Source organism: Podarcis liolepis (assembly GCF_965112155.1).
Source record: "Podarcis liolepis genome assembly, chromosome: 12".
NCBI classification, from domain to species: domain Eukaryota; kingdom Metazoa; phylum Chordata; class Lepidosauria; order Squamata; family Lacertidae; genus Podarcis; species Podarcis liolepis.
This window is the reverse complement of record NC_139563.1, coordinates 32199063-32271151: the sequence shown is the minus strand read 5'-3', so window position 1 is coordinate 32271151 and position 72089 is coordinate 32199063. Positions and strand designations below refer to the sequence as shown.

General features: G+C 42.3%; 1 long non-coding RNA gene across 3 annotated transcripts; it reads right to left on the bottom strand.

Annotated features, from left to right (window-relative positions):
- Positions 1-14476: 14476 nt before the first annotated feature.
- LOC310690014 lies at positions 14477-37913 on the bottom strand. Of its 3 annotated transcripts, none has more exons than XR_014517784.1 (5): positions 37729-37912; positions 36377-36472; positions 34200-34270; positions 31750-31881; positions 14477-15389 (listed from the first exon to the last, which is right to left on the bottom strand). It is a non-coding gene; the product is annotated as an uncharacterized lncRNA (long non-coding RNA). The 3 variants fall into 3 exon arrangements; XR_014517783.1 differs by lacking the exon at positions 14477-15389 and adding an exon at positions 30170-30558 and having other exon boundaries at positions 34200-34303; positions 37729-37913; XR_014517785.1 differs by lacking the exon at positions 14477-15389 and adding an exon at positions 30174-30558 and having other exon boundaries at positions 37729-37907.
- Positions 37914-72089: the final 34176 nt, after the last annotated feature.

The window sequence follows — 72089 nt, the reverse complement described above, 5'->3', positions numbered from 1 at the left end:
AGGAGCTTGCTAGAATCACAGACACTATCAATCATAGTGTGCTGTTGCCCCACTGTAGACTTCTGCTTCTCAGTCTTACTGAACAATATTCCCTCTATGACAATGCTTTAATAGGATTCCTATAAAAAAACTCGGCTCTTCTCTTATATTGTGCCTGGAACAACAAGGGAGGACTGAAAAAAGAGCTGTACACCAGCCCAAGATTGGGGGATGGGGATGGCCATAACTTTATTTCAAATGACAAACTGTTTAGTAACCCCATTGCAGAGGGAGGATATACTTTTGAAGAAGAAGACGACGACGACGACGACACTGCTACAGAGACTGTTCTAGTCAGAGTAGACCCACGAAAATTACTGAACCTTAGTCATTCCTGTAAACTTTAATAGTGCCACTGTATTCTGCTCTGGTCAGACCTCACCTGGAGTACTGTGTCCAGTTCTGGGCACCACAGTTCAAGAAGGACACTGACAAACTGGAACGTGTCCAGAGGAGGGCAACCAAAATGGTCAAAGGCCTGGAAACGATGCCTTATGAGGAACGGCTAAGGGAGCTGGGCATGTTTAGCCTGGAGAAGAGGAGGTTAAGGGGTGATATGATAGCCATGTTCAAATATATAAAAGGATGTCATATAGAGGAGGGAGAAAGGTTGTTTTCTGCTGCTCCAGAGAAGCGGACACGGAGCAATGGATCCAAACTACAAGAAAGAAGATTCCACCTAAACATTAGGAAGAACTTCCTGACAGTAAGAGCTGTTCGACAGTGGAATTTGCTGCCAAGGAGTGTGGTGGAGTCTCCTCCTTTGGAGGTCTTTAAGCAGAGGCTTGACAACCATATATCAGGAGTGCTCTGATGGTGTTTCCTGCTTGGCAGGGGGTTGGACTCGATGGCCCTTGTGGTCTATTCCAACTCTATGATTCTATGATTCTATGGGCAAGGCTCCCCTTTGCCAGTTCCCATAGGGAAGCATCTGGTCTGAGCCAATGTCAAGAGTTGACATATCTTGACACTTGCCAAGGGCCACTGCCATCATGGCTGGGGGGCCACAGCCAATCTGCGGAGCTGGCTCCTCCTCCTTGCCATTGCTTCCGATTCACCAGTCTGCTCCCCAATGAAATGAGCAAGGAGAAGCAGGAATAACCTCTGAACACCTTGCCTTCACTTTCAGATGTGGCACCAACGGGCCTAAAGAGAAGCAGTTCTCACCTCTTAGGGGAAGAGGGGCCACATAAGAAAGGGAATCCAGTGAGAACATCTTCCCCAGTGACCCCCCAAATCTTGAACTAGTGCTGCTTCTGACTCCATCTCCAAACACTCAACACATCTGGTTACTTGTAGCACTGGGTATCTTTGACATCAGTTGTGCTCCTCTAACTTATTCTTAAATGCCCTGTGCCCTGCAATGACACAATGTGTCACCAAACTGAGCAGCTCCTGGAATGAACAGCCGAATTAGAAGAATATCCAATGTTCCTATCAAGCCTGCCCAATGTTGCCCAGCCAGATATGTCCCAAGACCAGCAAGCAAATGCATACCATCGCTCTGATGCAGCTCCAGCTGGCCACACCAATGCCAGGTGCCACATAAACTCTCCCACCATAGTCACAAACAAAAATTTTCTTGTAGGGTGCATTGATCTTTAATGAATATTTGGCACATCTCAAAACTCCTAGATTAGCAGGTTAGGCTGTAGGACTCCAACCCACCCTCAGTTTCTGGGTACAGTGGTGCCTCGCAAGACGAAATTAATCCATTCCGCGAGTCTCTTCGTCTTGCGGTTTTTTCGTCTTGCGAAGCATGGCTATTAGCGGCTTAGCAGCTATTAGCGGCTTAGCGGCTATTAACGGCTTAGTGTCTTAGCGGCTATTAACAGATTAGCGGCTTAGCGGCTTTAAGAAAAAGGAAACAAACTCAAGAACTCGCAAGACGTTTCGTCTTGCGAAGCAAGCCCATAGGGAAATTCGTCTTGCGGAATGACTCAAAAAACGGAAAACTCTTTCGTCTAGCGAGTTTTTCGTCTAGCGAGTTTTTCGTCTTGCGAGGCATTCGTCTTGTGGGGCACTACTGTATACCAGTTGGCTGTCCTTGGCAACCCTGATGAGGTTTGTACCAGTTTTACCATCCCAGCTGCAAGATGGTTCCATCTGGATGGCTGCTGTGCAAAAGGGACATTCCATGGAGCACCACAATCCCTTCATCCATGGTTATCAATCCAAGCACAAACAAAGCCAACTGCAGCCAACCACAGACAATCAGCCACACCCTAGGCCACCCCAACCTCTCTCACCACCAAGGAGACAGCAAGCGAATAGAAAGAGAACCTCCCCAAGTGATGCAGACACAAAAACCCCACACATACACTAAGTAAAAGAACATAAGCTTTCTCACCCCATCCCCTCTCTTCCTCTCTCTTCCCAACCCTATACTGCATATAACACCAATGTCTCACGGCAAATGTAACTGATCTGTAGAAAACACAGCCTAAAAAAGAGACAATGCATGCGCTTTTGTGAGCAAGGAAAATCTTTAATTATTTTTTTTTAAGTCATTGGTTATCAATGGCTCCCAGCCATGATTCCTGTGCTCTGCCTCCACTAACAGAGGTAGTAATGCTTCTGAATACCAGTTCCTGGAAACCAGGAGCTCTTGTGCTCGTGTCCTACAGGCTTTCCACAGGCATCTGGGTGGCCACCGTGAGATGCTGGACTAGATGAACCATTGGTTCATCCAGCAGACTCTTCTGCTGTGTTTATGATACCATCCAATGACCACATCAGCAATTTAACCACACAGCTCCACCAGTTTAATTGTGACTTACTAAACGGGCAGAGCTGTGTATTTAAGGAAAAACTTACTTAGATGGTTGAGCTGGATTTAAGTTAAGCACCTGGCAGAGGGAGGTGTCAGAAGTTGTGAGCCTACGTTAGCTAGACAGTAGTAACACAGTAGTGCTGTTCTCTGATCTCCTGTCTGGCCAGAAAAAACCAATTAGGAGATCAGTGTCAAATGCTACCCGGAGAAAATTGGGAAGGGGGGGGGGTATTATCAGTGAGAAGTTTTCATACTGTGAAGAAAGTAGAGCCACCTATTACTATCCAGAAAATGATCCAATATTAAATTTTCAATTATGCCTCCCTGCTGGGATTCCTTGATTCCTATAACAACATGATGGGCTGAGTGAGGTCTGGGCAGCTTCTGTGTTTTTAACTGTTCCTCACCTGTCCACATAGCAGTTCCCATGATCAAAGTTGTACAAGTAGCTTTAAAAGAGAAGAAGGGAGAGTAATTTGAGAAGAAACGCTTTTTTGCTACTGCATATTGGCTCTAGATTTTCAGAATTAGACATTTCCTGCAACTTACTCAGGTTAAAAGAACATGCAGCTGGTATGCGTTGAATTTTGCTTTTATCAGCTATTGTTGCAAACCATAATTTTAAATACAATTCCAAATAAATGGAAAGTATGATCCCAACTTAGGAGAAGGAGGAGGAGGAGGAGAGTGGCTTTGGAAAAGAGGAGAGGATTTCTGTGCAGTGTGGGAGAAACAGCTGCATCATGTACAGCAGAGACCACCAGTAGTGCCCTTGGAGAGTGCCTCGTATGAAAAAGGCATGTGGGAGGATGACAGCTGCAAGAGTAGGACTGGGTGTAGATTGCGGGTTTGGGAAGCCAAATACATAAAATGAACTGTTCAGGATGGGAACCCACCTCTAGCTTCTCCACTGGAATCTATCTTGGTGTCATCACGAGACAGCTTTGAGCTGTAAATTATCAGGCAAAAGGAACACTGTGCTCCTGGTTTACCTTGCCAAATCCATCTTTGTGTAGACATGGAAAATATCCCCCAAATATTTGCTGTAATACTTTGTGCAGCGTCGGCAGCGGGAAATAATTGTGTAAGCTGACAATTCAGGTTTCAGCAGAAAGGTGACCCTTTAGGATTTCCCCCATGTGTGGCAGAAGGATCTTGGAAGGGGAAATCACCCCCATTCTACACTTGGCTGTGTCCCTCCTCCATTGCCAGACATGACCTTCATGTTCCAAGCTCATTGAGCAAAGGGCCTGAATGGAGAAATGCCCTCTAATCCTCCTCCTGACCAACAGGAAAGTAATAGCTATTTAATTGTGGTGGAAGAGGAGGGAAGATATATAAAGCAGCAAACACATAACAAATTACTGAACTTAAAAGATATCTGGATCTTGTGTTTGCATCTCATCCACTGTCTGTTTATTTTAATGAACTATTAATCTATCTATCTTGTTCTGCCATGAATATAGATCCTGGCCCATTTTGACACATACACAGAGCAACATTGCCCCCTCCCCCCAAAGTTAAAAGTAACTAGGGTCTTCTGAAAAGCAGCAATCAAATATAAAAACAAGAGTACAGAAAACTGGTATGGTGTATAATGCCCATTTGCATTTTTGAAAATTGTTTTAGTCCCCCCCCCTTTTTTTTACTTACATCTGTAATGGACTGTCACCAAATCATTATCAAGCCTTTATTTGGGTCTGAATTACCTAATGCAGACAAGGCTCTCTGATTGTCTTCCTTCTTGACATTATTCTTCTGGATTCTTTTTTATTTCCATACTGACATCTATTGGAGCTTTTAAGAACATTCTTTTGCAATGTAACCAGTTATTCAGTGCAGGAGATGTAGTATACAGTTTAATAAAAGTCTCAGGCAGAACGATTATGTTTAAAAACAAATGGAAAGATTACTTTTCAGGCAACTGTCGCTCTCCAAATATGAATATAAAGTAACACGAAGGCCATACTGCTTGTTGAGCTTCTAAATATACAACTAATATTGACACCTAGAAGCATTTTTACTACACACATTTTTTATATTTAAAAAGTCCTATGGTGTTGATGGCATGGTGTGTCTGAATTAAATCATATCACTATGGCTCCCAAATTTTTGAGTGCTGAGGCACCATCCTTCTACAAATTTAAACTGGACAGATAACACACTTCACTACCTAGTGACCTAGTGCTTCTGATGAATCATTGATATGAGCATGACTCCTCTGACACAACAGGTAACATGAGGACAGGAGATCTTGTGCTGTCAAACAGGGATTCCCATCATGATGTCTGTGGGCAAAGGTGCTCCCACAGAGGTCTTCCCAGGAGACCATGGGATCTTCTCTCACCCCTCATCCCACTGATAATAGTCTTGAAAATAGGCTGCAATGTGTGCTTGCTTGTGGTGTGTAGCGCCCACAACAATTCACAAACATTCACAGTGCCTACTCTTACGTCATTTCAACACCAGACACAACTATTATTATTATTATTATTATTATTATTATTATTATTATTATCCCGCAGTGATCCCAGCAACTCTTCCCAGTAGGTGTTGCCCCAGTGAGGCAGTTGCAAAAACAAGCTCCCTGCTTTCCCACCACTCTCTAAGGCTCCTCCTCTGATTCCTTCCCCAGCAGCATAAGGCTCCTTCGCCTTGTCTCTCTTTACTCTGCCCTCTTCATTCCTCTTTGCTGTTGCAGGAGGAGAGGGAGATTCCTTGGCTTCTTCAGCAGCCTGTTTCTTGATCCCCACTCTGCTTCTGCCTCTCATTCTGAACTGCTCTCTGCCACAGCCTCTTCCTGCTCACTAAACCCTGTTAACTCTTCAGCTTCCGATACCTCTACCTCCCAGTCTGCTCCTTCTTCCTCTGACCACTCATCGTCATCCCACCACCAATCCCCAGGTTCTGAACCTTGTTCCCCTTGGGGTTCCCCAGCTGCTGCCTCCCACCCCCACTTGGCAATCCATCCAGTCTATGACAGCCTCCTTGGTGGGCTCACGTGAACCTTTAATTTTATTTTTTTTACAACATACAAGCATACCCCAGCATGCGGCTGGCAAAATCTTGTCTCAGTAATATCAAGTAATGGTCAAGTTCCTGCTTTTCTCCTGCCAGCCGCCCTCCTGGCTCTAAACAGATATTAAACGATAATAAGATCTTTTATCATTGCCTAATTCAATATCGTTCCCAACTACTTGATTTTGATATTGTTCAGAACTACATTCATCTTGGGGCATTATTTCTATTCAAATCCTTTGCTTTTCATTATACTGAATTAATACTCATTACATAGCCTATTCCTCTGTCGATCCCACTTGCCAAATCTGTCAAGATTAGTGCATAAAATAGCGAAAGTCCTCAGAGCCTTAAGAACTCCCCCTATTTTTGTACCATTTGCAAATTTAATGAACCTGCATGTAGGAGCTTTGTCTAAATCCTTGTATAAAATATTCAAGAGTGTCAGAGCTAATCACGAGCCCAGTGGGACATCACTCCTCACTGACTCACTGTGCTTCACCGCAAACTCCCGTTTTTTCCCCTACAGTGTATGCTAAGTGGCACCTCATTTCTCCTACTGACATTTCACAAGCAAACAACTGAAGTCACAGGATTACAGAAAGCGAAAATATCCTAGTGTGAGAAATATTAGTAACAGGAACCAAAGCGGCTCCTAATAAAAAACATTTTTAAAGCACCAAATTCTCAGCCTCAGGCGTATTTCACATGTACAATTTAACTGTCTTCAGAATTTATATCCTGTCACATGTTACTCCTTGGGGCGCATTCCATTGTCTCTCAAGACAGACAGATGCCAACAACAACAACAACATGTTACTCACTTAGGGCAGGGGTAGCCAAGCTGGTGCCTTACTGATGTTCCTTGAGTACAGCTCCCATCAGCCCCAGTCAGGGATAATGGGAGTTGTAGTACAGGAACTTCTGCAGTAGGGGATTGTTGCAACTAGTGCTGGGCCAAAGCCACAAGAGGGCTGAAGCTTTTCTTGTCCTTTCTTCTCATTTTACTTTTTTAAAAAAAGCATTGCCATCACTTAACTAGGTGCCTCATCCACAGTTGTTCAAAATAAATAAATAAAAGGAGGGGAGAAACCTAGTCTTGTCTCATTTTTTAAAATAAAAAAAATTAGAATCCCCTCCCCAAAGGTCTTAGAACTTCACACTCTGAAACACAACAGATACCTCACTCTGAAGCTTCCTTTGTGAAAGGTTCCCTTTTACCTCCAAGGCATTATAGCTTTCATTGTGGAAGATCCTGTTGCAATCCCACCACTACCACCAAATTGTGCAGATGTGGATTTCCTTCCACTGCCTTATCTTTTGCTTACAGATAGGTAGCCGTGTTGGTCTGCCATAGTCAAAATAAAAAAATTCCTTCCAGTAGCACCTTAAAGACCAACTAAGTTAGTTCTTTGTATGAGCTTTCGTGTGCATGCACACTTGTGTGTATCTGAAGAAGTGTGCATGCACACGAAAGCTCATACCAAGAACTAACTTAGTTGGTCTTTAAGGTGCTACTGGAAGGAATTTTTTTTTTTTTTAATCTTTTGCTGCCACCAGCCATTCCTGCTTGGTCTCCTTCTGAGCCAGGAAGTCTCTCCTCCCTCCTCTGTAGGGAAACAACTAGAGGGGTCATAGAAGGAAATGAGAACGATTTGTAAAGATAATGTTTTTTTAAAGCAACAATAATAAACTAGGAATATGGAGAAGGAGAGGTTAAGGCAGGAAAGATGTTAAAGGAGGAAGTGAATATAAAAAATAGGACAGTGAGATGAACAAAACTCAGTTTGGGAGTTGGCAAAGGTACAAGTTAAGTGTAAAAAAAGAGAGGGAGAAGAAATGGTAGGAGAGGAGTGAAATATTTTTAGAAGCATGTGGAGAGAGGAAAAACATAAAGTTTTTTCTCTTAAAGTGTTTGGTGCCACAAATTCTGCCTAAAATCGGGAACCTGGATTATAATTCTTCCAGAACCAGTGTCTGTACTTAGTTTGAGGAAAGCTGAAATATGGAACCCTCTGCTACAAGCAAATCACTGTTACAATGAATTTAGCCATTTCCAAAGAAGGATTGGGCATCAATAGGAAATGAGGTCAGCAATTGCCTGCTAATTATGTCAGTCTCCATTTCCACCTCCCTTGGCTGTGCCGCTAGCTCCACCCATGCACTATTTTGTGAATGATGGACCTCGGATATTTTTCGGCCTCTCAAGTGGGTCCCAAGGGTGGGAAGTTTCAGAATCCCATGTCTGTTCAACCGCCTGTTACTTTCTGACATACTGTATACCAGTCATCTTTAAATAATAGACAATGAGTAAAGACAGAATGCTCCCACTTGGAAATAAGTGCCTGACCACTGTCCCCTTTTTATTTCACTGTCCAGTATAAAAACAGTTAATGTTACAATGGCACAACTGCAAACCTGCTAGGCAATACTTCCTTTTCTACAACTGTATCAGCTCCCCTCTTTCTTGGCTGATAACAAACTGTAGGCTGGTGTTCCTGTGGTGCCAGAAGGACAGCAACACAGCAGCCAACTCCTAGGGACTGAGGGGTCTTTGCCCCCCCCATTAAAATATTTGAGGAGGCCACCCCCCAAAGTTGATGGGCATTGCCATTCAAAGTGTCATTCAAATGGTGTGTGTGCACTATGTCTTGTGATCGATTATGCGGGGGGGGGAGGAGCTTACCTGCCCCCCATATTTTATTCGTTGACACCCCTGGATAGTAACATTTGTGTCAGTTGCTTTAGAGAGTTTAAGGTTATTCCTTCAAAAGGACATTCGGTTCTGAAACACACTGAGCTACACTACATGGCTATAGTTGGCACGCCGAAGGGCGTGCATTGGCTTTCTATGTGTACCCCAAATAATCAGGGTGATTTGGCTCAAGATCTCACATTTCTGACTCAGATTGTGCCATTAACAAGGTGTGCCAAGACAGGTCAGGGAATCCCTATACTTCTGAGTAGCTCTGTTTCTTTGGCTTTTCCAAAACTTTAAAAACACAACATTTTCTTTTCTGAGTAATGAAACCAAGTGAACTGGGGAAACACCCAGCGCTTGAGAAAGGAGGAGGTGGAAAGGTAGTGGGATCTTTAACTTTGACAAAAAATGGTCTAGCTATTAATCACGGTGAATTATTTCCCCAGCGCACTCCAGTCACAGTGATTTCAGGGAGGGGATGTTGAAGTAAAGAGAGTTGTCCTTCAGATGGATCATCATTACCCTCAGAGTTTTGGCTGTATATGTTGCATTTTAAATATGAATCACATTTGAATGCCCATATGCATGAGCAGTCACAACGATTAAACTATGCACACATGCCTGTCCTTTCAAAACCTTCTCCTTGGTTTCAGTGACTTTTCTGTGAGATTCTCCAGAACACTTCTACCAGGGAGCAATAGTTAAATCTGCTCAGGGTTGATCAGCTAATATCAGAAACCATTCACCATTGCTTTACTCTTTATTTGTATTAATGGAACTAATTAATTAATTAATTGGATTTATATACAACCCTTCATCAAGAGATCCCAGGGCAATTCACAGAATAAAATACAAGATAAAACACAAATAAATATTTAACCCCAAACAACAAACAATAACCTACCTTCCCTTCCAACAGACACATTTAAAAGGCTGTAGGATATTAAGCAGTAAAAGGTCTGGTTTAAAGGCCTGCATTAGACTTCTAGCCATTCCTCCACAAATAACTTCTTCATTTCCTTATCAACAGCATTCAAATATTATTAAATAAGAAAGCCGAGCAAGCTGTGCCAGTTATATGCTCTGAAACAAAACGGATGAGCTGTAGTTTCAAGGGTTTTGCCCTTGCCAACATGATACAAGGTTTTGTATTAAAGGGTAGTTAAAAACCCATTCAGTCATCATGACCAAAATGACCTCTAAAATATACAGAGGCCAGCACAAGAAAAAATGTGTGTTACCCAAACTTTTGTCTTGTGAATGGAAGCACGGGAGCTTGTATGATTCTTGTATTGCAGTTGTACAAAGGTAATTGGGGTCATCCAGCAGTGATGTATCTTCTCCACAAATCTGGGTGATTGTAATTGAAGATTAAATAATGCACTGTGGAGAGATTATTCATGCCTGTGGCAGATAATTATACTTGCTGAAGTAAATAGCCTGATACATCAAACTGAGGCATTGATTAGTAATAAGGAATTAGCCTGGGTCTATCCCGCTTTGAAGCAGTAGCATCCATACCTAGCATGAATAAGTATTTCCAATCTTTCTTCCGTAACCTTTAGGTGTGAAGTTCCTAGAAATAGATCTGTACTTTATTAATGATTCTGAGCAACAAACACACACTTAATTATGCAACGTACTCGGACATGTCAGGATAGTTTATTGGTCTAGTCTAACAATTAATATGTCTTGGCACGGCTTGTATTTTCCCCCATTCAACTGCAAATGCCATTTTTGGCATAAAAAATAATTAATACAGTGTATTTCAAAGGTCAGGTTGATCAAATCAATAAATTATACAGCTAGGATGATAAACAGAAAATATTCCTAGCAGCAAACGGATTTATTGAGTTTTTTCAATAGCAAAATTTGTCAGTCACAAGTTACTATTATGTCCAGATAACAGGACTCATTCTCACATGCAGGTATATCATATGAAATCTCATTCCTCAGTATAACATGTAGTATAGCTGAATGTGTCATCTCCTTCCCTTGACTAATACTGTATGGAAGAATATTTGAAGGCTGTGCAAACAGATTTTAATTATATTAGCTCATGTGCCTTGTATTTTCCCCCTGTAAGGACATATTGTTGCATGCCACCCCAATCTCTGAGTGCTGCGAGATTTCAGGGGTTCCAGGCACTTACCCAGGGTTTGTGTTTCCTTTTGGAAATGAGGCACGGGGGAGACTGTGGTGTCTTTAGTATGTATGGTTTATGTACACATATATACAACTTGAGTCTGTTATGTCTGTTCACAGCATCAACACCCCCAAAAGGTCTTGCTTTTCCCATAGCCGCAGCCTTGGATTCCAGCAGAGACTCAGCATGGTTCTTTCTCTCTCAGTTTGCATATTTGCTTCTAGGTCACTTCACCCTTAACTCTCCACTCTTGTTCTTGTTGCTTAGCCGTTTAGTCGTGTCTGACTCTTCATGACCCCATGGACCAGAGCACGCCAGGCACTCCTGTCTTCCACTGCCTCCCGCAGTTTGGTCAGACTCATGCTGGTAGCTTTGAGAACACTGTCCAACCATCTTGTCCTCTGTTGTCCCCTTCTCCTTGTGCCCTCCATCTTTCCCAGCATCAGGGTCTTTTCCAGGGAGTCTTCTCTTCTCATGAGGTGGCCAAAGTATTGGAGCCTCAGCTTCACGATCTGTCCTTCCAGTGAACACTCAGGGCTGATTTCCTTAAGAATGGAGAGGTTTAATCTTCTTGCAGTCCATGGGACTCTCAAGAGTCTCCTCCAGCACCATAATTCAAAAGCATCAATTCTTCGGTGCTCAGCCTTCTTTATGGTCCAGCTCTCACTTCCATACATCACTACTGGGAAAACCATGGCTTTAACTATACAGACCTTGGTCGGCAAGATGATGTCTCTGCTTTTTAAGATGCTGTCTAGGTTTGTCATTGCTTTTCTCCCAAGAAGCAGGCATAGGGGGATAGAATGCAGTATCCTGGGAAAGGACATAGATACTGTAGCTGGCTGGAAACCTGAATGAGAGCCCTCTATGCTGTAACATTTTGCTTCAGGCCCCACTTTGGGGGGTCTTTTTTTTTTTACCCCCTGCTTCACAAAGTTGAGTGCTGGGATCTGTGGTCCCCCTTCAGCCCATTCCACCCACTCTCTGTATGCTAGAAATGACAATTCCGTTGTTGCAAGTTATCCCAGGGTGAAATGTGAATCGAGAGTCCCTAATTTTGTTCCCTCTCACTTCTGATTCACTACTTGAGCATGTAAACAAGTCACTTCCATACATCACTACTGGGAAAACCATAGCTTTAACTATACGGACCTTGGTCGGCAAGGTGATGTCTCTGCTTTTTACTCTGGATTTTGTCCTACTCATTACTGGTGAGTTGAGGGAGGGACCCCATCCATTCGTATCTCCCACAGAGCCCCTTCCTTTGTTCTCCTTACACTTCACCAGGAGGCTAGCCTGGTTTGATTAGCCTTTAACACTTGCTGGATGCAAGGATTAAAAGTCTGGCACCCATCTTAACACCCTACACCTTGATTAAATTAAAACACTTGTTGGGCACTATAGTAAGAAAATAAAATGAATAAAACAATTCCAAAAATGCATGAATGAACCAAGTTGGGCAGGGGTTATAGGAAGGTTTCTCCTTCAAGTTTCACATTTACACATAATCTGTTAATGCTAATTTCTTATCATGGTCTAGCACACACAACGAGCTTAGTAAAAATTGGCATTCATGTCTTCTTCCTATAAATCTCTTGAGGATTGTCTAACATTGTTCCCTTCAAAGGTGAAGACTATGTCTCAGGAGCTTCTAGTGTGAAGTGCAAAGAAGCAGGGAGCCACAATTTGGGGTAGAACTAATTGTTATCCATTTACTCTGGAGCATGGGGAGGCAAACTAAGGCCCGGGGGGCCGGATCCGGCCCAATTGCCTTCTAAATCTGGCCCGTGGACGTTCTGGGAATCAGCATGTTTTCACATGAGTAGAATGTGTGCTTTGATTTAAAATGCATCTCTGGGTTATTTGTGGGGCATAGGAATTAGTTTATCCCCCCCAAAAAAATATAGTCCAGCCCCCCACAAGGTCTGAAGGACAGTGGACTGGCCCCCTGCTGAAAAGGTTTGCTGACCCCTGCTCTGGAGAGTTATTTTGAAAGCAATGTCAAACTCTCATTGTTTTTTTTAAACTATCCCATATTTATCGATGTCATCTACAAATGTCTAGCTACTGATTTTATAGGGGTTTGCAAGATCGGTACCTTTATCTACCATAATTGTACCTTGGATTTGATGGAATATTTCCTACCAATAATGGCATGGTTAAATTTCTGTTTTCTGTCTCAACAAAATCAAGAAGACATCTTTTTAAAAACCAAAATGTCACAAACTATCCTCCTGAAAAAGATATTAACAGGCCAAATGGAAAAAGAAGTGCAATTTTAGATGTTCTGTTTCTTTCTAGCCAACCAATTAAAACATGGCCTGAGGCTGAAAGTCTGTATGAATATAAGGCACTTGGAAAACAGCTTCTACCTTTGATGTCAGTCAGATTCAACAACATGCTGGACTTCTGCCAAAAGAGTAAAGAACAACAAGATGTACAGCAAAACACCATGTCTAGCAAAATAGCACCAACAAAGAAATGGCATATGCAGCTGGCCTTTTCGTTGAATATGGAGGACCTTCTCTGCGCCTTCTAAAGCTATTTGCACCTTTGTGCAGTGTGTAATCAGAATGGTGGCACTTTTCATCTGCTTGGCTCAAGTGTAAATAGCCTACTTTGAAAAGTAATCAAGAACCAGATCCCAGAAGCAAAGGTCTGCTAAGTCTATTGTAAACAAAACAAAAAAATAAATAAAAAATCAGACATTTTGTTCCAAGATTGCTGGTATTGTTAAAGCCCTATTCAGACATTCATTATCTACCTGAGCAGGGCTTAAGAGTGGAAAGAAAGCACCTGTCATATCTCAAATATATTTGTACCATGTCTGACATTTGCACAAATAGTTAACACACTTTAAGCACTAACAGAAGTGTCATACTTCAGTCGATCAATCGTACTTACAAGAAATTGTTTCTGCTTTCAAAAAAGGAAAAGATAGGGAAAAGATGTCAATCACAGAGAAGATTTTAATTACTGAGCCAAAATAAAAGCCTGTGTTGCCGTTCCATCATTTGAATGGGGATTGTGTTGAAGATCCTGATGGATTGCGCCATTTAGTATTGCAGAAACTTCAGAACTATTCTAGCAAGACGAATGATCAACATATGAATTGGCCTATTTGTTTTACACTATAACCATCTGCAGAATAATCTGGGATTATTCAGTCTGTATCAGAGGACTGCATGAAAGGATATCATGTTTAGATTTGCAGCAAAGTTGGTGTACTTTTATGCAAATCAGAGCACAGCAACATACATCTGGAGAGAGATGGATTTTAGCTAGAGCTGAGTCAACACTATCCCTCATTTTGTGTTTGTTTTTCAGGAATTTTCGTTAATTTTTAAAATGTGTTCACATTTTGTTTCAGTGCTGTTCTTCTTGGAGCTATTTTCCTCCTTTGTTATCCCTGTCCCCATTTGTCCACAGTTCACTGGGGTACCCCAGTTCCACCATCCTGCTAAGCCACTTACACAACCCCTTCTCTCAGCCCTGCAGAGCCAGAGTTCTGCTACCTGCTCCTCCACCCATCAAAGCACCTCCTCTCAACGCTATTAGCTAAATGCAAACTCCATGTTCTGAAGTAGTCTGTCTCACATTAGCAGTTGCTGGGAACAAACAGCGAAGGGGTTGGGGATGTTGCGAATTCCCCAGAGAAGTTTGTTTGCCAACACTTCTTGTACTATTTGCTCATGTAGTTGAAGCTGAAGTTGACCTGACTCAGAATACAGTTTTTCCTCTCTCATAATGCTTGGAGGCATCCTGGATTAAGTGTCATTTGCCTTCTGAATACTGACATGATAATCTAGCAGCTCCTTGTTTATAATGTTTATTGACCCCATTTATTGGTTTCCCAATAATACAGTAGTATGAAGCAGCACTAAAATAGCTGTAATAAAATGGAAAGGGGAAAAAATTTAGTAAGCAAAAGGCAATGTAACCCTCTGCAAAAACCAAAAACCAAAGAGTAAACAAGCCAAATTAAACAACAAAATACAGAATTAAAAGTAGTCCAGCTGGTCAGCAATAATGGGGATTTTAATCCAGCAATATCTAGAGGGTACCACATTGTCTACCATTATTTGACAATGGTCTTAAGGTTCAGCATCTCACACAGGGTAATATGGATGTCCATTATTCAGATTTCTTTATAGCAGAGAATAATCCTAGAAGCAGAATAGATCATTACTCTAGTAGGAGAGCATTGCATTCAAGAGGTCTCAGGGCTTATCTCCAGGTTTTTTTGCGGAGGCTCTGAGATCTATTCTCAATCAGTGTTGAATATCTAGCGAAACATCAACAAGCATTCCAGTCATTTGGTAGAACTGTTAAATATAGTGACTGTTCAAAAATATTGCTGGTGTTTACAATACTTCCATGTAACTAAATTATCAAGGTTGAATTCTCCAATAAATTATGTGTGCTGCTGTGTATTAAGGGAAGTGTTGAGACCACAGGTGCTTGGTGGTGCAGCCAACAGTGTAGCATATTTGTAAGGACATGGTTGGTTGGCATCTGTTTGTCTCGGGAACAATGCAAGAATGTGTCCTCGTGGGTGAAGTCAAATCATTAGACAGTTACAGCATGGCAGTGGCTGTAGAGACTGATATGGGAGAGATATGTTTTGCTGCAGGTGGGGCAGATGAAGGTGTCTGGTTGTGCTGGTGCAGGTGTTTCCTCTTTCTGCTCTCCTCCCAGTGGTCCTTCCTCCTCTATGCAAAGAAATGGTAGGCAATGATTTATTGACACTATATGTAATTCAGTTTTGCAACTGGCTGCCACAAACTTTTGTTGGTCTCTGGTTTAAATGGTTTTTAAAATTGAACAATGCAAATTCAATCAGTATAGTTCTAGAGGGCTGGAACTGTGCAATAAACAGGCTGTGAATGGGCTTAGTTGGAAACCACAGACAGGCTGATTTTGTCCTCCTGCTTCACATACTTAGGTTCTGCATTCCCTAACACAGAGATAGCCAGATGTCATGAAAATAAAACTCCTGTCAGGCCCAGCAAGTATGACTGATGGTTGGTGTGATGGAAGTTGTAGTCAGAACACCTGAAGGTCACCACACTGGCTGTTCCTGGCGTAAGGCATTTGTGGTGGAGCTATGCAAGGAAGAGAATGGGTCTATCAATGTCTATTAGCCACGTGAACAACAACAATAAAAACCTCCAGAAGCACCATCTCTTTGAATATCACTGTTTCAGGGGCAAACAATAGATGGTGTTGCAAGTTATATTAATCAGTCTTCCCCAAATTGGTGACTTCTAGATGTTCTGGATTACAAATCCCATGACCCCTGGCCATTGGCCACACTTACGGCAGTTGGTGGAAATTGAAATCTTAACATTAGGTGAACACCATAGTGGAGATGGGGAAGGTTGCATATGTTGCAAATGGCATGGGCAACTTTTCAAGGACAAATGGAAAGGGTTTCTAGGAGAGGTTTGGGCTGAATGGTTGAAAGCACCACTTGAAGTGAAAAGTACAAAGCAGGCTTTTATTTTTTAGCTGCATGAAATATGCATGGAACAAATAAACAAAAGTGCTTTTCAGCCTTGGCTGTTACATTTTACCGAGAGGGGATTAACCACCCACTACCTACAGTTTCTTCTGAGAATAATACAATGTGAGGATTGGTTTAAATATAATCACATCAAGGGCTTCTGAAGGCCTGGTTATATTCCGATAATGAACAGATCACCTAGAAGTGTTTCATCTGCAGATAAGTGTTCTGGGTAATGTTTTCAAGTGTCTTGTGATTTGTACCCACTTCTCTTTGATTTTCAGTAGCTGCCTAGAGTGACCTGTGCTTCTGCAGCTAGATCGGTATCGTTTCTGTACTGGGTGTGTAAAAGGAACTGCCATAGCATACTAGTATCCCCTTCCTCTTATCAGGAAATGGCACAGTAGCTTCTGCAGCTCCAGTGAATCTAAAACACATATAGGATGCCATTCAAGATGCCTCGAGAGTGCCTTCCCTCTCTTTTATACATATTCTTTTCCACTATGCTGCTATACTGTACTGGAAGCATGTAGCAGAACAGTACCATCTGGGTTATATTTCCTAGTGCCAGCATAAGGTCAACAGACATGCGTTTTGGCTGGCATTAGCATCTTACTGCCTGAGCCTGTGAATCATTTGCAACAGTTTGCGAAAACAGTTGCAAAATAGGAATTTCATCACATAGTATGGAATAGAATAGAAAAGTCCATCACCAATCCACCTGCACACCTTAAGCCAGTGGTTCTCAAAAGGGTGTGGCAGGAGACATTCAAAGACAATCAAATAAGCATTTGAACATTTCAGTGGAGTATAGAATAATATTGAGCCTGATTTGTTTGCAACAAAGCTTGTCTGGAGGTTATACAATGTCTGATCTCAGCATACATAGCAATTTATTTACACAGAGGTTATATGAGTCCCACTTTTTATTGAGCATTTGTCCTGATTTGTTCGTGCAGAGGTTTATGGCTGATCAACCAATTTAATGCTTTCTGGTGCATTTTCTCATCACTTTCCTTACTGTGAAAAGCCTGGTTGCTTTGAAGTGGGTTTTCTGTGTGTGTAATAGTGCTTTAATCTACTTTAATTGCACATATCTAAATTTGTTGGAATGCAATCGATTCCCTCCTGCAAAATAGAGACAGGCTGGAAGTGACCTTAGTCATCAGTTTCAGCAGGTTTTACACCTTTGTGCTTTTTCTGCGGTTAAATATAATAGTTGTGGCCGTGCAGTTAAATAGAAACACCCTTCAGCTATTCTAAACTCGAAATAGCAGAGATCACAAATGTTTTAAATGAGGTCTAGTTTTCCTACCCAAAATATTCACACTGTGAGAAGTGTCCTATTTTCACAGTGCCTGTTAGGAACAAAATATGAGGCAAGGAAAAGAAGTGACTAGAAACCTCCAGAATACATACCACCACTGGTATGCGGTCCCCAGTAAATTAACCCCAAAGCAACATGCCCTTGACAGGGGAGGTTACTCCCATCTGGTGTGTACCATTGTGCTGCTAAGGTCAGATTTTAAAGCCCTGTTCATGCATTACTCTTATGTGGACAATTTATAGTTTCAAGCTAGAGGGGTGCTGTGCTTCTCGCCTTCCACACCACTACTTTAGCTCGACCCTCTGATCAGTCCTGAGCTTTGTTGTCTGCAAGGGGACCCCTTTGCTCAGGCTGCTACTCCACATTCTCTGGGGCACACAGTTATTTGGAGTTCCTGAATGCATGGAGTCCTTAAGTGTGAGCAATTACATAGGCAAAGGGTCTCATTTGCAGACGGCCATGCTCAAGGCATTGTTGTTGAAGGGCAGAGCTAGTGTGGCAGCAATGGTAACTGGACAAGGAACTTTTGAGTGCTCTGCATGGAAATAATGCATGGATGGGACTCTATAGTCTGCCATTAACATTACAATACCATACATGTCCACTAGGAAGTGAGCTTCATCCTAGGTTAGCAGGTACTGTATAGGATTACAACCTTGACCTTGAAGACCAATACTATATTGTTTTAGGACCCCACCACCACTACCACTGAATTATTTATTTATTTATTTCAGCAGTCCAGACATACAATTTAGTTACTTCTATTCATTTTAGTAGTTTTACTGAGTGTTTTAATGATGATTATTTTGTGCATAGTTGTTTTTAATAGTTGAGTGGCATTCAGCTGTGTTTTAGCTACAATTTTATGATGTACACCACAATGATGTACACCACATTGAGTGCTCTCATTAAGCAGTTTGGAAATCTTTCTAAATAAATACAATAAAAAAATAACACTGGCAGCTGTACATCCACAAATATTTGCAAATTCTCAAGTTGATCTTGCTGCTCAAGTTGATCTTCTGCTGAAGATAAAGGAGAGGTGGGAAGGAAGTTGAAATATGTGTTTTTTCAAATAAATGTTTGCTCCTAATATTTTCTTTTGTTTGATATTGAAGACATTGGTTGTAGTTAAATAGCGAAGAGGGTTCAGGCTCTTGAAGCAAAGCTCATCTGTGCACATAAATGCTGTGAAATCCAAAGAAGCCATTTCTAATTCTTCTTGGTTCAAGGCTGAATTTCCAATTCTCTTATTCCCAAGTCATGCGCAAGAGTTATTGCATGCATGACAAACATTCAAAGTCACTGTGCTTCCCATTTTGTTGTTGTTATTATTATCCCCCCTCCTCACATCTTGCACTTCTGGGGATGTCTGGCCCACTTTAGGCTAAAAATAACTCTGCTGCTGCTGAACGTGACTGAGTCATCGCCCGCGAGTTCTCAGCTTTGCAACACAACCTCTCATCTTTCAGCATTTCTCTGCAATTGCAAGCAGGCAGAGGCTGGTTGCAGGGAGTGCACTGCTTCAGTGAGATTTCATGTAAAGAGGCACTTTATATAGAGAAAGCAGAATTCCATCTGTCTTCTTCTGTGGCCCTGGAAATAGCAGATACAGTGGTACCTTGGGTTACAGACGCTTCAGGTTACAGACTCTGCTAACCCAGAAATAGTACCTTTGCTTCAGGATGAGAACAGAAATTGTGCGGCGGCGGTGCAGCGGCAGCAGCGGGAGGCCCCATTAGCTATAGTGGTACCTCAGGTTAAGAACAGTTTCAGGTTAAGAACGGACCTCCAGAACGAGGTACCACTGTACACACTTAAGTGAGCTGTGCAGACAGTTACTTCTAAATGGTATTGATTAAGGGCTGTCAAAATGCTTGTCACTAGGATGAATGCAATGCATGTGGAGGGCTGCCTTGTATGCTGCAGGGATCCAGAGTGTGCGAGGTGTGTGTGTTTGTGAACTCTGCACACTCAAGATGTAATGCACTCCTCTGTGAGGCCCCAGTACAGAGAACTGATGATGGGCAGCAATGCAGCGATTGTGCCAGAATTTTCTACTACTTAAGTGGGGAAGCCCCCATATACAGTCCTTCCAACCCATTGTCAGAGAGGGAGTCAGCAGCATCCCATGGTTCTTCAGATGCCCTCCCATGTTGTTCAGGGTTTCTCCAGACAAGAATTACAGTTTCAAATGGCTCATCCTGAAGTCTTGGGGAAGAAATAAACTTCCTGATATAGCTCTGCTAACCACTTTGGCTTTTTGTTTTAGCCCCTGCTAAATGTAACCACAAGCTAGTGGAAGCGTTATTATTCCTGTTTGTTGTTTTTAAAAACACATGTGCAATTTTATTGCTGTTGATTTGAACTCTTCCAGATTTATGTTGGCACAGTAGAAGTTCCAGGGCTCCAAGTCCATAAACAGTTAAGAGAGAATAGTAAAAACTATATTCATATTGGCCTGGTCCACACATACTCAAACAATGGTTTGCTGTGACTGCACTGCACTCCTGATCTTTTGTACTCCGGTGACATGCTGAGGTAATCCAACGTTTGGCTTAGCATCTCATCCTAACCTGAGTTTGTGCTTAAGAACAAACCTTGGCTGCAGCTCATGGTTAGCAAGGACAGATATTAACCATGAGCTTGAGTTTGGGCAACATGCTAAGCCAAACCTTGACTTAGCTCAGCCTGGCTCAGGAGACCAAGGATGAGCAAAGCAGCTGCAAGCTCCTCTCTGGAAGTCTGTATATTTGGCTAAGCAAGTTATGTGAATAAAGCCGTTGTTTTATTTCAAATAAAAAATAACTTTAAAAAAGAGTCAGTTGGGTGGCCTTTGTGCCAAATGTATTGTTTGCTCTTAAAGTAGCTTCATGGGATCAGATGATTGATTCTTTTTACTCTTCAGCTCCAGTTCTTCTTTGCACATATCTACAATGTGAGTCTAGGGAATACAGCTTGGTAGAATAAATGAAAAAGCCTGATGCTTCAGTATTGGTGCTGAAAAATTAATTTTTATTGCTGGTATAGTTGTAGCACTGCAGAAAGTTATGCTCTAGCAAAGCCAGTCCTCCTGCAATATATGCTCCTACATGAACAAATCTGATTGTAGGGATGGGTAAATTGTCCAGAAGGAGATTTCTCTGCGTTCAGGATACCTGCTATTGGAATTTTGCAACTGCTACCCAAAGTTGCCCATAGAAACAGGCGTACACCATCATCTTGGCAAGTTCTGCAAGCAACTTGAGGCCAAGCAACTGAATGTGGGCTTCTAGTCCTCTCCGTCTGACCTTTGTAACTCTCCCCAGACCACATTCTTCACAAGCCCTGCTTTGCTCTCTCTTTACCGGAACATGTCTTTGAACTCCAATAATAAACACCATCTTCAACTCCTCGAAATATTCCATCAATCGTGTCCCCAAAAATTTTTACACATCACTTGGGAAGGCAGGTGAACTAAAGCCAGTGTACTGGAAGCAAAGATCACCATTGTCAAAGCAATGGTTCTTCAACGTCAACTTCATTGGACTGGTCATGTTGTGCGGGTGCCTGATTATCGTCTTCAAAACCAACTACTCTATTCTGAACTTAAAAATGGAAAGCGTAATGCTGGTGGTCAACAAAAGAGGTTTAAAGACTGTTTCAAGGTAAATCTAAGAAAGTGTAGTATAAACACCGACAACTGGGAAACACTGGCCTGCGAGCACTCCAGTTGGAGAACAGCCTTTACCAAAGGTGCCGCGGGCTTTGAAGACACTCAGACTCAGGACAAAAGGGAGAAATGTGCTAAGAGGAAGGCATGCGTGGCAAACCTTCACCACGATCAACTCCTGCCCGGAAACTTATGTCCCCACTGTGGAAGGACATGTAGATCCAGAATTGGCCTACACAGTCACTTATAGATCCACTGTTAAAACTGTGTTTATGGAAGACAATCTTACTCAGCTACCGGTGGTCGCCAAAGGAGAAGAAGAAGAATGTCCCTTGCTTGTCTGGATGGAGAACAGAGATGGGTGTGTGAGCATGTGTAGAAACTAACCTAGTGTACAAAGGTAAAATTTGTTGCTCTACTGCCATGCACATGGCACTCTGAAGGTTGCCCAGAAAGGAATGTGGGTGAAAAAGGTTCCCCACCCTTGTCTTTAAGCTTTTTTTCACTTCAGCAAGTCTTTGGTGAGCAGTTCAAAGTGTCCCTTAAGTTTTTTGATGGTTTGCAATTTCAAAAAACATGACCGGCTGTCCAGATGTTTGTGAAAGCCCCATATAGAGGCAGGCATTGAGAGAGAGATCCATTAGTTGCCATGTGGAAACTGTGTTGTAGATCAGGAGCATACACTCCTACTGCATATGTGTGCTTTGGAGAGGGGACAGTAGGCTGCATCAATATTCACAGGCACATCAAGGTATATGCAACTCTCTGCAGTTCTCTGAACTGAGGTGGCAACACATGTTTTTCACTGCAGCCAATCAAAATATCCCTGTGTTGTTTGCCTTCTAATCAGCAGAGCGCATTTGCCATTGACTGAGGCATTTTAAAACTGACAAAATTACGTTGCTGAACTCACAGAAGATTTACTCTCATTAACAATGTAAGCTCTACAGAGGAATTTCACTGGGAAACTCTGTCGGTGGGAAGAACAGAGGATAATTTAAGAAGAGGAGTTTTTAATGAGTTGCAGCTTAGCTGTGCACCAAAGCCAAATTTTAACACATTTTGTAATTGTTTCCATTGTGTTCTTTAAACCCAGGGAAAAGAAACTAGTTATGAGGTGAAACCTCCAGAAAAAGTTGTTGTTGGCTGAGCAGGGAAACATGAGCTTATTGGACTCCAAAGCACAACCCTTAATACATCAAACTTATCTCATATGTTACTGTCCATGGTGCTGCTTCTATTTTTCCCTTCTGCACCTAAGGTCACATCCACACCACTGCCATTTGTTAAGCATGCTGGGAACTGCAGCCCACTGAGGGGTAAACTACTGTTCCCAGAATTCTTTGGGGGATGCCATTTTCATTCAATGTGCATTCGGTGAACTTTAAATATATGGTGTGGATGTTGACCTCAGAGCAATCGGGGGGGGGGGCTGTGGAGGAGCCAGTACCACTTCCTACCTAGAGTATGCCAACTTTTTGCAGCTGCAGTAGCAAGCATGTACAGTGAGGTGGCTGTTTCCTTTTTCCCCTTCATTTTTAAAAATAAAATAAATTCCATTGATGTCAATGGAAATGAACTCTGCCACAGATTCCTTTTTACCATTCCAAATTTAATATTCAAATTCAGCCTGAGGTTTCCTGTTTTGCGACTGGAGCTCTCTGCTTTTCAGAATCTTGGAAATGTGCAATTGAAGATGTGCAAAGTGCCATGTCTTTAAAGACAGCAGGATGAGACATTAGTGAGATTTCTCATTTCTCTGTAATAAGCTCAATTTTTATTAGATTGCACAAAGCACTCTGAGAGGCACTTGTATGGCAGTGTAATGGAAATTGAATTAAATCAGTAGGATGAATTGATTTGGTTTCAAATGTTACAAATGAAATCCTGGTTTCATATCATTTTATTCCACTTGTTTGCTCTAGGGCACAGGATAAAACTAGAGTCATGTGCAAATGAATGCTAACAGGAATTGTAGCATGATACCAGAGTGATCCCTTTCTAAAAATCTTGGCTTTCTGTTCTTCCTAGTTAACACCAAGCATCAGTTTTAGAATTTGTTCTAGCCACAACTGAAGTAAACTATGGAGCACACCCTTCAGGTGTTGCTGGACTACAACTACCATTAAGTTTTGTTGTTACTGTTTTTAGATTTCATTTTGAATCCATATGGGGCCCAGTCTCTGAAGAAATGGCTCCTAGTGTACTAATCTTGCTGTGCACGTCTTCATGTTCCATTTTTAGAAGTACATTATTTGTGTACAAAAGAGAGAGCCTTCACTGTGGTGGCACCCTGAGTGTGGAATGCCTTCCTGATGAAGGTATGTCTGGCACCAACTCTGTATTCTTTTCAACACTAGGCTTTAAAGCTTTTATTCTTTGCTCAGGCATTTTAGATATTTTTTGTTAGCTGAATGGTTTTATTCTCCTTCGTTTTAATGTGTTGTTAGTTTGTATGTTTCCTTCTCCCAGCTCAAATGCTCTCTTAATCTATTCCAACATTGCCCCTGCTTTCTGCTTACAGGGGTTAGCCCACATGAGGTTGATAAATGAATGATCTTGCATTGAGAAAGAGCAATTGCACCTTATATCCATCATCTGACCTCAGGTGGTATCATTCTACACTAATAAGAACATCTTATGAAATACTTTGTACAATATATAATATTTGCTTTTTCCTATTGTTCATATGAGCCATTTGGGGGAAAGGGTTCAGTTGCAATCTCTGTGTGTTTGTTGAAATTCTGAAAAACAGACTTAACATTAATATATATGCGATCAAGACAGGGACTAGAGAGCTGCTGCAGAGACTGCAATAGAAATTCAATTCTCTGTACAGTGGAATTGAGAGCGAGGCCTGGTCCTCTAGCAAAACGGATTGCTATTCTGCATTCACAGGGCAAAGCTTGTAAGGGTCTAGTGCATTTCAAATTGCATTGCAATTTATTTATGCTTCAGGGCAGTGTGTTGTCTCAGAAAACATACCATTTACTTGTATTGCTGAAAGTTATCCCGAGAAGCAACTGCAAGTTATACAACTTGACTGATTCTAGTCTAAGCTGTTTAATGGTACATTTAATGTCCTGGTTTGTAGAAACCGCATATCTAATATTTTTACCAGATCAATTAATTCTCTGAGCAAAAAAAGAATTAAATTATCTACTCAGGCAGCACATCTTAAAACGTTCAGGTTTTGTGCTCATGTATCCTGCCTCACAGCCAACACATGCAGATAGAGGCTCTTACAGTGTTGCCCACTGTATCCAAACAACTTTATAGCTTTTGACATGAGACAAACTAGACATCTTACCTTTTATTTAATTTAATCTTCTGCCCTGCGGAAGATTTTATTTATAGACAAAGCAGAAGGTGAAACAAGATTGCATTTCCCTTAATGTATCAGTGACACCTTAGGTTAAAAAAAGCCCAGTGAAACCAAGTTCACAAATCTGATTAAAACTCAATGAGCATTTAATGCCACATAAAATGATTCCATTTATTCTCAAGTAGGAATTAGTTTCAATCCTTGGCTAGATATGATAGGTTTAAATTTGAAAAAGAAAGCTTGCTGTGACACGTGTGATGAAGTGTTAATCCTGAAATCTGATCCATATATTTGTTTAATTCATTTTGCTTCCCTGAGGAAACAAGGTTTCTAGACCCTTACCACAGTTTTTAAAATGCCTTATTAGTGAAAACACAAACAACCAGGAGAAGCCATGAACTTCACAGTTGCTTCATCTCATCATAATGACTTTGCTCGGTTACAAGATGGCTGTATACCAAGAAAGACTGAAATGAAATTACATGACTTAACACTTAGAGTGCAAGTAGAGGGTTTTTAAGAGGGTTATTTTGTTATCTTTTTTCTGACTTGCTTTGTTCTTCGTTCAAGCCGAGGAAGGGAGGTATATGGCAAAGATGTCCTTCAAATACTACAGCAATTTGATCAATTCCTTCCCTGTGTGTAGGCAGGTCTTTCCAGTTCAGAATGCAAGGACAGATATAGCAGTCCATTCCATGTCAGTTTCACATGTACTCAATCATATGTCTGTTTTGTCCCAGTTTTTGTGATAATTATTTTTTTAAATACCAGTATATTGTGGCACATTTTGTATGCATTCTTCCCCAAAATATGCATTTTTGAATTGGTTTCCAATTGAATTTCCCTCTAAAATATGCATATTTGTGTTTGGGCTGTGCATAGCTGCCCCATTCTGCCCCATGGCCCTGAGCCAGGGGTCCCTAATCAGGATGACCCATCCTAGGCTGGCCCATGGACCACCATCTCTGCCTTGGAACCCAGTTCCTAATTGAACATACAGCTGCCAGGGGAAGGAGACTGAGGTGTCAATAGAGGTTAGGAGAAACCCCAAAGTTTGCAGAAGTACAAAAAAAAAAATCCTTAGGGGCAGGGAAACGCTAAGGGACAGATTCCCCCCAAACAGTCCAATCAGGACTGAGCATACTCAGTGAACATGGAATGCTGTCTTACTGTTGGGGAGGGAGAACAGAAACACAGGATGCTGCCATGTGCTGTGTCAGACCATTGGCCCATTTGGCTCACTACTGTTTCCGTTTATCGGCATCAACTCTCCAAACTTTCAGGCAGGGTTCTCTCCCAGCCCTACCTAGGGTTGTCAGAAATTGGACCTAGGATCTTTTGCTGCAAAGAAGATGCTCTGCCACCGTCCCCAAAGGAAAACTGGGGTTGTTGTTGTTCTTTAGTCGTTGAGTCGTGACTGACTCTTCGTGACCCCATGGACCAGAGCACGCCAGGCACTCCTGTCTTCCACTGCCTCCCGCAGTTTGGTCAAACTCATGCTGGTAGCTTCGAGAACACTGTCCAACCATCGCATCCTCTGTCATCCCCTTCTCCTTGTGCCCTCCATCTTTCCCAACATCAGGGTCTTTTGCAGGGAGTCTTCTCTTCTCATGAGGTGGCCAAAGTACTGGAGCCTCAGCTTCAGGAGCTGTCCTTCCAGTGAGCACTCAGGGCTGATTTCCTTCAGAATGGATTGGTTTGATCTTCTTGCAGTCCATGGGACTCTCAGGAGTCTCCTCCAGCAGCATAATTCAAAAGCATCAATTCTTCGGCGATCAGCCTTCTTTATGGTCCAGCTCTTACTTCCATACATCACCACTGGAAAAACCATAGCTTTAACTATACAGACCTTGGTAGGCAAGGTGGTGTCTCTGCTTTTTAAGATGCTGTCTAGGTTTGTCATTGCTTTTCTCCCAAGAAGCAGGCGTAGGGGGATAGAATGCAGTATCCTGGGAAAGGACATAGATAACTGTAGCTGGCTGGAAACCTGAATGAGAGCCCTCTATGCTGCAACATTTTGCTTCAGGCCCCACTTTGGGGGGGTCTTTTTTTTTTTACCCCCTGCTTCACAAAGCTGAGTGCCTGGATCTGTGATCCTCCCTGCAGCCCATTCCACCCACTCTCTGTATGCTAGAAATGACGATTCCGTTGTTGCAAGTTATCCCAGGGTGAAATGTGAATCGAGAGTCCCTGATTCTGCTCTCTCTCACTTCTGATTCACCACTTGAGTATGTAAACAAGTCAGAAACTGAAGTGCATCAGAGGTAGCCACCCCAGGATAAACGATTATGTAAACAGGCCCTTAAAAGAAACCATGTACGACATCAACCTCTGGGTAAGCCTTGGGTGTTTATGTTCTCTGAATCAATCTTTCTTGCTCTCTGAATAAGTGATTTGAAATAGACTTTAACAATAATATGTAATTTGTAAGCTCAGTAAAATTGCTGCCTCCTGTAATGAGTTCTTCTCAGTAGAAATTCTATTTCCCAGGAAGCAATTTTATTCTTTTTATATAACACTTCACCAGTGATAAAAAGGGGTATAATTACAGAATTGAGAGTACTTGAAGTTCTGGCTGTATAAAAGTGACAAAGCTTGTAAGATGGTGAGAGTGCATGCTCTGCTTTGATGGAGTTTGAAAATAATGACAAGGAGGACAATAATTATACAAAAGGCCATTGGCTAGCTTTGTCCTTGTTTAGCTTATTTTTAATGCACCAAATCTAGTATTCATTTAGGATACACATGTGGTAGATAATCTTCTTTCTAAGGTATTCTCTGTTTGAATTTCCTATGTCTTTGGGTTGTTTACATATCACTTAGTGAACAAATGCATCACTTCACACCTTCAGGATCATGGTCCCAAGGAAAGGGTCCAATAGTACAAGATGTAATTATCTTGCTTAAAGGAACCAGGTTTAGGTCTGGTCAATTCTAGGTAGGAAATCACCTTTGAACCTAATTTATACCATACTGAGTTCCATGATGGAAGAAAGGCAGGTGTGTGTGTGTGTCTGTGTGTATTACCTTTTAATTAGGGCCTCAGTGAAAAACAAGTTCTAAATTCAGAATATAGTAATATGCTTCAGTGAGCATATGAATAGTGACCAAAGAGCCAGAACCAAACCAAAAAGAAAGTGAATTAAAAGATATATTAATCAAAACTGACAAATGGTGTACAGTTGTAAATACACACTTTCAAAATAAATAGTAAATGATGCAGAACTGATAAAACAGCAAAAGCATAATGCAAAATAAACAGTACATGAAAAAGTTTACATTAATAAATGAAATAATTGCAATGGGGCACTAAATAAAATGTGAAGCTGATTGCACTTGCTGCTTAAGGTATATAATAAATTATAAATGGAAAATGAAATATAAGAAAGCAATTGTTTTCCTCGCACCCTCCTTCCAGTCCAGCTAACTTAAAGAGCAAAAGCAAGCAATGGGTTTCACTATATTTTGTGAAGTGGGAAAACATACTTGAGATGTTAAAGTAAAATATTGACTTAGGGGCTTTGTGCAATAATGAGTCAAAGGTTGTTGGAGAGAGGTTTCCACTGGAAGATTATAAATGGGGGAGTATCTAGTTCATATCCTATATCCTCCTTTAACTTTATCATTAAATAGGGATTTTCCCCTTGAACAGCTGCTTCCCAGTCTACTCAGAGACATAAACTCTTAAACTCTGAACAGGAAGCATGTAATATGAAAAGGTATCCCAACATATAAACCAAGCATAGGCAAACTTGGCCCTCCAGATGGTTTGGGACTACAATTCCCATCATTCCTGACCAGTGGTCCTGTTCATGGGATCATGGGATTTGTAGTCCCAAAACATCTGGATAGCCGAGTTTGCCTATGCCTGATATAAACTCATCAAATTAATGGATTATTTCATACCTAATTAAACAAAATATTCTGCATTGTTCCAGCACAAGTTGCAGAGATAAATTCTTTCATTTTCATTGCTTTTAATAAGACTAGGGAGTAAACAGAAGTCACAGATCTGGGGATCCCTTTGGTGCTGCTATGAGAGAATTGTCAACCACCTAGTTGCCCAACTTCAAAGGTTGATATACAGAAGTAGCTCCTTCCATTATAGGAAGTTACTTTTGTCAGAAGGAAACCCCTGGCTCCATCCAACCTAACAGAAATAAATTTGATATAAGAAGAGCATAAGAAGAGCTAGCTTCATTAGACCAATGACCCATCTAAGCCAGCATCTTGCTTTCACAGTGCCCAACTAGATGCCTGCAAATCGGATAGTGTTTTGCATTATTAGTGTTTTATGTTAGTGTTTCTTGTGATATTTATAGTATACGTCAGGCTTCAGGGAATCCCAACCTTCCCCCTCACAGCAGGCTGCCAGCCATAGATAGACAAGAACCTCTTACCAATGTCTTTTATTCAATGTTCACAGAGAAAGGCTTAGAAATGCTGCCTCTTTGGGTAATGGAGTTGCTCCGAGTAATCTCCCCCCCTCCCTTCTCAGTCGGCAACAGCACAACCACCCTTACAGTAGCTGCTTAAGGCCATTTGCCTCTTCGCTTTCTGCTCTCCCACTTTCACTGCCCACCAGGTTCTGGGAGAAGCGGGGTCTGGAATGCTTTCTAATGATAACGTGTCAGCCAGCTGCTCTGGCTCTGCTACCCGCCTCCTCTTCTTCCATTATTTCCCAGCTTTGTCCCTCTTCTATCTCTAAGCCATGACCTTCTGCAAACCACTGTTGTAAATCTATACTGTCTTCCTCTTCTCTGGAAGGTTCAGAAGGAGGAGGAGGCGGTCTCCACCATTCCTCCTCAGTCCAGTCCCTGACATCATACTGCATTAGGGGTCTACTTTTAGTAACTAACCATGAACAGAGTTCACTGGAACTTGCATACATCACTTTCTCTATACAGTGGTACCTCAGGTTACATGCGCTTCAGGTTACAGACTCTGCTAACCCAGAAATAATACCTCAGGTTAAGAACTTTGCTTCAGGATGAGAACATAAATTGTGCTCTGGTGGCGTGGCAGCAGCAGGAGGCCCCATTAGCTAAAGTGGTGCTTCAGGTTAAGAACTGTTTCAGGTTAAGAACGGATCTCCGGAACGAATTAGTTACTTAACCCGAGGTACCACTGTATGATGTGACTACAGTCTTTATCAGCATGTGTTTGTCCCACGGTATTTTCTGAAGGCATAGGAGGCCACCACATTGCAGAAGCTAAGGAGGTTTGCGTCTGATCTCTGCTTGGGTGGGTGACCACCTGGGAACGACATTCGACTCTGTGGTAGAACAAAGGCAGGGTGAAAATGTAAGCAAAGAAATCAACATGATTTCACAGTTTCCCTTGAAGAAAAATTTGTTGTGAAAGCCACGTTAATGTAATAACAGCCTGCTGGATGACACCAATGCCCAATTCTTCCAGCATCCTCTTCTCACAGTGGCCAGCTGGATGCCTGCGGGAAACCAGGGAGCAGAGCATAAGTGCAAGCGCACCCTTCCCTCCCATGGTTTGCAGGAAGTGGTATTCAGAAGCATTTCTGCCTCCAACTGTTCTCTCACTTATTTCTTAGAAACCACGTTGACACATATACCCCTGTGACCCCAGGCAAGGCAGCCACATTTGCTATGGGATGGGGCCACCACCACACTTAATAATATGGTGGTATGTATTGTGATGCATGTTGCTAGGACAAGAAAGGGGAAAAGACACATGTTTAATTTAGCTGAAAGCATTTGAAGCCTTTCCATAGCATGCACCATATTATTGTATTACATTCAGTTTGCGCTTTAAAAGGAAATGTCAGCCAAGCGGGGACTGCTTGTGATGACCCAGTTTCATGGCAGGTTCTTGCATAGCTACACCGAAAACCACAGCTTACTTTTCCTTTATGTCCCAGTCTTTACAGTATCGTGCAATTGAACAAGAAAGTCTTTTATTCCACTTCCCACTGTGCGCTATAATACATGCGACATGTATGAATCTCTGAATTACATAGGTTACATCACAGAGATTACTGATAGTTTGCTTTTGAAAAAAATAATGTCACCAAAGATTGCAGAGACAAATATGCAGCCCTGGAAAAAAAAGCACAAAATAGCAATATGCTGGTTAGTTGTCGGATAATTCCCTCCTCACTGTATTGATGTTTGGCACTATCCACGCATCTCATCTCTTTACACAAACCATCCCAGATGGGCTTTCAGCTGAAAAACCTGTGAAGCATTAACTTGCTTAGCTACAAGAAAGTGTTCTTGCCCAAATCCATTAGTCTCATATGGAACTGAGATTAACCTGTGATTTACATTGACTATGGCTGCAAAGGTGTGGTTAGCTTGACATTATTGGCTTCCATTTTCAAAGGGCATAGGGCAAAACTCCATTTTAGGTGCCAGGAAAGCTTGTCTTTCTAACATCATCATCATTATCACCATCACCATCATTGTTATTTTATTTTATTTTATTGTTATTTATGTATCACTTCCTATGCAGCATCTTGAAGCAATTTCACAACACAACAAATGTGTGTTTCTTTTTCACCTAGACAACAAGTTCCACACACTCTCTCTGCTTTTCTTTTGCTTAGTCTATGGGTATTTATTCATTTGTGCTTTGGCCGTGCCAGTGAGCTGCCACATGGGAGCATTTCTGTTTTTTTATGTATTTATTTATTTCATAGAATTTATACACTGTTTGACTGTAAAAACAAAGCAGAAGATAAAACAAGAAAACCAGGGGTCCCCACACAGATTCTTAGTTGTATTGTTCAATAGGCACCAATGATGTTTCCAGACAGTTGCTATTTCCAGGTGGTATTCAAATACTGGAAAATTCATGTTTCACGATTATAGTTGATTGGGAGGTCATGTGCAACAAACTCTCTTCCCCCAAAACTGGATTTTTTTTTGAAATTAGGAAAGTGACAGGAAAATACACTTGATGTATGCGATAACACTTGCTTGGAAACAATGTCATCTAACTCCCCCACAAATAAAGCAGAATAAATACTCATTAAATAGCTAACACTGTCTACTTAATAAACTGGTCATCTGCAAGTACCTATAGTGTCTTACCCAGGTAATATTTGCTTCTTAGAATGGGAGGGAGCCTGCCACCCAGTCTTTCCTCTTCCCCTTCCTGCTCAGCCTATGCCAACCCATCATTATCCATTTATCCATTTACCCTTGGTGGTAAAAGGGCACTGAACTGGCTACGTGCCCAAACATTTGTGGCAGCAATGACCTTATTGATTTTTCTGAGTGACTCACTTTCTTGGAGGCATCCCTACAGGAAGTTCTTGATGCCACAGATACTTCCCCTTGGCCCTGGAGAATTCTGGACAGAAAAGGCTGGTGGCAGAGGCCAATAGGTTCTTCTGTTAGTCATCTCCAGGGAGGCAGCTAAATGCCAAAACACACATTTGGAGAAGCCATGAGGTATGCCTTTTTTGGAACAATAATATTATAAACAAAAAGTGATATTTGCCGATATTAATGCCCCTTAAAAATATATATCTCCCTGTACATAAAAAATGGAGAATAACAACTTAGAGGTTTTATTCTGAGATGCTGATAAGGAATTTCTAATTTACTTTTTGAAAACCTGGCCAGTATGATAGTGAATTTGTCTTTCCTTTTAATGGATCCAGTGTCCCTAATATTTGTGCAGTGGTCTTTAGAGAAGGGGAATCTAAAGAATTACCAACCTGTTGTCAATTTCCCTTTTCTTGGGCATGGTTCTTGCACGACTGGTCACAGACCAGATCCAGGACATCTTGGAGGAAACTGATTTTCTAGATCCATTTCAATCAGGGTTTGACCCCAGTTTTGGCACAGAAACTGCTTTGGTTGCCCTGTATGCTGACCTCTGCTGGGAGAGGGACAGGGGAAATGTTTCCCTGTTAATTCTCCTTGACCTATCAGTGACTTTTGATCCCATCAACCATAGTATCCTTCTGGAATGGTTGCCTTGAATTATGGGTGGGGGCACAGCTTTGTGATGGTTCTGGTCTTACTTGGATTGTCCTATCCAGAGGGTGATGCTTGGGGAATGATTTTCGGTCCCATGGAACCTTCAATGCGGGGTTCCTCAGTTTTATCCTGTGCTGTTTAACATCTAAATGAAACTGCTAGATGGGATTATCTGGAGTTTTGGAGTACTTTGCCAGAAATATGCTGATGACATACAGCTCTTCTTATCCTTTACATCTGCTGGTGAGGCAGTGGATGTGCTGGACTTATCTTGCCTTAGTAATGGACTGGATGAGAGTCAAGAAACAGATAAGACTGAAGCACTGTTAATGAGTGGTTCCCTCAACTGGATAGACGTGAGGTTGCCTGCTTTTGATAAGGTTACACTCCCTCTGAAGTAATGGGTACATAGTTTGAGGCTACTTTTGAATCCTTTGCTATCGTTTGAGGTTTAGTTGGCCTCAGTAGCACAGAATGCCTTTCATCAGCTTTGACTGGTGGCTCAGTTGCACCCCTGTCTGGACAGGGATAGCTGAACTTCTGTTGTCTATGCTCTGGTAACCCAGAGGTTAGATTACTGCAACATGTTATACATAGGGATACTCTGCTTCGGAACTTCAGCTGGTGCAGAATTCAGAGGCTAGGTTGCTCACCAAGGTAGGACAGTTTGAGCATATTACACTGATCCTAGTCTTACTGCACTGACTTCCGATAAGTTTCCGGGCCTAATTCAAAGTGCTGGTTTTTACCTATAAAGCCTTAAATTGCTCAGGACCACAATAACTCAAGGATTGCCTCTTCCCATATGAACCATCTCAGACCCTGCGATCATCATCAGAGGCCCGTTTTTGTTTGCCTCTTCCATGAGAGGCTCACTATTTGTGAAGTTTTCTCCCAAGGGAGGCTTTCCTGGTGCTTTCATTATATATCTTTTGGCACCAGGTGAAAATGTTTCTTTATAACTAGGCCTTTGGTTGGTTCTATGGTCTTTTAAATGTGCTTGGGGGGGTTATTGTTTTATTTTTGTTTTATTATGTATTTTGTTTTCTCATATTGTATTTTTACAATGTGAACTGCCTTGTGATCTTCAGATGAATGGTGGTATACAAAGTTAATAAATCATCATCATCTTGGGTCTGGTTTGCCAGACAGTATTTCAACATATTTCTAATACCCCCACTTTTTAAAAAGTACTTGTACATTGCAGTGTTGAGGTTCTGATCTTGGGTTGAGATCCATACAGGAAACTGACACTTCCTAAACATGGTGTGATTGTTTTCAGCACATGTACACAATCCCAGCCATCAAGCTACATGCAGAAGCACAGGAATTGTTCATGTAAGTCAGCCTTAACGCTCTGAGGTTTTCCTTCCTGTCTTGACTTCTCTGACTTTCTCTGTGGCTTTATAGCAAGCAGTGACCTTCCTGTCTCAATGTCATGTATAAGTACATGCCAGCTTATATTGCAAAGACAATAAAATACTCCCATGTTGACAGAAGCAGAGGCAACCCGTTGTGTTCTACAGAGATGGCTTGTATTCACTAGAAAAATGTAGCTATTTTTAGATGCTGATGTATTCTTTTATGAGCATTGTTGTTTATTCTTTGCTAAAACAATCTCTTCATTATGAAGAAAAATAAACAATCAGAAACATTAATTAAGTCAGAATTAAGAGTCAGGGCTTAAGTATTCACTATTTTCATATTGCTTCCTAAATGCAGCACACCATAATTCAGAATTAACTTACCAAGGTTGTTTACGTTTTCTCTGTGCCACTTTGCAAACCCTGAACCATCTTGCTTTGGTACAACCTTCCTCCTTGAAATGGGAGAACCAACACCGTATACGTTACTGAAGATAAAACGCGTCATTAGCCTATGCAGAGCTATTACGATGATTTATGAATTACTCCCTGCAACTTTCCTAATTGTCACAACATTATTTTTCTTTTTGATGGCTACAGCAGGCAGAGCACTTATTTGTAAGCCTGATTCATAACGATCCCTAGATCTTTACTGTGTGCATTTGAAACTCAGTGAGAGCAACTTAGAGTGAAGAAATCATGGGGAAATGGGAACCACCCATCCTAATGCTACCAGACTGGTCTTGGGTGGTGGTGAGCACCTGGTCCTTCAGGCTCAGGGAAACGTGTCCATGAGGGTGCAGGCTCTATCCTTATAGGCCATGGTGATCTGGGAGGTTCTTCTGAGAGTTCTTGTCCAACCACTTCAGGTGCAATGGTTTCTCCATCTTCTGCACTCAGTTCTGAGCCCTGACCCAAAACTAGCTCCCCAACTGGTGCCCCTATAGTCTGTCTCCTTTGGTGTCCAGATCACTACTAGATACAGGAGTCATGACTTTATCTTAATTTCTTCCCTGTTACATTATGGCAGAACCGTGGAAATGTAGGCCAAATGCAGCCCTCTGGGCCTCTCTGTCTGACCCTTGGGACTCTCCTCAGGCCACACCTCAGAAGCCCTGCTCTGCACCCTCCTGGAGTACGTAATTTACCCCTGCTGGAATGTGTCCTTGAGCTGTAACAATGCCATCTCTTGCTTGTATGGAGGATGGAAAGATACAATTGCGTGTGCAAAAAGTTCTGGCTTTTGTGTGGCTGGGGTGGAGGCTACTGTACAAAGATAAGAGCCATAAACATTTTTTTTGTCCACTTGTATCTGTGTTCTTTCCTGCATTGCACAGCACATAGTTAAACTATGGAACCCACTCCCACAGGAGGCAGTGATAGCCACCAACTTGAGTGGCTTTAAAAGAGGATTAGACAAATTCATGGAGGACAGCTCCTAGCCACAATGGCTGTGCTCTACTTCCGTTGTCAGAGGCAGTACGCCTCTGAATACCAGATGCTGGGAACTGTAGGTGAGCAGAGCGCGGTTGTGCTCATGTCCAACTTGCAGGCTTCCTACAGGCATCTGGATGGCCACTGTGGGAACAGGATGCTGTACTAGATGGGCCATTGGCCTGATCCAACAAGGCACTTCTTATGTTCTTATGCCTTTTGCCCTGTCCACCACCGGCAGGCGACCCCTGAAAGCTTCCTGACAAAGACATTTGACCCTTGGGAAGAAAAACGCCCCTGACCCCTTGCAACTCCATCCCGCCTCTCCATCCCTAAGTAATGTTTCAGTCCACATCATTTTCGTCCTGCACTTCTGATAACTTGCTCTTTCTCCCCACCAACTAATGTAACTTGGTCTCATTAAATAAGGTTGCAATATTGTATACCACTTCATTGATTGATCATGTTCTGGACCTCAGTGTTTGAAAAGCCCTCAAGGTTCAATGTGAATCAGTAAAGGTTGTTCAAATCATACATAAATGTATAAATGATTCAGCAGGGATTCCAGGTAAGAACTGTTGATAAATAATCATGAACTTTGCTTGGAATTAATTAACTGAACTTATTATGCATATGACTGAGCAGCCAGTGCTTCTGTAATTCCTCTATATGTTGCCTGAATCTGTGAAAACATTTACCTGTGTTCCTCCCTGCATCCCAAATCCCTAGAGGGAAGGGAAGGGGAACACCACAATATATTATTGGAGGGCAGAGTATAAAAATAACACACTTATTGAAAAAGCTCAATGGCAAAAAAGGCTTCAATAGCTTCCAAAATATCCTTTTGAATAATACTGCATATCTGTTTTAATGATGTGATTAAAGGCAGAGAATTAATGTCCATACATTAGGGTCTAGTTCCTCTTGGCTCATAGGAACATAAGCAGACCATTCCTGGATCAGTCCATAGGCCCATCTAGTCTAGCATCCTGTTCTCTCAGTGGCCAAATAGGCATCTATAGGAAGTCCACAAGTAGGACCTGAATGCCACACTGCTCTCCTCACTTGTGATTGCCAGCAACAGGCACTGAGAAGCATAATGGCATCCAAGAATCAAACTAAGTTACCTTCCTCTGGAAGGAGGATTTACAGGATAGGGGGCACCTCTCCTTGGGTTCAAAGTTTGTGGGGTGTTTAGAAGAGCTTCACCTTGCCGCCCTTAACTAGAAAGGAGGGAAGGACAGTCAGTCAGTCAGTCATGCTGGTAACAGAATACCTTTGAACTGGAGTAAGTTTGGGATTTTCTCTCCCACCAACTCACAGACTTTACTCTTGTAATAATGATACATGTACAGTTTTTGGATCTAATTTCACCCCCTCCTCCCATGCTTGTGATGAGTAAGGCTAGGGGAGGAATTTGGTTCAATCTGCATTTAATGAGAACCTACCTAATCTGCACTTCTTAAAAACAAAGAGTGAACTGAAACACAGCCAGTTTGAAATTTGCTGTTATGTGTTGATGTACATATGAACGCCCCAAACCCCAAAGTTTATAGAAATGCATATGTCAGGGAATAGTGTGTATAAAAAGGCATATATTCGTTAAAATGTATTATATTAAGGGAACTTCCTTACAGAAATGTGCATATTAGGACAAATACACAATACTGATAAATGCTTACGAGGGCTTTGAAAAGAAAATAGCATGTTGGTATGGAAATGTTGCAAATTGAACTGGAAAAATGTGAAACTAAAGTGGGTGGATTCCTCCATCCGCAATCCAAAACATACACATACATTATCTGCTCATGTAATTGTTGCTTACTGTTTTTTTACATGTTATAAACTGCTCTGAGAAGTTGGGGGGTGGATTTGTGACTGACACAAAAGCCAGCCTGTTGTAGATGGAACTGTTGCTTTAAAGCAAATTCCCAGAGGAACTCTGTCCAGGGAATATTGGCCTAGAGCCTAGGAGGTTAGTTCATTGTAGCCTAGGCTTGGGCGAGACCTACTAACACTGACTAGGCAGTTGTTGTTTTATTCAATAAATCGTTGTCATTCTCCATGTCACTGTTGCAACTGTTTCCTGACCGAAAAATAGTACATGGACCATCTTTCAATAACGAAGAAGTGCCTTTGGGATTGGGGAGAGATCTGACCAACTAGCATTGTATAAATCCCACTTCAGTTGAGAATCACAACTACTTCCCCCCCCTTTTTTTTTTTGCTGGAGCCTGATCTACATAAGAAAGCTGGTGTATGCCCAAAATGTACTGAGTGCACCTCATTCATTGGCTCAGAAGACTGAAAGAGCATCATGAGCATCTTTTGGATTGTGGTTAAGCATCTCGTGTGATGGCTATTTTGTACTGATATACTAGCATCTATCTCAAGGTTAAAGTGTTTTTTGTACCCAAGGTTCACTCACATAAACCCCATTTTCTCATCCCCACTGCCACATCTTTCTGACTGTTCTTACCCAGAAGTTAAACCTGGGCACATTCTCTGTTGTGGTTCTGCCTATAGGTCTTTTTCAAAAACAACAACACATACTAACATGTTTCCATATTTTTGTTTCATATGAGATTCCCATTCTTACTAAAGACAGTTAAAGACACATATGTGTTTCAAACTGTCAGTTTTTGAATTTAAACTGTCAAGAATTCTGCTATGCCAGCATTCCATCATCACTGCGCCACTCAGGCTGCACATTGTGTGAGTGTGTGGGAGACATTTTGTCAAACTCGGGAAGTGCACAGACAGTGGAAATGTGTGGTATGAATTGAAATTCTGGAAGCAACAAAGAAATCGAGTAGTGAGAGATTTAGTGAAACCATCTGTTGATGCTTGTCTTAAATTGTTTTTTTTTTCCTGGCCTCAAACTCTTGTGAAGCTCCAGGATGTCAGGCTCTCTAGATCACATTTTAATTTCTCACAAATGCCCCCCAATGTCAAGCATCACCCTGAGGAATTGTGGGGAATTTAGAGAATGGCTAGATGTAGCCATTTCACCTTGCTTGGGCTGCTGTAAACACAGCTTGGTATGCCCCGTTCACAGAAGGGGACATCCATTGTAGGACTCTTTGGCTATCTTCTCAAAACTGAGTAGATACCACTTAAATAATGAAAGTAACTGACTTGCAAGAAATGTGTTTACTAAAAAAGTCCATGACCACAGACGGAGAGGACAAATGAGTAAGGCAGTGTAAGCAGCAAAGAGTTGAAACTCACAGAGGACATCCTGTCCAAAAGTCCAGCAAAATTGAAAAATATGGTCATGTTCTAATGATACCCATAAGGCAAAATGCAATCTGTTTTACTTGAATCATTTAGATAGGTTTTGATGATAACCTCTTTTTTGCCCATGATAGCTTGCATGGGAGGAAGCACAGTACAAAATTCTAGTTACATTTTCATGTTGTTTTGTCTCAACTCTGCCCCTCACTCACTAACCTGCTCCTCCAGCCACTAACTTGCTCTCACTCCATTGTTCTCCAGAGATCACATTCCTCACTAACATACTGTTTAGCTCAGCCTCGCTGCCTTGGTCTCACTGATTATAACTAGCTCCCCTAACACTTCAATTCCCTCCAGGTCTATCTCCTTACAAAGCCCTAGTCTCCACAAAGGCCTCTGACATGTCAGCCAGGAGAGAACATGTCACAATTGACTGCATGTCCCTGTTACTTGAGTAACCTTATTTGACAATGGACATTGATCCTCTTTATATCAAGCTCAGATGTTTATGGCTTTTAATCTACTCACCCTGTTATGTGTTGCAGACATATTTTATCAAGCTGTACGATATTTGTCTGGCCCTGCTAGCTAAGCCCACAATTACGGTTGCCCAAATTCTATCCCACCCCTCCATAGAAGCCCTACACCAACTTGTGGGAAAGGCAGTAGTGTGGTTGCTCAGAAGGGAGTCTTGCAAGGCTCAAATCCCCAAGCAGCCATGAATGCATCATGGGTACCTTCCTTACAGCAAGGGTGGTTGGGAAACTTGCTGGTTTGATCAGTCACGGTTGAGGGTTATGCAGCTCCTCCAAGTAACTATGGAAACACCACAGGTGCATTTATTGCAGTTGAAGCTGACTGGGATATTGGCATTTTGGAGATGAGGTATACTGGATACTTCCCTTCCAGCTAGAAAAACAGACACACACAGACCCCTTCCTCCCAGTCTTGGGGTCATTGGCTTCCAAGCAGAATTCAGATTGTTGGTGTTGACTTTCAAAGCCGTAAAATGTCCAAGATACCTAAGAGACCACTTTCTTGAACAAGGGAGAGGCCCTTTTCTGTGTTTCCTCTGTGGGGAAGGCTCCTTTGACTGGGACCAGAGTGAGCACCTTCTCACTTGCCACACCCAACTTATGGAGCACTGTGCCCATTGGAGCCCAGGGTTTCCCCTGCTCTGTTGTTCAGTCTCTTGTTTTAAAAAGAGGGCAAGAACACCAAGAAACCGTACTTCCATTTTCTTTACATCTAATTATTTTAGTGGTTTTTGGCCTTGATGTTTCATCTGAAAGAGATTGTTTTATCTGTGCCTGCCTGTCTCTGTTCTCTTATGTTCTATTGCTAAATTTCTGCCCGGTGTGTCTCTTTCATGACGAGCGTTCAGGTTTTGAGAGCTGTGGGCAGTGCCAATGGAGGCCTCAGATTCTAGAGTAGCTCTTGGGTCTGGTACTAGCATCTCAACTGTTAAGTTTTCATTTTCTTTTTGGTTTTCAATTTGCTCTGCCAAAACCCTCTCTTCTTCCTCCATGGCTACTTTTTGCTGCTCAGAGACCTCCACCTCCATGGCCTCTTCACCACTCAGGGCGTCTTCAGCAGTATTGGAGGCAGATGGCTACTGGAGAACAGTTGAAGATGAAGGACTTGGGCAGGTCCCTTGATGTAACCGACTTTTACCTGTAGGTCTTCTGATCACTGAGAGCCAGCTCTTGACCTTATTGTCTGCATGTTCTGCATTTTGGCTTGATATTGGGGTTTTCTTGAGAAATGGTGATCTAAGCTGCTTTGTGTACATGTCAGAAAGGCAGGGTGAAAATTCTTATATAAATAAAACAAGAGATTGCTTTCCAGTTCCTTCCAGGAATGCAATTGAATATCTAAAAGAAGGCATGGCTAAACAGGGATGGCCGAAGACATTTTGCTGCTTGAGGCATAATAGCAAATGACACCACCATTCAGAGTCAAGGTGCAGAATACCCAAGGTCAGCCACATTATTTTGGTTCATGATCAGGGACTGGTTGGATGAGGAAGAGTGCTGGGAGCTGCCCACCAAATAATTCCTCAGGGAGGACCACAGAAGATTACGACTTAGATCCTTGTTCGTGGTGGTAAGACACTGAAGAGCAGTCTGCAGAAGGGATGAGCTGGGAGGTGCTAGAAGCAAGGGGTTTGAGGGATCAAGGGGGGGTCAGGAGAAGGAGGGAAGGGACTTGTCTCTGTGCCAGAGCATCTGCTTTTTAGGCAAAAGGTCCTTGGTTCAACTGCTGGCATCCCCAAGTAGAGCTAACAGAGAATCCTGTCAGAAATCTGGAGGTGCTGCTGCCAGTCCATGTAGACAGTATTGAGACAAATGGTCTGGCTCAGTATAAAGCATTCTCCTACATCCTGTGTTCTTGTGCTCCATTATGCTTTCTCTCCAGTGAGAAGAAAACTGCTCTTTGAAACAATAATTTGTGGGAGCACATTCTAATGAAAATAAATACATTGGGCTCGATTGTCCAGACTTCATACTTAGAGTGCAGCAGTTGAAGTCAACATGGCTAAATCTGGAGCCAACCACTGAATTCCTTGTAACAACTTATGACTATCTCTACTTCCAGGTCTTGCATCAGTTTGCTATTAGCCTACAGGGAACGGGTCTGAGATCCAAAAGTTAAGGCTTAAGTGGAGTGTAACTGCCTCTTTCTGTGAACCATTAAGATGCCTCTTGAATTCTGATTTGCACCAGAATTGGCAGTTTCTGACAAAGCTCTTTTCTGTGAGACTTTAGGCCAGGTCGGGGTGGGGGGTGGAGGTGGAATCGGCCTTGTTAGCTTATGAAATAATTGGTCATGCTGTCAGTAGAGCCTTATTTAATATCAAAGCAGAGGCTGTCTTTGGTGGATTCATAAGATAGCAATTTGTGGTCATAGTCAAGGGGAAACTGCCAGATGCAATCTTCTTGGTCATATGTCTTGTGAAACATAATGGATTTCAGGGGGAGGAGGAAGCGTGGAAATAAAAGGGGAAACATTGGCCAAGGAAGTGCTTTGCCATTTTTGTTTGCCAAAAAAGTAAAATTGTGGCGTATCTTTCTTTATGTCCAATAATGCATGCTTCCCTTCTCTAATAGCAGCTGCTCAGATGTGGTTGTTTCCAAGGCTCTGCTCAGGACTCATTTTAGACACCATCTCCGGCATGTTCCTTTTTCTGAACAGCATGGCTGTAGGTTTATCTTGGCAGTTTTAAAGTCTGGCAGAGAAGTTTCCATACAGAGCAATTGAGTTTGCCTGCAGACTTGAACATGGCTTGAATGAGAATGACTTATTCTCAGTGCCTGTACTTTATAATCCTTAGAGGTCAAAAAGTATCATTTCTCCACTTCACATCAAAACTGCTTATTGTTTAAAGGATGGGGCAGGTCTGATTTATTCCTTGTTGAGTGTGAGAAACGTCAAGATGACTAGCAAGAAATGAAAAGTCTAGAGGGAAAATACTTAGCAAGCCTTTATTCTCAAGTCTGAGTGTCAACGAATTCCCTGTCATGGACAAAATTATTATTATTATTATTATTATTGCTTGTGCTTCACACAAATTCACACAAAGGTATAATAACAGTGTTGGCTGAAAGTTGAGATCAAAGCAGATGTTGCAGCCCTATCCCACTGAGCCCACTAAGGTTTTGACAACCATTTTGAAGATTATTGTTTTTTTTATGGAAGAGGTTGCATTTTCCCTCATAGGTAAGCCATGTACCTACCCTGATTCTGATTAACCTTTCTCTCTCAGTTGGTGTGAATGTCAGTGCTGCTGACTTCACCTTGAAATGGATGATTTGCACAACAAATTCAAACAGGGATCCATCTTCCATTTTCCTCCTTCCATTTGTATTTCTGTCCCCTCACCGCCTCCACTCTCGTTCTGTAACTGGGGAGCTTTCTGACAACTTCAAAGTTTCAGCACAATTCAAAGTGCTGGTGTTGACCTTTAAAGCCCTAAACGGCCTCGGCCCAGTATACCTGAAGGAGCGTCTCCACCCCCATCGTTCTGCCCGGACGCTGAGGTCCAGTGCTGAGGGCCTTCTGGTGGTTCCCTCATTGCGAGAAGCAAAGCTACAGGGAACCAGGCAGAGGGCCTTCTCGGTAGTGGCACCCGCTCTGTGGAACGCCCTCCCATCAGATGTCAAAGCGATAAATAACTACCTGACATTTAGAAGACATCTTAAGGCAGCCCTGTTCAGGGAAGTTTTTAATCTGTGATATTTTACTGTATTTTTGGTTTCTATGGAAGCCGCCCAGAGTGGCTGGGGAAACCCAGCCAGATGGGCGGGGTACAAACAGTGGCATAGCGTGGGTTGTCAGCACCTGGGGCAAGGCAAGTAATTTGCGCCCCCTAACCCGTGGATTTGCACCCCCTAACCCTAACCCCCAGATGTTGCGCCCGGTGCGGCCCACCCCCTGCACCCCCTACGCTACGCCACTGGGTACAAATAATAAATTATTATTATTATTATTATTATTATTATTATTATTATTATTATTATTATTCTGCTTTTCTAATTGTCCTTCCCCTGTCCTGTAACCTTCACTTAATCGGTGAAGGTTTTGCTACTGTGAAGATAAATGTTGGGGGGAGCTTCACCTCTTGATTTTCTACATGTCAGACTGCTCTTTAAAGGCACAGCAGCAGACCCAGTTGGGAACCCTAAGCCTGGCAAACTGATGAAAATTTATGGAGCTGGGCCACATAGCTGAACTCTGCAGTTCCAAATCTGTGGTCCTGGTATTATTTTTAATGCTACCAAAGGGTAGATAGATATTAGGTGTTTGGGAGGGGGGATATCCCTTGCAATATTGTTGTGTCTTGCTTTTTCTATATGCCTACTATCTCTCTACCCCCTCCCACCATAATATATATGTTTTACGCAGAATCATACATTTAAATGTTTTATTTATTTATCTAATTGTATGGGAGACTGGTAAATTGGGGCCCAAAATGAAACATTTGATTGAAATGCCTTTTTGTAATAACACTGAGTCTAGATCTATCTGGCAGAGGAGTGTCCAAATCAGAGCTAAACACAAAATGTTCACTTCTCCATCCTTTTAAAGCACACACATTGATAATACCCTTTAATTAATGTATGCCCACAAGCTCTGCATGCAGGTTTTTCTTCTTCTGCCCTGTGATCTCTCCTCTGCTTTGTGTAGCCAGAGTTAATGCGGCTAATCTGTATTCAGTGGGATCCATTTTCTTACATAATCACTTCTGGCCTTTTTTTAACACGGCATACCGCAGAGATTATTCTTTTCTTGGAACAATTCTAAGTATCTGTAATGTGGAGATGTAATTTTTCCACCCCCACAAACTCCTACTTCCTGACTCCCACCTCTTGGGACTTAGTACCAATAATTACAAATAATTTGCCCTGAATTCTAGGGAAGACTGCCAAAACGACCCCAGAATGGGCAATACAATACCTAGAAGATTATTTCAAGGACAAGCCTTCAGAATTTTCTTACCTATTCAGCTTGCCCATTTTCCCCTCAAACCTTTTCTTGGTTGGCACTTCAGTGCCATTGCGAATGTTATTACAGTGTCATCCTTCCCGAGAAGTAAGATATGTGCACACAAAAATACAATATAAATTGAATGAAATCTGTTAAGTTAATGAAATAAATATTTCCAACTAGAAAAAAACCTTTTCATCAATAATTAACAAATCAATCAACAATGAGAAATCACATAAACCCATTAAGAGCTGCTGAAGAATTATGTTCTCAAGTGGATTTCTACAATTAAAACTGAGGACAGAGATGGATTTAAGGCAGTGTGACTGGTTCTGCTGCACTGGGCGCTGAGCCTAGGGGGGCGGCACAGGGCGGCACAACTATGATGTGGTGAATTGAGCAGAATGGAAGGTGAGAGGCAGGGGGTGTGACGGAAAAGTTTGTTTTGCTGGGGTAGTTGGGTCTCCATGTATTTTCTTTTTCTTTTTCCCTGCCAGCAAACAGGTAACAAATGGCAGCCTCTGACTGGCTAGGGTTCCAGGAAAGGGAGCTGAAAAGGAGAGGATCTTGAGAGATGGTTGGTTGGGACAGAGGTTGGGAGATAGGTTAGGAGTCAGGTTGGGAGCTAGGGAGTGAGAGGAGAGAGAGTTGGTTCTGGGTAGAAACATCCACTCTGAGGAAAATATCACAAGCTAGACAAAAGAGTCTCTAAGCTTTGTGTGAAGGACAGTGTGTGGTGTCCTGTAAGAGTAATAGGCCAGGAATTAACTGGGAGGCTGAGGCTGAGCCAGGAGAAGTAGAAGCTGTGAAAATAAAGTCTACTTAGGACTCATTCCAGTCAGGAATGGAGAGATTCTTCTACAAAAAGAGAAGACTCCCAAACCAGTTAAGAGGGATGTGGAGATCCCTTGGGTCTGCTACTTGGAGTACCTCAGGAGTAGGGTTGTCTAAGGGGTGTGTAACTGACAGGAAGTACCACCTTGTTAAAGAACCAAAGTAGTAAGCGGCTACAGCTGTGCAACAACTGAGAAAGAACTGAAGTGAAATAACATTATAATCAGAATTATTCTATGTTTTACCCACTTTGTGTCATAAACTTCCTTTGTTAAATAAAATCTCTCTTGTTTATTTGGTCAAATCCTGCCTGACTCCAAATTTTTAGATTTTCCCTCACGCAAGTCCCCCACAAGATAATTTGGGGTAGTTTGTAGGAATTTGTGGAACTGGTGTTCTGTGAGGTGGGTGCACTATATTTAAATGAGGGCGGGCCCAACAGCACATGGGGGGAAAGTGCCATTGCGCCCTCAGAGGGGGCACTAAATGTTTGCCTCGCACAGGGCACCGCTGAAATTTGAAAGACAAAAGTCCACCCCTGCTGGGGATTGTTTCATTTGCAAAACATTTGCTTCAACAGTTCTTCTAGGATTACCAGAGTGAGCCTAGCCCCTGCTCTGCTGTGCTGGAGGTAATTCGGATGGCATGGAAGAAGCCCAGCTGGCAAGGAACATCCCAACACTCTTATCCAAATGGTGGGTGGAAATGCCCACCAGTGACATCCCTGCTGGTTGTAGCATTTTAAAGTTGGGGAGGGGCTGGGCTGGGCCAGCAGGATCCTCAGCAGACTCTGCTGCTAGGAATGGGCCCAGTCCAGGCATCTCCACCGCACTAGCTTGCAAGACATTTTCCCTACCCCTTTACTCCACCACCTTCCATTCTGACTGGCACCAGGGCTGGGCTCTGAATGCAGCACTGACTGGACTTCCGGTCGGTGCCAGCGCTTAATGGCGGTCCTAGCTCCGAGCTCCGGAGAAGGACTGCTTCGCAAGTTCGGGTCTTACCCGCTACGGCAAGCGGGGGACCCCTAAAATCCCAGGCGCTGAAGCCTGAGAACAAGGAGACTCGGTGGGCACCTTTGCGCCCCCCGGTACCGTGAAAGAGCCTTTTTAAAGGCTACGGATCGACATCGGGAGTGAGCGCGGTGCTGAGAGTCGCTACCCAGCCTGCGAAGTGAAGCCGCGTCGCCATAAGCGGAGAGCGCCGATTCCTTCCTGAAAAGAAAATCTGGACTGAATCCCCGTGAGTAAGAGTTGAAATATAATCGGGACTTTTCAAATTTTAAAAATTGGGCTAAAAACGGGGGAGATCTAAACAAAGGAAGTCTGCCTCCCCCCGACTGCATGAAAGTGAAAGCAACGGAGCTCTAAACCTGCATCCGTTTAAACCAGCTCTTTGATCAGCTTAACCGGACATTCAGACCCTTTGATCTCCCCTCTAGCTAGCAGGGCAGAGGGGAGGTGAATTTGAGCAATAACTGCAAGATTTGTGGGAAGTAAAAAACCTCTGCTGTCTCACTTATTTGAAAGCATGAAACGGTCTGCCTTCTTAGTACACTGAACTGACTTTTTCCTGTGAAGTGATACTTTGATACAAAGTTTCCACAGTGCCTGGCTACTGTACAATACAACAAGAAGTAGCATAAATAGGGCAACTGTGGCAATTTGAAGTAACAAGCTTTTAGACTTTTGACTGTGTTAATCTCCCTTTTTATATTTTGGACATTTGGGACAGTCTCCTTTGTCTCTATACTTGGAAACTTTGCTCTATGGCCATTTTGATTTGCTCCCTCTAGAGGACAAAGTGAAGTCCGGCACGGCCTAAGACAGTGGAATTTTCCAAGGGAGAATAAATCCCGTGGGAACTGACCTTGACATGAGTGGCACACAAGAAGAGATAGTCACAAGGGCCAAGACCAAGCAACAACAACAACAACAGCTGCAACAGTTACAGGCAAAGAAAAGAGGCTCAATCTCAGGCGCAACAGTTGGATCAACAGGAACAACAGCATCAACAGGACAAGACAAAGGAGCAGCCGTCTCTATGGAAGCTGTGACAGATGCCTTGCTTAAGATAAACCAAACTCTGGAGTCTCTGACAAAACAGACTACAGAGAATACACTAAAATTAACAGAAATTTCAGCAAGATTAAACCAGAATACAGAATCTATAAATAAATTGGTGGAGGAAAACGCCACTACGCGTCAAATTGCGGAAGACGCCAAAGCTACTGCGGGAGAGACACAGGAGAAATTAGAGCCGATCGCCAAGAAGGTCTATGAGCATGATGCAACCTTGGCCTTGTGGGAGTTACAGAGGAAAGAGAGAAATTTAAAAATAAGATTGATCCCGGAGAATGAAGGAGACAACCTTGTGGAATATTTGACACGGGAGTTTGTGGATTGTTGGGAACTCCAGGAAGACGAATTCAAAATTACGACTGCCTTTAGATTGGGTAAGAAGCAAAACAGAAAGACTCCGAGAGACTGCTTGATTACACTCAGATCCAAGGAGGAAAGAGACAAAATATTGGGACTACACTTTGAAAAGGCCTTGCAGATTGGAAACTCAGCTGCACAGATCTTTAAAGACATCCCAAAATATTTTCTGGACTTAAGAAACTTCTACAAGGACTTAGCCCTTTTATTAAAGAAAAACGCTATTCGTTTCAGGTGGGAATTCCCACAAGGGCTGTCATTTGACTTTAAGGGAAACAAGGTGAAAATAAAGACAATTCAAGATAAAGACAAATTTTTGGCAAGACACCAGGAGGACTTACAGAAGGGGACTGTTGACGTACTTGCAGAACAGAGGAGAGCATTGGATATCCTGAATCTCTCGTTTGGACAAAAACCACTACCATCAGAAGAAGAGCAACAACTTGGAGCTGTTGGAGGAGCCTTAGAAAAATAACAAGATGGCTCTGCAATTCCTCAGTTGGAATTGTAATGGGCTCAATGGGCCTTTGAAGAGAAGACAAGTATTTCATATATTGAATAGAGAACAATTGGACTTGATATGCTTACAAGAAACTCACATAACCAGAGCCCACAGGAGATTACTTTCAAATAAAAGGCTAGGACAAGAATTTATTTCATCAGACAAAGTTAAGAAGAGAGGAGTTGTAATATATGTGAAGGAGAAATGGGCTCCAAAAATGATATTCAAAGATGAACAAGGGAGATATCTGGCTGTGGAGATACAAGTACAAGGAGAAAAATTCTTAGTTGTTGGAATTTATGCACCAAATGAAGGCAAATCCGACTTCTTTAAGAGACTTCATGAAACTTTGATGGACTATCTGGACTACAATATGATAATTATGGGAGACATGAATGGCGTGGTCTCCACTAATATGGACAAGGCACAAAGACTTACAGTCACCAAGGAAGGGAGACTCCCTAAGACTTTTTTCGAAATGACTGAAAATATGGACTTGATAGATATTTGGAGAACAAGGAACCCTCTGGAGAGAGAGGGAACCTTTTTCTCCCAAGCAATGATGACCTGGACCAGAATCGATCAAATCTGGGTTACTAGTGGAATGGCTCCGAAGATCAAGAAAGTGGAAATCTGCCCAAAAACTTGCTCCGACCATAACGCCGTGAAGATGGAGATGAAACTTACAATAACTGGTCAATTTAGATGGAGAATGAATGACACCCTCTTTCGAGATAAGGAGATTCTCACGAAGGCCCAAAAGACCCTAAAAGACTATTTTGAAATAAATTTGAGGACCGACGTGGAGAAAAGAGTGATCTGGGACGCAAGTAAAGCGGTGATGAGAGGATTTTTGATTCAACAAAACTCAATAAAGAGGAAAAAACAAAATGAGAAAAAAGAGAAGATTCTGGAAATGATAAAGGAAGGAGAGAGGAAATTAAGAACAAAACCAAAGTCTCAGGACATTTTAAGAGAGATCAAATTATACCAAACACAATATATGGAATTGATGAACCAAGAGATTGAATGGAAGATAAGGCAAATGAAGCAAAAGACTTTTGAATCAGCAAATAAATGTGGCAAACTTTTGGCATGGCAATTGAAGAAAAGGCAGAAACTAAATACAGTTACAAGCCTAGAGGTGGATGGAAAGAACATATCCAAACCCAATGAAATTAGAAATTGCTTTTTAAGCTATTTTAAAAAACTTTACACCCAAGGCCCGCAAAATGAAGAAGATATAGACAAATTCCTCGGAAAATATGGACTACAAAACATCTCTCATCAAAGCAAGATGGACTTGAACCAGAGAATCTCAGAACAAGAGATAGAGGCTGCCATTCAGAATATGCAACTGGGCAAATCTCCAGGACCAGATGGACTGACTTCCAGATACTACAAATCGCTGAAGGAATGGTTGACTCAACCATTAAGAGAAGTTTGTAACGAGATCCTTGAGGGAAAAAAGGCACCTGAATCGTGGAAAGAGGCATATATTTCACTCATACCAAAGTCAGAGACTGAAAAGACCCAACTTAAGAACTACCGCCCAATATCCCTGCTTAATGTGGATTACAAAATTTTTGCAGACATTTTGGCAAAAAGATTTAAAAGAGTTTTGATGGAGAAGATCCATAAAGACCAAGCAGGCTTTCTCCCTAAAAGACATCTAGCAGACAATGTAAGGAATGTAATAGATATTTTGGAGAAGTTAGAGGTGAATATAAACACCAAGGCAGTATTGATCTTTGTGGATGCGGAGAAGGCCTTTGATAATATCTCTTGGAGTTTTATGAGGAAGAATCTTCATGGGATGGGGGTAGGTCAGGGCTTTGAGAATGGTATGGCTGCAATATACTCTGAACAAAAAGCCAAACTGATTGTAAACAATGTTGTGACTGAGGAACTTAAGATAGAAAAAGGAACACGACAGGGGTGCCCGATTTCCCCACTACTTTTTATTTCAGTTCTGGAGGTGTTGCTGAATATGATAAGAAATGACCAGCAGGTCAATGGTGTGCAGGTCGGAGCTAAACATTATAAGTTAAGAGCGTTCGCAGATGACCTAGTATTGACTTTGCAAGAGCCAAACACTAGTACGAAAAGGGTTTTAGAAATAATACAACAGTTTGGCCAGGTAGCTGGATTTAAGTTGAACAAGCAAAAAACCAAAGTTTTAGGGAAAAACCTAACAGATATGGAAAAGGAGAAATTTCAAGAGGAAACAGGTTTGACTGTGGTCAAGAAGGTTAAATACCTAGGGGTTTATTTAACATCTAAGAATCAGAATTTGTATAAGGACAACTATGAAAAATGCTGGTCAGAAATTAAAAAAGACTTAGAAATATGGTCAAATTTGAAACTGTCAATGTTAGGCCGAATTGCAGTAATTAAAATGAATGTATTGCCTAGAATGTTATTTTTGTTTCAGACCTTGCAGATTATTGATAAGATGGAATGTTTTAAGAGGTGGCACAAAGATATCTCGAAATTTGTCTGGCAGGGCAAAAAGCCCCGAATTAAATTTAAAATATTGACAGATGTTAAGGAAAGAGGGGGTTTTGCCCTGCCGGACCTAAAATTGTACTATGAGGCAGCAGCTTTTTGCTGGCTCAAAGAATGGATGCTCCTCGAGAACACGGACATCTTGGATCTGGAAGGTTTCAATAATACTTTTGGTTGGCATGCATATCTTTGGTATGGTAAAGTTAACAGTGCCTTTAAAAATCACATTGTCAGAAAAGCATTGTTTAATGTTTGGATAAGATATAAAGATCTATTGGAAAACAAAACCCCTAGATGGGTGTCGCCAGTGGAGGCTAAAGCAGTGAAGAAACTCAATATGGAGGTCGGATGGCCGAAGTATTGGGAAATTTTAGAACAGGATGGAGATAAGTTTAAACTACAAAGTCAGGAGAAATTGAAGCATAAAGTAGAAAATTGGTTCCAATATCGCCAAATAATGGAATTTTTTAAACAGGACAGGAAAGTCGGTTTCCAGGTGGAAAAATCAAAATTAGAAACTGAACTGTTAGAACCCAACACTAAGAATTTATCTAGAATGTACAACCTGTTGTTGAAATGGAATACACAGGACGAAACAGTTAAATCGGCAATGATTAAGTGGGCTCAGGATGTTGGACACAATATTATGTCAGCTGACTGGGAATGGTTATGGAACACCGGTATAAAATTTACGGCATGTAATGCCTTAAAGGAAAACATTATGAAAATGGTATACAGGTGGTACATGACCCCAGTCAAGCTGGCAAAAATCTATCATTTGCCCGATAACAAATGTTGGAAGTGTAAAGAGACTGAAGGTACCTTTTATCACCTTTGGTGGACATGCCCGAAGATTAAGGCCTTCTGGGAAACGATCTATAATGAAATGAAAAAGGTACTTAAATGTACCTTTCCTAAAAAACCAGAGGCCTTTCTCTTGGGCATTGTCGGCCAACTGGTGACAAAGAAAGATAGAGCTTTTTTCATGTATGCCACAACAGCAGCAAGAATACTCATCGCAAAGTATTGGAAGACACAAGATTTACCCACTTTGGAAGAATGGCAGATGAAAGTGATAGACTATATGACACTGGCCGAGATGACAGGCAGAATCCGTGATCAACGAAAAGAGACGGTGGAAGAAGAATGGAGAAAATTCAAAAGCTACCTTAAGGACTACTATAAACTTAATGAATGCTAAAATGTCGTGGTTTTCAGAGACAAAGGGGTACAGGGATATAAGGTTAGACTATAAAAGAGGACTAAGATGATTGAGATTGGAAAGTAACAATTGGGAGTTGCTAGTTGAACTACGGACATTGGGATGCAGAGAGGGGGGGTATGGGGAAGTCCAAGAAAAGAGGTTTATGAAAATATGTTTGAAACTATACGTGTATGTTTGTCATTTTTAATGTTTGTTTGTTTTTCTTAAAAATGTTGTAAAACCAATAAAAATTTTATAAAAAAAAAAAAAAATGAATGCAGCACTGACTGCCATTTCATAATTCACTACCATGGCTGGCCAAGATGACTTCTTCAGCAATATTTGGGGCAGTGTGCCTTCCAAATTATTTCTTTACTCTGTGTGTGTGTGTGTGCGTGCGTGTGTGTGTGTGTGTATATATATAATGTGTTTCATTAACATGGTAGGCTTTATTCAGTTTCTGGTGTGTGTGTGTGTGTGTGTGTGTGTGTGTGTGTGTGTAACATAGATAGCATATTAAAGAAAGTGTCTATTTCCTCATTCTTAAGGTTGGGTAATGTAGGATCCTCTACAACTCCCTGTTCATTAGCCATGCTAATAACTTGCCACAGGTCCTCCATCTCCCGAGTATAGTACTGAGGTATGGCTCCTGTCTTTATTGTGTGGGTATTTTGCATGTGACATATCACATTGTTTGCAGTTGTGTTGTTGATTTCTGATTCAGAGCTAGCGACCATGCATGGCATTATGGGAGGTGGGGATTAATCCTTTACCCCTGTGAGAACCTGATTGCAATTGTGTACACACACACGTGGGATGGAGAAGAAATACGATCCAACATGCATTTAAAGGCGAATGTATGAAATCTGCACTTACGTGAACTGAAAAATGGCTATCTTTCAAATTTTGCACTTACTTGAATTTTGTAACACACTTTTCCAACCAATGTCTGAAAAATGTATATAATGGGGGAAAGTGCATTAAAATAACTGTGTTAGTAAAAATAACATACAAAAACCCATTACAGTATATTATGGGAAATTGCTTGCTATCTCTCTTGCTCTCTCTTTTCTTTCTTGCTTCTTTTTCTTTTTTATCTCTCTTTTTTCCTTTCTCTTGTTTCTTTGAGTCATACGTTTGGGGTCTTTGTTAAAGTCTAGGGATTGTGCTCATGGGGGTGGTCGATAGTTGATGGAGGGTGAGAGGCTGGGAGGAGAAAGGAAGGATTCCAGCTGAGAGCTGGGAAGGGCTGCTACCATCTGTGGGTGGTAGGGGCTGAGAATTGCCTTTAGGAGAGGACTCCATATTTTACTTGTTCTCTTTGTATATTTTGTAGCTCATATCTTATTGCATTGTGAAAAACTTTAATAAGAATCTTATTTCTTTTAAGGAATTTGCTTGCAAAAACGTGTACATCATAAAAACACGTAAAATGTGTTTATTAGGAGAAATTTGTAGGAAAATGCTGGTGGATATTCATGAGGGTTTTTCAATTTACAAAATTTCCAACTTGCTGCAGAATGTGGAAAACTGAATTTAAGATTAGAAAAATGAGAAACTGGGAGATCTGCAACTGACAGATCCTTTCATTCTCAATGTGTGCACACCTGCTATTTGCAATGGAATGAAACCTCATACTGGTGCCCATTGGGGGGGGGGAGCCAACAGCAGTCAAGGGAGCAGGGTGCTGCTGCTGCTGCTGTTGATTTCAGTTTTGACCATGGATGGAGCAAAGAGTTAAAGATCTTTCCACAAGCTCTGTACCAGTTTAACCCCCCTCCCCATCCTTCACTGACTATTTTTTAACCAGGAAGCTGTGCAGTCCATTTCTTTTATTTAATGAAACATTGTATGCCACCTGCTGAAATCTAAGCTTTGTACGTGTTCGACAAAAACAAATATTAAAAACAATTTGCATGTTTTTTAAAAATATATAAAATATGTAATTTAAAAACAATTATACTTACTAAAATAACATACATTAAATTGTATGCTAAAATTACATGGCTGCTAAAATTCCTTGCCTGGGTAGGCTAGCTGGCACACACACACACACTCTCTCGCACACAAAAATTTAGCATGAACTAAAGACAATACAGTGAAGGTGTAATGAAAGCTATTTGATAAAAGTCATATCTAGTTTGACTCTAAGCTGAATGTAACTTTCTCCCCTGCAAGTATAAATAAGACATGCACCTTTACTTTAAAGCCAGTCTCAGTGTTTGGTGGAGTTTTTTTACCAGGTAATCTTCAGTGCAATCCTGTAAAGTCTACAAAGATAAATCCCATTGAGTTTAATGGGGCTTATTTCCTAGTAAATGGGTTTGGGATTGCAGTCTAGATATATATAGGAGTGCTGCCTTAATGTAGGATTGTTCCCTGTTGGCTCACCAAAATAAAGCACTCATGAGATTCGGCTGATCTTAAATGTGCTTAATCTGGGCAATATTTGCATTTTAGTGGGGTTATGCGGGATTAGTTTCATTTTGCAGTATTCTAGTTATACTACCAGCTGTCAACTATTAGCAGAACTATATGGTTTCATTAGGTGTGATAATAAACCTCTGGGTAGAAGTAGCAGTGCTGTTACCTTCTAGCCGCCACAATCAAAGCAATGCTTAATATTTCCCAGTGCAAACACTGTGCAAAAAGTATAACTTTGGCCCTGGGCTAGGCTTTCTGTGTATGTGGATATTAATAGAATCTACAGTAACAGAATATAAATTTTGGGGCTATACCAGCAGCATGTTCTTGATAATATTATTGAATATGAGTTAGACTTTTGACTGCTGTGGGATTTGCAACCCTGTAATAACCCTGGAACTACTGCCTTTGGGATTCTAAGGGTCCAAAGCTTGATCATATTTATAACTATGTCACCTCTGCGCTGCCACTGCTCTGGGCATTCATTGACTGTGGAACAAACTGGATGTGACAAAAATATGTTTTTGCATCTAACTTGCAGGGTTTTGCCCCCCCCCCCCAAATTGCACCATGGTGTGGGGGTGGATAGCAGATAACAGAACCAGGGTCATCATGAAGAAGGAGTTTAACTCTTTTCCCTGCTGCGATCTGAAGGAAAATCTCTTCTCTGAAGGTGCTGTTTGTCTGGGTGTGTGATTCCTCAATAAAGCCAAGAGCAGATTCTTCTCCCCACAGTACAAGCTTCAGAAAAATGATTTTCCTCAGAGAAGGACAGTCTTAAATTCCCTCTCCAGGCTTGCTACAATCTGATTCATTCTCTCTCTCTCTCTCTCTCTCTCTCTCTCTCTCTCTCTCTCTCTGTGTGTGTGTGTCTCTCTCACACACTCCAATGATGCATTTTGCCTTTTAAAAATGCTGTCATGCATGTGCATTTTATCACTTTTATATCCTTCTGTTTTCAAAGTGATTTACAGTGCAAGCCTATAATGTCTACTCAGAAGTAAGCCCTATTGAGTTCTACAGGGCTTATTACCAGCAGCTTTGGTGCTGGTAAATGTTTCAAATGGCTATTGGTTTAGTTGGAAGCACGTTCTAGAATAGGTGGCTAAGAAAATGAGTAACTTGCAGTGTGCCGGACTTGGAACACATGAGTATGAAATCACGTGGTAATATAAATTAACAGATATCTACACATAAAGAGAAGCAGCTGGACTTTTGCGAGCCATGAGGAATGTACAGCGGTTCCACAAGTATGACCTCCTTTACCTGTGTCAGGGGAAGGGCTGGGTGGTCACGCATGGAACAGAGGGAGGTAGGGGAGAATCCTACACTGTCTGGACTATGCCTCAATAGTTTAAAAAGTTGTGAAACAAAGAAAAAACAGCAACAACCCACGCCCATAACCATCACATTGGTTCCTTTATAAATTCAAATTAAGGTTCCTTCCTTTGGGGCATACTTTATCAGGAAGCTACTATATCTTTTTTCTACTGAATACACGTCAGTCTTTGATGACTGTAAGGGGTTATGGACCTGTTTACCACATTTCACAAACTCCTGTCTGGTGACTGGATGCAACAGACAAAGCAGAGAGGAAGAGCCTTTCAGTATTAGCTTACCGACATGGTTGTTTGTCATAATGAAAAAAGGTTGCCATGCCAACATGAAGCACAATGCTGCCACTCCTTTAAGTTCTCCCCTCTCCTGAACTCTTGCCCACACATTTGTTCACGTTGAATAGTGAGTACTAGTCATAATAGCTGTAATTACCTCCAGTACTAGACCCAGTGTGCCTCTGAATGTCAGTTGGAGCAGAGCACAGGACATAAAGCAACGTGCTCATGTCCTGCTTCCCATAGACATCTAATTGGCTCCTGTCAGAGCAGAATGCTGGACAGAATAGACCTTTGGTCTTTTCCAGCAGGGCTTTCCTGACGATTAGATGCATATTTGCCTCCTTTCCCTTGTCATTGCTATGTCTTTTAAAAACACAACTTATTAAAGAGCAGAGGCCGTCTTCTGGGATAGTCTCTTTAGACCCAAGACTGCCCTTTTAAGGCCAACGTGACTTGGGGTCTGATTTTCTACTGTCTACCCACCGTTCTCTTAACTTTTTTTTGTAATATAACATATACAACACAACACATATCACATCACATCACATAAAACATAACATAAGATAACATGGTGATGGTGCTATCTGAACAACAACTCTTTGGTAACAGTATGATAATAATCCACCAGCTGAAGACCAATGTTCTAGGAGAAATCTGGGCCAATGGACATGAAGTGTTCAGAAGAAACTGCTTGAACAGGTCTTCCAGCTCAGAACACACAACTAGATTGCTTCCATGGATATGAAAACCAATTGAAAAAGGAACCGCCTATAACCTTATTGTTGTAAAATTGGGTAAAATTTGCAGGCATGAAATTCAGAATGCATGAATGCTGCTAAATTTCAGAAGTATAGCAGAAGTAGTTTTCCTGTTAAGGACACATTTACAGTTTGAGTTGCTTAAAAAGGGATTCACTTATTCTGCCCTATTGTTTCATGGGCAATTTGTAGGAAAATATAATGCATGAGAGAAGTCCCCTTAACTCAGAAATCCGCCAAATTATAGACTTTTTTTTAATATGCTAGGCATCTTTAAGGTTGATTTGTGGCCAGGGAGAGAACACTTTTTTAATGTGCTAGGCATCTTTAAAGTTGATTTGTGGGGAGTGGAAGAACTTATAGTTTTGAGGGCAACAATTTTATTATGAAAAGGACATGCAGCATAGAGTTCCATCGGAAAGTAACTTGCAAAATTTCAGAAGGATGCATGCAGGGCCTAGGGAGTTACAATGAATGGGAGGGAAAGAGCTTCAAGTTCCTATTCCGCGCAGCTGGCACCAGAAGTCACAGAAATTAAGTGCAGAGTTGATTTCGCAGACATGAATGTATGGGCATATGTCACAGAGGCAGAAGAACTTGAATGACCCTCATTTTCCAAGTGTGCATCACTAGTAGAACTAACAAAGAGAACAGAACAGTCAAGAATAAGGTGATAAATTAGTTCAGCAACTCTTTCCCCTTTAACAGAACCCAGGACTGTCAGTCACAAAAGAGTTCTCCCTGCCTTCTCTCCCCACCCTAGTGTATATGGCAAGCTTGGGGGGAATTCAATTTTTGCAAACCTGCCATCTGCAGGGGTTTTTAAAGATCTGAATCACCCTGGAGCAGTTCAGAAATTCTGGAATCAGTGCAGCAGGCTTCATAGAGATTCTGCTTCTGCTCAGAAAAAAAACACATATTTGTTCAAAATGGCCCTGCTCCAGTTCTTGGTTTGGGATTTGTCCAAATCTTTTGTAAACCCATAATATATCATGGATCAATGTGGCTGCCTGCATTTTGCAACTCTCTTTGACAGCATAGATCTGGACTTCAATAATGTTACCACCACACCAACCTCTGGAATCGCCTTCATGTGGAAGACCATCTGGCTCCTTCACATTTTCAGTGTGCCATGAAGATGATGTTGTTTAAATAGGTTTCTAAGGGTATGTTGAATATACCTGGATGCTGCTGATTCCAATGTTCTCCTTGCAATATCTGCTCATTAGCATTTCTGCTGTTTTTATTATTACATTTTTTCACTGTTGTGATATTTTACTGCATCTCATTTTTTAAATATTCTGTTTGCAACCTTGGATGCCTAAATGACAGAAAGGCAAGATGGAAATATTTTAATCAACTGAATGAGTGAATAAACAAACAAACAATCCTGTAATCCTCATTGCTTTTCTAGTGTATGAGACTGATCTGTGATGAAATAATGAACAGCCTTCACTAGACTACATAATTAAAGTGTCTAATGAAGATGGAAAGGAGAAGCTAAGATGTATGACCTTCAGTTTTTATCTCCTTAAATCAAAACAAAGCCCTACAACCGTGTGCAATTACTGAACAGTTATAAATTCCAGCCAGATGAGATATTGTTGATGGGCACATTTTCAGTTAGTTTCTCAGGATCTGGGTACCTGGTGTGTACCTTTTCACGTCTCAAAAATTCATATTAGCACAATGTAACCATAGCTAGAGCTCCACAATGAAATTGTATAAAAATAGAAATTACGAGATGGGTGAGCTTGTGAAAAGCTTGCTTTGGATAAGTTTGCAACTTGCCTGAGATCTCCCCCCCCCTCAAAACACACACACACACACACACACACACACACACACACACACCCCTCAAGGAATTATACCAGTCAATCCAAGGATTTAGCAAAATTGCCACCCATTTCCTTTGGTCTTTCTCCTCATCCATCATATACCAGGGGTCAGCAAACTTTTTCATCAGGGGGCTGGTCCACTGTCCCTCAGACCTCGTGGGGGGCCAGACTATTTTTTTGGGGGGGCAATGAATGAATTCCTTTGCCCCACAAATAACCCAGAGATGCATTTTAAATAAAAGCACACATTCTACTCATGTAAAAACACCAGGCAGGCCCCACAAATAACCCAGAGATGCATTTTAAATAAAAGGACACATTCTATTAACGTAAAAACATGCTGATTCCTGGACAGTCCGCGGGCCGGATTTAGAAGACAATTGGGCCGGATCCGGCCCCAGGGCCTTAGTTTGCCTACTCATGATATAAACTAACACAGTGCCCCTACTCCAGTAGTTGCGTTTGGGGGGGGATCCTGTTGGAACAAAATATGAGGGGGGGGGAATCATCCTCTTGCTAAGGACCAGTGAGGAGTGGGACTCCTCAGATTTCACCCCTGCTTTGTTTTCTCTCTATGCAAGTAGAAGATACTTGATCTAACTTTGCAAGGGTAAAGCTGGCAATTGGATAGTTTGGGTTTCATCTTGAGCTGGAGAAGACTGTGAGGGCTTGTGAAGATTGCCTCTTCTATGGGATAGTTTTAATGACCAAATTGAGTACTTTTCTGAGCCAGACTCAGGAGAGCATCTCCAGTAGTTAGCATCCTTTGGAGTAGATTTTTAAATGTTTTGGTTCGTGAAAGGTTTATTTGTGTATAAAGTCAGACAGGGAAGTGGGGTGGAAGTGGTATGTGATGATTCAGTTTCCTTAAATAATTTTATTTAATGAAAGAAATAATAGAACACAAGTAGTGTACTACTCTTTAAAATTGTCTGTAAATTATTATTTTTCATGTGCAATAGGTAGGATTTCCATGAATGGAAATAAGTCTGTTTATTCATGGATGAATTCTATGAATGGAAGTGACACAGATCTTGCAGAGTTTTCCATGAACAAAAGCTGAGGAAGGGATATTTTTTACTGCTTCTTCTTGCAGCTGCCTGTGCCATCTTCCGCATTGTTCCAAAGGATCCCCCAACATATTTTTCAGGAGATGGTTGAGGTTTATGTGCGGAGACAAAGCAGAGTTCTTGTTCCTTGAGCAGAACTGCATTTGCAATACTCTTGAATCCAACCCAATGGGCAAAAGGTTGGTAGGTGAAGCCAGCAGGGACGGAGACAGTGTGGGGAGGGGCTTGCTTGCAGAGCCCCACCCTTCCGTTCATGCATTCTGATAATGAATGAAGGGAAATGCCTGAACAGGCATGTAATGGCAATGAGCTGAAAACACAGTCACATGGCTTTTTTTTTTACTCCAGAACAAGCAGAAAATTAATGTTTTACCCATTATCTCACTTTTGGTCTTGACCTTGTCTGAGACCACTTTTGTTGCTTTCATCATTAAAATAGGCTTTGTTCATTCTCTTAATGCCAACAGCCCATCTACAGAGTGCCCTCTTTGTACTCTAGCGAGGAGAGCAAAGGGATGGCAGCTAATGTAATGCCCAGTTTGGTGACTTTTGACTGCTGAGCACATAAATTTAGCATCTTGCAGTCAGATCAAGCAAACACAAGGGGAAGCAGTTTCAGGGTAATTTACAGCCAATAGGACAGGCGAAGGAATGCATTTTACCATTTAGAGAGAGAGAGAGAGAGAGAGAGAGTAAAAGGTAGAAATTTATGGTTTTGGTCTTCAGTGTCAAGGGAAGTGAGTCATGAATTCTCCATCATGCTGAATTGCTTTGTCTGAGATCAAACTTGCTTAGAAGACTGTGCCCATCTGTGGGGGCCAGGTGAAATTTATACACCTAATGACTCTGAACAGGTATGCACCTTGTTTGAATTTTTTAAAAAATCATTGTTATATCCGGAGTAACTACACCAGGAACAAAAAGTTGGCTATATTATGATTCTCCCTTTTGTAAAATTTCTTGCCTACTGAAACCAGTGGCACTGGTTGGAGATAATTAACCACAGTAGCTCCAAGCTGTCTCATAGTCAAGGAGCCCAGTCCTGGGACCTCTTAGAGCAGTGATAACCAAACTCGTCCCTCCAGCTGTTTTGGGACTACAGTTCCCATCATCCCTGACCACTGGTCCTGTTAGCTAGGGATGATGGGAGTTGTAGTCCCAAAACAGCTGGAGGGCCAAGTTTGGCCATCACTGTCTTAGAGGAATGAAGAGAATCCAGAGCCAAAGGACCCAGGGCTACCTCTGTCCAGTATCTGCTCCTCGCCCCCCCCCCCCACCTCTCAATTTGGGAGCTTATCTCTAGATACCACCAGCAAAAGAAGTATCCAAAGTAGCCATTGGAGACTAGCCCATTAGAGTGAATGGGGCATTGCCTCACCAGCCTCACTTTGCCCTGATCTCAGCTGCTTGCCTTTTTGATATATAATGAGTTGGGTGGCTCTGACTGTTCATTTGGCTCTGGTTTCCACCTACTGCTGAAGGGGCCTTCTAAGAACATTTGCCTGAACATGCTTAGAAGTCTCCTTGCAATTGGAATCCCTGATAACACTAGATTTAGCAGGGCTTCCCACGTCCCAGCCCAAACTTGGTTCTGGCACCTCTCAGGTAGGTGCCATTGCTATTATAAGAGAACAAGCTGAGCTCTAACATCTCTTTTTCTAGAAAAACAGCACTGGCTTCTAAGCACATTTAGACAAATGTGTACAATACTGGAAAGTTGAGGGGGGAGGAGGAGGGAGATCAGGACACTTAACATGGGGCTGGTATGCCCACATCTCCTCCCTGGACTTACCTGCTTTACATCCACATTCTTGTATATGCATAAAAAAGACTTCCATCTGATGATGGAGCCCCAAAAATTATTCTCCAAGTTCAGGAAGACAAAAAAGTATCAGTCAACATGCTGTTTACAAAGGTCTCTCATTTATTAGTACCTTGAAGATGGCTGCTGACAATGAATTACATTAATCAGATACTGTTTTGCCTTTGTCCCTCAAAGCATATACTGTCTTTCAATAAAGTTTCACTGTAATTCCAAGTGGTATCTGTATTTCCCTTCTGTGACACTTTTACTGATTTCCATCCTTAGATACAACACTCGCTTTTCATCACCAGTCGTTCTTTTAAGGTTCTATCCCCCCCCCACTTTAGCTTTTTAATTGATTCAAGATCTTCTGTTATGCCTCAGAATACAAAGCATATTTTAATTACTCCTTTTCTCTACACAATAATACTGAAAAAAGCAACTTACCTGAATAGAATTATTGAAACAAAAACAAATAATTTTTTGAAATAATTGTTATTTGATTTTGCAAGTGTAAGTACCAAATACATATCCATATTTAGAGATTTCTCTGAATCGCTAGATTTCCCACCTTCCCCTCCGTGGGTCCTATTATAAACCTTTTCAACTGCGTATTATTTCATCATCCAAGTTTTATGTCTCACCATTTGTCCATAGTAATTTCTATGTTACAAGTGTTATTGCAATCCTGCTAATGTGTTCATCTGCTTACAGTGCTCTATCAAGTAAATTGTAAGTTTTTCCCATTCTTTATTAAAGTTATGGTCCTCTAGGTCAGTGTTTCCCAACCTTGGGCCTCCAGCTGTTTTTGAACTACAATTCCCATCATCCCTGACCACTGGTCTTGCTAGCTAGGGATGATGGGAGTTGTAGTCCAAAAACAGCTGGAGGCCCAAAGTTGGGAAACACTGCTCTAGGTTCCTGAGCTTTCCAGATAGTTTTGCCAATTTGGCATTGTCCAACAGCTTGGTTTGCCATTCTTCTCTGGTAGGGATTCTTTCTATCAAGGAAACAAAGACAAATAATTTAATCAGTTTTTTGAAACATAAAAGCTAACCCTTCTGCTGTGATTGTCAAAGCAATGCTATGAATATTTATTCATAAGTAAGAACATAAGATATGCCTACTTGATCATTGAGTTCCACAGCCTGTTTTCATAGTGGCCACTCAAATGCCTTTAGGAAATTGACAAGCAGGGCTTGAGTACAACAGCACTCTCCCCTCCTGTGATGGCCTGGGACTCTGGGTCGGATTCGGAGCCAGAGGAGTCTCAGTCCGCACCGGATCCTTTGCCTCAGGCGGCATCTGAACCTAGTCTGGGGCCTGATTCTGAAGAGCCCCAGTCTGCACAGGTTCCCCTGCAGCAAGCACCAGCTGGGCCAAGTCAGGGGCCTAAGCCTGCCCTGGCTCCAGATGTGAGGATTACCTCATTGCCTTCAGCTGGGCAATCACTTACAGCTGCTCCACTACCAGTTGGGTCAGGAGAGGCTGAGGCGGCCTCTAGGTCTAGTAATCCATCGACATCTCCCGAGCTGCAGAGACTGAGGTCTGAGAGAAGGAGAGACCTGAGGCAGGTTTCTCTCCCAGCCCTATCTGGGGATTGAACCTCAGAGCTTCTGCATGGAAAGTGGAGGCTCTACCACTGAGCTGCAATCCGTCCCCTTTTCAAACCAGCATTTCTAGGGCCTGCACAGGAAATTTTTCTGTCTGATGCAGAACAGAAAATGACACTCCCAAGACAAAATGCATGGTATCCAAGGTTGGCCAGGTTGTTGTGTTCTTGAGACAGAAAATCCCATAGACGCTTTTATCCAGGGAGTAAAAATCACAACAAGAGTAAATTAAATAATTCACTATATGCTGCCCTTTCACAACACCCAAATTTGTCCGCCTGAGGCAGCTGTCTCCCTCTGCCTAATGGTGAAGCTGGTCCTGAGTGTTTCCTATCTAGTGATGTCACATTGATGCACATTACTTCAACTGTCAATATCTTCATTCTCCAAGAAATTTTGTGCCCACCACCTTCTAGTAATATGAAAGAGGCCAAATCCCAAGAGGAGAATTGTAATGAGATCATATTTGGGGGTGGGAAATTAGAAATGGCAAACAATAATGTCTGTACTCAGGATCACGAATGTTCAAAGGAACAGGAAAATACACTCATTAAATCAGTTTGCAGTTGTCTCTTTCAAATTCCTTCCAGTTTCCATGTTCCACTGTATGACTGCAAAGGTTTCACTACTGTGATAGGCTAAATGTATGTTTAAATGCCCTGAATCATTAAGGAAGTTAAGATGACATTAGGAAAGGTATCCCCACAACACCCCACCCCCAGCAAGCACATTTAAACATCAGATTTAAGCAACACTACAGAGGTGATTAGACCTGGCCTGCTGCATGTTAATTAGTTGCCATAAAATGAAAACAAGCAAATAAGAACTATGAGGCAGGTACTAGTTGGCATTTTGTATCTCTCTCTCTCTCCACCCAACTCCACCATGGAACTAATGCCCAAATCCATTTTGTGCTGCATATGCCAGACATAGTAAACGTATTCTATGGGCCAGTACCCTCATGAGACAATCCCTTGTGGGCTTTAAGATTCGAGTGCATAGATGGAGCATCTATGCTTGCATAGGCTTGCTCAGTGACTTTAATATGAGAAGCAGCTCTGCTTTGCCAAAAGGCTGCTGCCATCTGTGGCGATCACACAGGGTCCCCAGATGTTTAATGGTCTATTGATCCCTGTGCAACCACTGTGCTCGCTTCCCCGCTGCCACCAACCCATTACTCTCGGGTAAGACACTGAGTCCAGACAGTTGTTAAAATTGAACCAAATAAACAAGTTTATTTTATAAGCAATAACAAGTTTATGGTTTCTCAGATAATATTCCTGTCAGTTTCTTAACTTTAGTTTCTTTACTGGCCTATACCTTCCTTATACCTTCTGACTGATTATATCAACTCTTCGACTGACTCCTCTTAACAGATTCTCTCACTCTCTCACATCAGACTAGCCCAACCCACAGACTTACCCTCTCTGCCTCTTCTCTAACTTCAGACTGACTTCCTAACCACCCTAACTCTAACTCTAACTCCTCCCCTTGGGTTCCCATTGGTTAGTCATTTTAAAATTAGTTAACCCTTTCCTTATGACCCCAGTATATTGTCACACACCTAGGAGGGCAAACGCCACACCATCTTACAGAGATGCCTTTTGTTATGTATGTATGTGGCTGCTACGCACTACCTCGTCAAAGACGCAATATAACAGTGTTTGTGAGGTGTGCCTATAAAAGCTATTTTGAAATTCCCCTGGGCGACCAAGACAAGAAATGAGCTCCACATATTGTTTGTTACAATTGTAAGGAAATGCTTAGAGACTGGGAAAAAGGAAAACGGAAGAGTATACCTTTTGGGGTTTTGGGGTTCCCATGGTTTGGCGAGAACCCAAGGATCACACAAGTGACTGCTATTTTTGTTTCCTAGTGGTATCTACAATTGTTATTCAGGTACTTGGTAAAGCCTTTCTGTTGTCCAAGCAATAAGTTAACTATTTTGAGATCCAGATGATCCAGTTATGTTCCTCACCATGTTCACTTCCATCATCTTCAGAAGACACAAACCCCTTAAAAACTGGAATTGGGAGTTCCTCAGAGTACGGGATAGGTCTAATTGCTGAAGTAATAGTGGGATAGGTGACAGAATGCCGGTTTTTCTTGCCGATACCCTTTGTATCGACCAGACAAAAATAGTATACCAAAAGGCATCAGGCTTGTTTACACATTTTTGTCTGCTTGAAGAAGCCATGGTCCAATCTGAAAAATACAAATATTTAGGTTACAAAACTGAAAAAATAAAGAAAAAATAAGTTTGCAAAACAATAATTACCATGTGGTTAGGGTAGACCAACGTGTCAGTGTCCACTTATCACCGATGTAAATATGACATAACGGCAAAAGTCGAAAATTGAAAGATAACTATAGCATGTACATGAAAATCAATTTCAGATTTGAAATCAGCATTGAAAGAACATATAAGAACAGTTGAAAAATCTCATGCAAAAGAAAATGAAAAATTGTTCCCCAGTATACTGTGTATCCCAAGGGAATACATTTTTTTGCATACTTCCAACTGTACATAGATATACATGTCATTTTCAATGCTATGCATGTCATGTTCAGTGCTATAGAAGCCACTTACATTTATACTCATATTGTACTACTTTGGCTATGTGTTTAATAAAATATTGAATTCTTGCATTGTGAAAAACAAAGATTATGGTGAAAAGTGAAAAACAGGAATTGCAGAAAAAAGACCCTAGAGCTTTCAGAACAAAAGCAACTTCAGATATGAAATCAGCACGTTGAAATTAGGTTAGAACAACTGCAGGTGTCAATGCAAGAAAATTTTTGTTCCCCAGTGTTCTCATACCTACAATGCTGTCTGCATGGCCTGATGAAGACCACAGTTTCCACCTCTATCACTGCTGGTAGCACTGCTAGATAAGTGTCAGAAGGAAAGGATGTGAACTTTCTCTGGTCTGAGCCCAAACTTCTAAGAGGTTTGAATTCAGCTCATAATTATCCTAGATATTCTGAGCTGGAAAAGTTTTACTTTCCAGTTTTTTTCAAAGAAGTATCTCTGCAAAAATCTGTTAACATCTCCACAGGGTAAACAGTAGCATCTCCTTGTTTGACAGGGTCAAATCTCTTCACCGCAGATTAATAGGAAAACATTATTCCCTAATAGGTTTCCTCTTTGCACATGCCATGCAATTTCTGCTCTTTTGAAAATTCATTGTCTGCTGTATTGTCCAGGCATAGTCTAGTAAATGGATTCATTTCCACAAAAGCTGCAATAAGTGATTTAGTAAATGGATTCATATCCACAAAATACCATTTGTGCAACATAAGAGTTATGGCAGCTGTGATGTAAAATATCTCAACTGTATTTCATGGAGTTGTAAGTTGCTTTGAACGTTTTTTTTATTTTTTGGGTAGATAGTCATGATTAAATTCTAATAATATAATAATTAGTAAGAATAATAGCACAAGGTATTTGATGCTCAGAATGACATGTATAAAACTAAACCAGGAATGATAACCTTTTGTATTACCTGATTATCTAAAGAAGGAAGGAATTTAAACCAGTCTGGGATACAATCAGTGGTGCAATATTCACCTCAGAAGTTGTCAGAGGAGGTAGGTAAAAAAGGTAAATGAGTGACCAGTGAGAGGAGACCAGTGAGTGAGAACTTGAGAAAGTTTAAAGGATATGAACACATACTTTTAATCAGCCAGTTGTTTGGCTCCCTATTCATCCCAGCCAAGGTCACTGTGACCATTAGAAGACATGGAGGGTGGTACTTATTCCTACTGTATTGGCCCAAATATAAACCACACCTCCCCCCCACCAAATTCCAACTGTGAAAAGTTAAAGTGTGGCTTATATTCACCACCTTACAATATCGCTGCTGAAACAGCCCAGGATGCCACCACGAGGGCCATCCCACCCACCGCTCCCAAACCTCCCCTGAGCTGTCAATACGAAGGGGGTGAGGCCGCTGGCAAAGTGGTGTGGTGAGCCCCCCCCCAGAGTGCAGCCCGGGAGCGCAGGGCAATGGTACGCAGCCCACCCGCTGCTCCCAAGCCTTTAACTCTTGCTGGAGCCCCAGCAAGCAGGGGTGGTGGGTACCTGGTGGCGGCGGCCGGTGCCGACACTTTGCGCTGTAGGCCTCTGCTATCATTAGGGGGGCACCCAGTGTCGGGAGTGGCAAGCGGTACCCAGCCAGCCCCCACCACCACTGTTAGGGAGTAGGGGGTGCCTACCTGACTTGGGGGGCAGCTGGCAGCAGGTTGCCCAGGCAGTCCGCTGCCGCCATCCGCAAACCTCCCCCCTGCTGCACCGTGTAGGTTCTCTAGGGTCGCAATTTTTTTCTCGGACCATGTGGTTGCTGCCAATTTGAAGGGAGCATCTTATATTTGGGTATTCTCTCCCCCCCCCCCCGAATTTTAAAGGTGCAGCTCATATTTGGGCCAATACGGTATAATGAATTTCCTTGCCATATCCTGATTGGTACCCATAGGATGTAGAGCCAACACAAGGGGACCAGAGGGCTTTTCTAGCCCTCACTCCTCATACTTAGGCTATATCCTTCATGCATTATAGGGATGGGGCAGAAATTCAATTCAGTCCACATTTAACTGCCTACCTAATTCTCACTTTCCAAAAACAATATGCATACTGAAACACAGCCGTCCCTCAACAGTCACACTTCTCTGAATTTTGCAATGCAGTTCTTTAATCAAATAATGTGCACAGAAAGCCACACACTAGGTGTGTGTAAGAATGCGTATATTCCTGAAAAATAACAGACAAAAGTGCATTTAGGGAAATTGCTTTACAAAAATGTGTATGGTCGGCAAAGTCACATACAAATATGTTTATATTAGGAGAAATTCACATTAAAATTATTACAAATATTCATGAGCATTTTTTAAAATGAAGATGGAAATGTGGAAAACTGGATTTAATGCTGGGAAAATGAGAAACTGAAATTGACAGATTTGTCCCACCAGTCTTGAATGCAATTCTGGCTAATGTATTTCTCCCTTTCTCCTGCAGCTCTTCCAGTTACTGCTGTCATAGCCATTTTAAAATCATATGCACTGTAACTACCATAGGTCGATTGTACTGAAGCTGAACTTTCAGCTAGTGATGGGGAGGCTCCTGAAATCACTAATTATCTTGTCCAAATGCAAATCTGCCCACATTCTAAGACCAAAGGCATTTTGCTGACTGAAGCAGATCCCAAAAGCCTCACACCAGAGCCAACACTTTAAAGAATCTTGATGCCTCATTCAGACACACTGGCGCCTGCTTTCATCTGTCTCTCCCTCATGGTGCCTTCTGAATCAGATTGCTTCACTCTGCCAAATGCCAACTTGTCAAGCTCAAAAGCAAAACGAATGGCACATTATTTCCCACAAAGGTCTTTTTTCACTTGGAATGACGAATGTGATGTGTTTGCTTGTTTATTCATATATATATTTAAAAACTGAATACCATCAATTCATATGAAATATCAGGGAAGTGTGCCACAAGTACAATAACACATAAAACGCCACAAAGGCAATACAGAAATCATCATTAAGATGACTGACTAATCAAGGAAATTTAAACAGTTGCCTAGGCCTGTTGGTATAAAAGGGTTTTCAAGAGAAGCCTGGTTCTGCACATGGACTGAACTCTTTAGCTCAAGCCTCATTTCAGTCAAAATGCTGAACTCCAAATGCTGCTCACACAGCTACAATTACCAGAGTGGTTTAAGGAACAATCCCTTTTCCCAGCAAACTATGGGAAGGGAATAGGCACCTTGTAACAACTTTCAGCACCCTTAACAAAGTACAGTTCCCAGAATTCTCTGGGGGGAGCCATGCCTGTTTAAAGTGGCATCATAGTACTTTAAATCAGTGGTTTTCAACCAGTATGCCGTGGCACCCTGGGGTGCCTTGAATTATGGTCAGGGGTGCCACAGGCACAGGGGTGCCTTCCTCTGATGCCCTCTCACGTCTCTGCCTCCCAAAGCCTTATGCAGCTGTTTGTTGAAGCAGCCCTGGCTACAAGCTCCCCAGGCAAATGGTCCTCTAGGGCTGCTCCTCGGGGGTGCTGGTTGCCAGGAGCTGAGGCAACTTCAGAGTAAGCAAGCAATTGCGTGAGGGAGCCATGCCAGCCAATCCACCAGCCCTTGCTGTTGGGAATAATAATAATAATAATATTTATTTATACCCCGCCCTCCCTGGCCGGAGCCAGGCTCAGGGCAGCTAACACCAATAAAATCACAGTAAAAACATAATTGGGGGGGGGGCAATTTAAAATACAGGTTAAAATGCAATTTAAAATGCTGCCTCATTTTAAAGTAGCTGATAAATCAAGACCATAAGGGTAGGGAAACATAAGGGTCAGACTGAGTCCAAACCCAAGGCCAGGTGGAACAGTCCGTCTTGCAGGCCCTGCGGAAAGATGTCAAGTCCCGCAGGGCCCTGGTCTCTTGTGACAGAGCGTTCCACCAAGTCAGGACCAGTACTGAAAAGGCCCTGGCCCTAGTTGAGACCAATCTAACCACCTTGCAACCTGGGACCTCCAAAGTGTTGTCATTTGTGGACCTTAAGGTTCTCCACAGGGCATGCCAGGAGAGGCAGTCCTGTTGGTACGTGGGTCCTAGGCTGCACAGACAAGTGGGAGTCTGGGCCAGCCAGCGCTGTGCTGGCCTTTATTGTGCTTGCTTTGTAGAAGACCTGTCTGGGAGCTGAGAGCCCGGTGCTGATGGGGAGCCTTTCTGCCATATAGGCCCAGCAGCGCCTGCTGCTGCCACTGCTGCCTCCCAAGGTGAGTAAGGTGCTGGCTTCACATTCACCTTTGGCCAGTCTCTGTTGGGTCACTAAGGCTGGGGACAGCCTCTTCTCAGACCCCTGTGGGGCAGGGCGAGGAGGCACCTCTCTTTCGGACAGAAGGAGCAGCCCAGAGACCAGGGGCAGCAGTAGGCAGTGTCTTCTGGGTAGACCAGAATTAGGGAGAATTGGGGGAACTGTAAGCAAGTTGGGAGCATCAATCACATTACAGCTTGGACTATGCTCACAGGTGGGAGCTGCTGCAAATAAGGTGAGAAGAATGTGATTTCCTGGAACCTAACCTCCTCCAAAGTCACCAGCTTTAAACAGGGTGGAAGCATTTTAGCAGGTCTTAAGGCAACTCTAACTTTATCTTGATTTGGTCCATTGACTTTGCTCTTTCATATTATATATTGCTCCTTAAAACACCCTTGCAGTAATTCTTAACCCAGAGGCTCTGTCATCTCTCATTTTTGAATATGGTTGTGCTGCCAGACATTAAACTAATGATATCTTTAGGCATTTATTTAAGCTGGCAGGTAACAAACTGCACTTGCACAAACAGTTAGCAGGTTTCAAAGAGCCATGCAAGGAATTTCTCCGCTTTGTCTTCCTCCTATGCTTCCCTCTATTAATTACAGACCCTTCCCTTCTGTCAAAAGAGACTCCTAGAAGATGGAGAATTTTTTAAATAATAATAATAATAATAATAATAATAATAATAATAATAATATTTGGCGGGGAATGGGGGCTGTGAAGCAATGTGACAACATGCACATCCATCTGCTTGCTGTCTTGGATAAACAAATTTGGAGAGAGCAGGCAAAAGTATAATAGTTTCATCCATGTCCACAACTCCCTGATTCTAGAGTTCTACATCATGCAGTAGTCTTGGCATCTTGAGGAGGCTTCCCCAGTGCAGACGGCCTTGAATTTGTGCGGGCCGATGAGGGTACGAGCTGGGGTTACTCTGCATGGCTTCTTTGTCTAGCCAAGCTCATTGTTGGCATCCTTCTGTTGCAAGAGACAATGGAGTGTGTCTCTGAGGGTGAAGTCAAACCGCTGGAGAATCACAACGCCTGTTATGGCTGCAGAGACCAGTAACTCATAACTGCTGCCTCCCATGTTGCTTTTCCTGCATTAGCAGCAGCAAAATGACTTCTCTGGGGCGTTAACCCGGGCAGTGTGTATGGGGGTCTTGGACAGCAAGACCCCCCTCTCAGCCATGCTGATGTGGTCCAAAGGAAAGCAGAGCAATGCATTTGGCACCAGCTTGGCTGCAGGAGTTGCTGGAAGGAGGCATCCAACCATCTTAGGATTTGTGTAGGTTTACTCCTTAGCCTTTCCTTCTTCTGAAGTTGTCCCACAAGGCAGCAGGTATGAATTTAATCCCAAAGCCTTTCTGGTGAATGAGAAGGCAGCAGAGGTTTAGGATCAGAGTTTTCCTGCCCCTAGTTGAGCTAACCTCCCAGGTTGATAAGCCCCATTTGCCCCTCATTTCCCTCTACAGCGTCTGTGATAACTGCCTTCTTGACTGTTGGACCTGCTATTTTTCTCATCTGCTCAATTCACCAGAGCCTGTCTTTGCATACTGGGGACGTCCCTAACTCACTGAGGGTTTCAGCCCCACCTGGTTTAGCTGACCAGTTGAAGCTGTTTCCTGGGGTCTGGCTGCTGTCGGATGCTGACAGCTTCTAGGATCTGAGTGCAGAATAGGGACCAAAGGTGGACTTACTACCCCAGAAGGAACACAACATGTCCCCTTCCAGAGGTGTTACTCCTCCGTTAACACCGTATACCCCCTTTAGCCAATATGGGCATTCAAAAAGGAAAATCTGGTAAGATTTAAGTGTGTGTGTGTTTATAAGAGAAAGATAGATACATACAGTGGTACCCCGCAAGACGAACGCCTCGCAAGACGGAAAACCCGCTAGACGAAAAGGTTTTCCGTTTTGGAGGCGCTTCGCAAAACGAATTTCCCTATGGGCTTGCTTCGCAAGACGAAAGCCCATAGGGAAATCTCCGGGGACCTCTTTTAAATGCTAGCGGTGGGGAGCAAAGCCTCCCCCCCCCCCGCCTTCAGAAGAGGTCCAGGAAGGCTGGCGGGGGCCGAAAGGCTTTGCTCCCCAGCGCCAGCATTTTAAAAGCAGTCCGGGATAGCAGGGAAGCGCTTCCCGCTATCCCGGACGGCTTTTGAAGGCAGGAGAGGCATGCCGGCAAGTCTCCGCCAGCAGCGGCAGCGCTGCCGCTGCTGGCGGAGCGCTCCGCGAAGCCTGGGCGCGCTAATGTCAGCGCACGCAGGCTTCGGGATGCGGGCGAGTCTCCGCCAGCAGCGGCAACGCTGCCGCTGCTGGCGGAGCGCTCCGCGAAGCCTGGGCGCGCTAATGTCAGCGCGCGCAGGCTTCGGGATGCGGGCGAGTCTCCGCCAGCAGCGGCAACGCTGCCGCTGCTGGCGGAGCGCTCCGCGAAGCCTGGGCGCGCTAATGTCAGCGCGCGCAGGCTTCGGGATGCCGGCAGAGGTCCGCGAAGCCTTGGCCGGACAGCTTTTGAAGGCAGGCGGGGGGAGCAAAGACTTTCGCCCCCGCCAGCCTTCAGAAGAGGTCCAGGACCTCTTCTGAAGGCTGGCGGGGGGCAAAAGTCTTTGTCCCCCCTGCCTGCCTTCCCAGGGGCTTTTAAATCGCCCCAGACAGCGGAGAAGTCCTCCGCTGTCCCGGGGCGATTTTAAAA